The 72,089-nt window shown below is 34.8% G+C and overlaps 5 protein-coding genes and 2 long non-coding RNA genes across 8 annotated transcripts; 4 read left to right on the top strand and 3 right to left on the bottom strand.

Annotated features, from left to right (window-relative positions):
• The first annotated feature begins 4,538 nt into the window (after nt 1–4,538).
• On the top strand, nt 4,539–6,275 carry LOC144554792 (large ribosomal subunit protein uL23-like). Of its 2 annotated transcripts, none has more exons than XM_078303139.1 (4): nt 4,539–4,635; nt 4,950–4,989; nt 5,347–5,701; nt 5,996–6,275. In XM_078303139.1, the coding sequence occupies exons 2-4, from the start codon at nt 4,971–4,973 to the stop codon at nt 6,078–6,080; spliced, it is 459 nt and encodes a 152-aa protein (XP_078159265.1). In that variant the 5' UTR covers nt 4,539–4,635; nt 4,950–4,970; the 3' UTR covers nt 6,081–6,275. The 2 variants fall into 2 exon arrangements, with proteins under 2 accessions (XP_078159265.1, XP_078159266.1); XM_078303140.1 differs by having other exon boundaries at nt 4,586–4,603; nt 4,948–4,989.
• Nucleotides 6,276–11,787: 5,512 nt separating this feature from the next.
• Nucleotides 11,788–13,550, top strand: LOC144553950 (uncharacterized). The gene is made up of 2 exons (XR_013511483.1): nt 11,788–11,923; nt 13,286–13,550. It is a non-coding gene; the product is annotated as an uncharacterized LOC144553950 (long non-coding RNA).
• Nucleotides 13,551–21,112: 7,562 nt separating this feature from the next.
• Nucleotides 21,113–26,374, bottom strand: LOC144553827 (uncharacterized). Its single transcript, XM_078302017.1, has 3 exons — nt 23,545–26,374; nt 21,927–22,224; nt 21,113–21,263 (listed from the first exon to the last, which is right to left on the bottom strand). The coding sequence occupies exons 1-3, from the start codon at nt 26,372–26,374 to the stop codon at nt 21,113–21,115; spliced, it is 3,279 nt and encodes a 1,092-aa protein (XP_078158143.1).
• A 7,293-nt stretch (nt 26,375–33,667) lies between these two features.
• Nucleotides 33,668–35,774, top strand: LOC144554561 (ribonuclease 3-like protein 3). Its single transcript, XM_078302876.1, has 3 exons — nt 33,668–34,118; nt 34,808–34,954; nt 35,342–35,774. Exons 1-3 carry the CDS (start codon nt 33,717–33,719, stop codon nt 35,603–35,605), a joined length of 813 nt encoding a protein of 270 aa, XP_078159002.1. The 5' UTR covers nt 33,668–33,716; the 3' UTR covers nt 35,606–35,774.
• Nucleotides 35,775–41,182: 5,408 nt separating this feature from the next.
• Nucleotides 41,183–42,922, bottom strand: LOC144554243 (large ribosomal subunit protein uL23-like). The gene is made up of 4 exons (XM_078302561.1): nt 42,851–42,922; nt 42,683–42,722; nt 41,952–42,306; nt 41,183–41,427 (listed from the first exon to the last, which is right to left on the bottom strand). The coding sequence occupies exons 2-4, from the start codon at nt 42,699–42,701 to the stop codon at nt 41,343–41,345; spliced, it is 459 nt and encodes a 152-aa protein (XP_078158687.1). The 5' UTR covers nt 42,702–42,722; nt 42,851–42,922; the 3' UTR covers nt 41,183–41,342.
• Nucleotides 42,923–45,548: 2,626 nt separating this feature from the next.
• On the bottom strand, nt 45,549–47,278 carry LOC144554777 (uncharacterized). Its single transcript, XR_013511739.1, has 3 exons — nt 47,194–47,278; nt 46,616–46,694; nt 45,549–45,732 (listed from the first exon to the last, which is right to left on the bottom strand). It is a non-coding gene; the product is annotated as an uncharacterized LOC144554777 (long non-coding RNA).
• Nucleotides 47,279–48,969: 1,691 nt separating this feature from the next.
• Nucleotides 48,970–51,933, top strand: LOC144554242 (putative 12-oxophytodienoate reductase 8). The gene is made up of 4 exons (XM_078302560.1): nt 48,970–49,043; nt 50,150–50,280; nt 50,385–50,558; nt 51,227–51,933. Exons 1-4 carry the CDS (start codon nt 48,985–48,987, stop codon nt 51,811–51,813), a joined length of 951 nt encoding a protein of 316 aa, XP_078158686.1. The 5' UTR covers nt 48,970–48,984; the 3' UTR covers nt 51,814–51,933.
• Nucleotides 51,934–72,089: the final 20,156 nt, after the last annotated feature.

Genomic DNA, 72,089 nt, shown 5'->3' with positions numbered 1-72,089 from the left:
AAATGGTCATTGTACACTGCACATTGTACACGGATTTGATAATTTTACCTAAAAACCATGGAGAAATTGTAATTTTTTGGAAGCCCGAAATATCTGTGGGATCTCTACACGGATGTTTATTAAAGAATCAGTGTCGAAAGCCTTGAGAGAGCTACATGGACGTTTATTAGGAATAGTACACGGATTATTATTTAAATAACAGTGTCGAAAGCCTTGAGAGAGCTACACGGATATTTATTAAAGAACCGTGTAGAAAGGTAAGAATTGTACACGGATGTTTGTTTAAATAGCAGTGTAGAAAGCTTGAGAGAGCAACACGGACATTTAATAAAGAGCCGTGTAGAAAGGTGAAAATTGTACACGGTTTTTATTTAAATAACAGTATAGAAAGCCTTGAGAGAGCTACACGGATTTTTTACTTAAAAATCCGTGTAGAAAGGTTATTCTAGAGTTTTGGTTATATAAAAGACCTTCTCCTTCCAGCAGCGCTGTTTTGATCAATTAATACTCTCTCTCTCTCTCTCCTTCCAGTAGTGTCATTGTGATTTTTGTGCACAAGGAGCTAGGATCTGAGATCTTTGAAGTTAATTTGTATTTCTCCTCTCTATCTTGCTAAGCTTAGTCATGTATATATATATATATTAATCTTTTCTGTTACTAGCTTATTATTGCTATTTAGGTCAATTATTAAGTAATGCATGCATGCTTGATTTGTTAAGATAATGTAAATAATTAGTGTAATGTGGACCATTTTTTGAAAGTGAGAAGTAAAGAAAACGCCTAAGGTCTCCATCATCAAATCTGAGGAAAACCGTTGAAGATCAATACTAACGCTTCCGCCTAAAGATGTCTGCACTTCAGAACTGTAAGATTTAAATTACTTTGCTATTTTATTTTGAATTTACGGATTTTGGATTGCTTGTGTTTTTTTAATTGCAAAACACGTCATGAATTATTAAGACTATCATTTGGTATCAGAGTCATCGTAAATTCATATAAGATGCAATAATTTTTTTTTACGAAATTGATTTTCAATGGTTCGTATAAAAGCTAGATAGATTCAACTAATTTTATATATAAATATTTTTTCTTTTAATTTTGGATGAAAATTTTAAAGGAGAATTATTATTCCCTATTATGTATGCACATATATATTGATCAATGGATTCTTATTGGAGATGCAATATGTTGGAGACCTTTAACCAAGAGGCATCATGTCATGGATCACATGGGAGCTCCTTTTTTGGTATGTTGGATCTAATACGCCTTAGTTTGTATGAAATTTCGGTCCAAACTAGATCATAACCAAAAGTTTTTGCCAAAGCTTGATCATGTGGTTACTAAGTGGTAAGGATATAACTTTTATACAAACATTGTATTGGATCCTAAGGAGTATATGTTATGTTTTATCACATGAAATTGCATGTACAAAAAGCTTTGTATATATATATGTTGCATGAATTGTAATCTTCTATCTTTTCTTGTTACTAACTAATACCAAATTATAATTGTAGTATGGATCAAAGCAAAAGTGTTACACCAAGGAGCAGATCGACGATGTCAGATGTATGTCGACAAGGCAGTTTCAACTTAAATTTTGTAATGCTCAATATGGATTTGTATAATTTTGTATAATTTAGTGTACATAAATTATTTATACTGTTGTATAATTTTGGAATTATGAGTTTAAAAGACCTCTGTTTAATGTTTCTCTGTTTTGAAATTCTAATTTTAAATGGCTAACAAAATTGGAAGCTAGCCACCAAAAAAAAATAGGAAAAAAAAAAGACAATTCTACACGGACATTTAACTAAAGTCCGTGTAGAAAGGTATTTAAACATAAAAAAAATAAGAGAGCTACACGGACATTTAGCTAAATATCTGTGTAGAAAGAGTAATCGTACACGGACATTTAGCTAAATATCAGTGTAGAAAGAGTAATCATACACGGCTGTTTATGTAATAATCGGTGTAGCTCGGTTGTTTTGAGAGCGACGCTGGCAAGCGTATGTACACGGTTGTTTATGTAATAATCCATGTAGCTCTCGATAATCGCACACGGATAAATATCCGTGTGTAAATATTCAAGGATTTCTACACCCTCACATTCCACACGGCAGGAAATCCGTGTAGCTCTCCTGTTTATGTCCGTGTACAATCGCTTATTCTGTAGTAGTGATAATATATCAATGTATGTGTGTGTATTCTAAATTGGAAACAAAGAAGAAGAAGAATATAAATTGGAACATGTGGGTAAATATATATTTCTCTTATAATATGTGTGTGTGTATATATATATATTTTATACACACACATGATAACACTTTTTATTTATGTTTTTTGATATCATATTATATCTTGATATTAAATTGTTGTACGATATTTGATATTAGATTCGAATCGAGCTATTATTATTTGATATCATTGGTACTTAAAAATAAAGAATCATATAAATTTTCTATTAACCTGTGTCTTCATTTTTAAATAATTATTATTATTTGTATTAATATTTTTTTTCCCTTATAGCATGTCCCGACGCACGGTATGATACTAGTAATTAATTATATTCATAGATGAAGAGAGATACACTTCATTGCAGCAGTGTTCTGGCGTCTAATTTGCATTTCGTCTTCTCCATTATTTGTAATACTGCAGATATCCCTCACTTCTTATAAATGGCATTTACAATGAAAATAATCTCTCCATTTTAATTTGAACTGCCGGGGATCACAAGCCTTTAATTTTATATTTTTATAGAAGTTAGTCAAAACTGGATCCCTTCACGCATTTAATTTCCTCAGCTCTTCTTCTTTTCGGACAGCTCAAATATTTTATATATAGGTACAAAAATGTTAACCTCATGGATCATCATCAAATGCTGATCAAATTAAACGGTCCATGAAAATGGCAAAGGTGACTATTCTCTCAAAACAAAGCATCATGCCTTCCCAGCCTGCATGCAATTCTCTTCCTTCCATTTCTCTCTCTCCTCGACCAGCTCTCACCTCCAATCTACATCCACATCCTCTTCATTTACTCCACCTATTTACCAGACACGTCAGAGAAGCTCAAATCCTCTCTCTCTCAAACTCTGAAGTATTTTTACCCACTTGCTGGCAGGATCACAGAAACTAGTAACGGGAAACTTCATGTCGAATGCAATGATAAGGGTGTCGAATTTAACGAAACTCGGGTTACGGGTGTTATTCTGGAATCGATACTTACGGGCCCAGTAGTTGAATTGTTTAATGGAACTCCTACCAATAAAGAAAAGTTTATTTGATTACCTAGAAAGCGATCCCTTGCTGTGCAGATCAATGTATTAGATGGTGGTGGATTTGTTCTTGGTATCCATTTGTCACCTTATTGCTGATGGTGCATCTCTTTCCATGTTTCTCAATTGGTGGCCTCACACAGCTCATGGGTTTGCTGAGAATTTATCACCAACTGATCCCCTGCTACCTCGGTTTGACTGTGGATCGGTGTTTCCTACCTTGCTATGCAGCTCAAGTGATTTTCTACCTATCTAAAAAAATAGTAAAAAAATTCTAAAAAATATAAAATTTGGCTTGCAAGTACATATTCATATGGAGATCATGTTGAAAGGTTCAGATCGATCATTATAATTTTAAAAACTGAAATATTGAGTTGTTGCACGAAGGCCCTCTATGCTACACATAGCACTGTAGTCAACTCCTATATATATATATATATATTGTGTAAGAGCATTCAATTCAACAAGTTGAATAATTTTGTGCAAATTAATTTTATATCACTTTCATTACTATAAATCAGACTAATTTAACTTGTCGGACATGTAACATTTGTAATAAATTTCTAATTAGAATGGAATGGAGAATGCTCTAATCTCAATTTTGCGGTAAAATTGCCATAAAAGATTAATTAAGCTTGATATATGACTAAAATGGCAATCGGAGCTCCAAGCAAGCATGAGCATTCCATTACTGTATTTTTTTAAAAACTTGACAGTGACTGTCAAGGATATATTAGAAGAAAAATGTTTTTACATCAGAGAATGAAAGATAAACATAATTACAATCGTTATTTGAAAAACAAGAAAATCATCCTAAGCCAACTTATTGTTCCAACCTCCAGTCTGATTTCTTATCTTCTTCGCTGGTTATTCTACCTACAATGTTTCAGCCACAACTGCATTTCTTGTAGACTCCTTAATTGTGGCCACCACACTTGGTCTCGCAATCTGTTATCCAAAGATAATCATGATTGGATGGCCCATCTGTATTCCATTACTGTAACTCAGGCTAATTTAAATTTATATCATTTGTATGTTTGTTCCATAGTTTTGAAAGCCCATGCTCATGCTTTAGCCTCTGAACACATTAGGCCCAAATCAGACTACATAAAATAATTTTATTGGGCCTTTGGGAAAAAGTCCTAAGTAGCCCCAAAAGGCCTAAACCACACTGCGCAATATACACACAATCCAACAAATCCAAACCGTCCAAGTGAGGTCATAAAACCTAAACCCGCTCAGTTTGCGTTGCTTCTCTCTCTCTCTCTCTCGCGTAGCTAGGGTTTGTTTTTTCGGCGCCACCTCGTCTTCCTCCCTCCTCTCCTCTCCTCTCCTCTCCTCTCCTCTCCTCTCCTCTCCAGGTAACATATATAATTCAAATTATATTCAATAATTGATTTATCTTAGTTATTTTTGGCTTAATTAATATAAGGGATCTTTAATTAAGACCAGAGGCTTTTCCGTGATATTGCTGTATTTAATTTAGTTAATTCTTATTACCTGTATGGCATAATGGGATTGATAGATGCATGTGTATAGATCTGAAAATGTAGTTCGTTTAGATTTGTTATCTTCACAAGTGTACAACCAACCGTAGATTTAAAATGTCAATTAGTGTTGTTCTTTTCACAATCTGGGTATAGACATTCATGGTGTTTTTTTTTTATATTTTCAGTTTGTTTCAATATAGCCAGAGATGGCTCCTCCTGTAAAAGGTATCAAAAATTCTTTCGTTGTTTTTTTTAATTAAATAAGTTTTCTTTATTGGTTACATTCATGGTGTTTCAGAAACCAGTGAAGGAATTTCTGACATCTGTATTATATACATTTTCAATTCAATTTTAATGATGCAGCCCATGCAATGATGTTATCTAATTGGATGATAAATCATGTTTCTATTGTCTAATATTTTACAAATTTTGTTAATTTTCAAATTTATTGAGAAAATAATTGTTACTGTTATAATTTTTTCCCTTTTATTTTCTGAGTACATCTTTTCATCTACAATGGAATCTTGTAACATACAATCTATCAGAATTGCTAACCATCTCCTTATAAAAAAACTGTCACAGGTAAGAAACCTGATGCAAAAAGTCAGGCTGAGAAGACTGCAAAGGCAGTTAAATCAGGGCCCATCACTGGAATCAAGAAGAAGAAGATACGCACTTCTGTCACCTTCCACCGGCCCCGCACTTTGAAGAAGCCGAGAACTCCTAGGTATCCCCGACAGAGTGCACCCGGCAGAAACAAGCTTGACCAATACCAGATTCTCAAATATCCTCTCACCACAGAGTCTGCCATGAAGAAAATTGAGGACAATAATACCCTTGTGTTTATTGTTGATATCCGTGCGGATAAGAAGAAAATCAAGGATGCTGTTAAGAAGATGTATGACATTCAGGCCAAGAAGGTCAACACCCTTATCAGGTACATTTCTTGTTTGCTTGTGTTTTATTAATATATTGTGATTGATATGTGTTTTTTGGTTTATTAATTGAAATGTTTTGCAGTATATTACAGGTACAATTAAACAGAATTTGTTCATCTTATTACAAATATATTGTTATTTCTATGTATTTATTAGATGTTATTGGTTCCTCAGAAGGGTGGGTTCTGTATTTGGTTCAATTTCTGATGCTTTTCAAATTGTTCAGTTTAAATTCTTGCAGGGTTTTGTTTTAAGTTGTGTTAATTATTTGGTTCCTGTTTTGTTTAATGCAGGCCTGATGGTACAAAGAAGGCCTACGTAAGGTTGACACCGGACTTTGATGCTCTCGATGTCGCAAACAAGATCGGAATCATATAAGTTTTAGGCATTCTTAGTTTTTCTAAATTTTCACAAGGAGAGTGTTCACCTGTCAGATCATAATATATCCTTATTTTTTGCTAGTGAAATTTTGGTTGTTGAAATTAAATTTTTTTTGAGGATATTTAGTTGTCTCTGTTTACATTATATAGTGTAGTACTTTCTTCGTTAGTTTGTTTGGCTGGCTTATAGTTACACATGGTATGAAAGGCAAAAACTTTTTGTTGTTATTTCATTGCACAAATTTCTCAAATCTATTCACTGAGACTTCTTTTGCTGCTGGTAACAAACCTGTTCTTTGAACTTGGGCTTCAAAACGGGCCACAGGAGTGAAGAACAGGTTTGTTACCGTTGAAGCCCAAGTTCAAAGAATGAACCTCTGTGAATTGGTCCCCATCCAGTCAGAACTGGAGAGCACGTTTGAGGCAAGCAACAGAGGTGGTGAAGAATCAAGCGGTTAGTGTTTTGTTACGCATATCAGATGTGTCGCCCCTATATATAAATCTAGTCTATGGATTCATTTTTATGTTGTTGAATCTCAATTCTTGCAATTTTAACTGTTGCATCAGGAACTGAGTTTTATAAAAATTGAACTTGTTTGTTGATTCTAGTGAGTTCTTCTTCTCTATTCCATTGATCTGAGATTGAGGAAAAAAAAAATCACCATTTGTAGATCTGGTGGTTAAAGTGAGTTCTCTTGCCTTTTCAGATACCGAGGGGATAAAATGGTAGATTGATTTAGTATGTGATTGCAAACCAATAATACTCTGCTTTAAAAACATTCTTTCAAAATAAAAAGGGAAAATATAGAAAGAAAGACAAAAAAAAAAAGAGAGTTAGGTGACTTGTACAGTTGTAAAGTGACCAACCGGTACCAAGCCCTCTGGTACCAGATCCCCCATAAATTTTTTTGAAAAAAAATGCTATTGCCCGTTTTATTAGAAAATCTTACAAATTTACTATACTGACTTGTAAATTTAACCTAGGAGCTATCATCACAGGTCTCAACTAATAACTTTTTTGTGCTTGCTTGACTGAAACAGTACCAGAACGTGTACCTAATTCAGTCTCAGCTTTTTAAGAAAATTAATTGCTTCCCTGATCACTGCCACATAGAACTTACAAGTCATCAAACTAAACTAGATAGCAACTACTAATTGTCATAGTTCAGAAAACTCAAAAATAACCCAACAGCAACATAAATAAACTGTTTTATAAAGAAGCTAAATACTCTATAGTAAAACTGCATGTAGTTGAACAACTAGTTTTTTGGTTTTTTTTCTTTTCCTCTAGCTACTTTTATTTTCAGCACGGTTGAAACTTGAAACTCTATCGTAAAACTGCACGTAGTGGAACAAACTGTAAATTAATTTTTGTGTTACCAAAATTAAAATTAATCCAAGAAATCACATGGATCACACCCCTTAATTTTGTAATTGTTTGGTATGTTTAATGATTTTTATAATTTATATGAAGCATAAACTATTTTATTAATTACTGTTACCTAGAAATCACATGGATCACACTAAAACAGCATTATATTATAATTACATTTCTTGTTATAACACCTAATTATTAGCTATTTATAGCAATGGATCAGTGGCAAACTATATGCAAGCTTTTGAGTAAAAGGGGTCTAACTACCAGTGTTTAAAATCATGGATTTGTAAACTATTTCAGGTTTATACCTATTTGTACCAGTACCAGTTGAAAATGTGTGACATTGAGACACCTGTCCTCAGTTTCAAGCAAAGAAAAATGAATTTCATACATGACCAATCTAACTTTTAAAACTGAAATGAAAGGACACAAACATTTACAAATTCAGGTTTCATTCTGGTATCAATTTCTGTCAAGTCCAAGTGAAGAATCTAAGTTTTATTTCATTTTTTTTATTTATTCCACACCTGCAATAGAAGAAGTTTGTAAAACTGCAAGACCTGCTCTGAGTCTCACTCTGATATTAATTTCTACATAAACAAGAAAATGTTCCTCTTCCACCGAATCAGCTCTGACATATCTGACGTCCAGTCATCTGCACTGCACTTGATTTGTCCAGTACAACCACCTGGCGTATCTCACGGTTGAAATATTTCTTCATCCAGGAACTTCTCTTCTTTTGACTCGAGGATGACTTCACTGTTCTTTCTCTGTGTGGTGGGCAAATAAATCGGCTTCTGATGGTCTTTTTCACCTCCTTAAACATGTCAGATATAGCGCCATTCATGGAGGCCAGGTTATTTTTCTTTATCTTGGAACCTGATTCCACTGGCACCTCACCAGTTGTCTGACTTGTCTTGGAGGTGCTGTCCCGGGTGACAGTCATGGAGATAGATGCCTGGTTAGAGCTTGGGTTAGAGGATCCAAGTTTGAGCTCGATTAAATTAGGGATGATGGGTATTTGTGAAGGGTTCGGCTGGTGATAAACAGTCTTACAGAAACGGGTGCGTCTCAGCCAAGAGTTTGAGTCGTGTTTGTATAGGTCCTCCATTAATCAAGTTCTCTGTTACAGTTTAAATGCTCAAATTAAATGGAAATGGGGAAAACATGTTGAAAAGAAGATTCAAATTCTAATTAAACAGCGCAGATTTAGATTCGACAAGAATCTATGAGTTCCTTGGTTTTCTCTACACATACAAAATTTTCTGTCAAAAACAATCATTTTCCACCACAGATTCGACAAAAAACATTATATATGTTATATTCCAAAATTTTAAAACACGATTAATTGCTAAATTGATCTTTGCACTAAATAAAAACCTCTAATTAAATTAATGATCGATCTGATTAATCTGATTATTTAAAACGAAACTAAAATTTCGAAATATAAATGCATTATGACATTATGTACTTTCAAATTTAGAGGTTTAAAAATAAAATACAACACTATAAAGAAAATTATAATTATTCGGTAAACTCGTAAATCGAAAATTCGTTACGATCGTAAAACTTAAGAAATAAAATAAACCAAATTAAATCGATTCATGTAAATAAATAAATAATATTGAGATTAATTAAAAGTATAAAAATACAAATTTTTCATGCACATAACATTATAAAATTTTATAACCCCATTCATTTATGAATCATAGAAGTATAATTAAATAGATAGTTATATATATAATTATATAAAATTGATATCGAATTATTTGGATCCTAAATTGAAATATAACTACTCGAATAATTCGTAACAAATTTCCCAATCAAATTCATTGAAATCCAATTAACTAATCGAGTTATAACAATTAAGAACGTCCATTCATTTCTATAATTCTTTTACCCATTGGATCCCTGCACGAATCTTGACACAGGAATTTTGAAAACCCCTTTAAATCTCCTCTCTCTCTCTTTCTTTCCTCTGCCCCTGGGCCCGTCCCCTTTTGTTTCTCTCTTTCGCTGGTTCTCTCATGGGAACCCTAAGAGAGGCGATCGCCTCTCTCGTTCTCTCGCGCGCGCGACGCTGTTGCCTCCGGTTCACCTGCTCCTGTCACTTCGCCTGTGTGCGCGACGACTTTGGCCGCACGGCCTGTCAGACGGTTCTGACAGCCACGACCCGCTCCCTTTTGTCCCTGTGTGTGCTTTAACGGGTATATAAGTCTCTCTCTCTCTCTCGTTGGGTTTCTCTGGTTCTTTTCCGCTCCTGAGTTGAGACCTCTCTCTTTTTCCTTCCATTTTTCTGTGATTGTGGTGATCTCCCCAAAACCCTAGGGTTTGGGGTTGTGTTCTTGTGGCTTGTCTGTTGCCTTTGTGCTTGTTGATTTGGGGTGCTTGCTTGGTGCCGATCGATTCCGTTCTGTTCTGTTCTGGTGGTGGCTCGGTGATTTCTGGTGTTTGCTTGTTGAATCTTGGGTGCGTGCTGATTTGTTTCTGGTGCTTGATTTTGACGGCCGAAGGGCGAGATTTGAAACTTGGTACCGGCCGTTTTTGCTAAGCCTTCTCTGTGATTTTTGCCTCTCTCGGTTAGTATGCGCACCCTTGATTATTCCTTGATTAATGTTGTATTGAACTGCGGCTTGTGCGGGTTGTTGATTTTCCCGGCAAGCCGATGCACTTGGCTGTGTTGCCGTGCTTTCTGACCTGTGCTTGCTCTGTTTCGGGTTCTGGTTACCTTGACCTGTTGCCTTGCTTGTGTTGTTTGGCTGGGTGTTTGCCTCTGACCTGTGCTTGCTTGTTGTGTATATTGTGCTGGTTCTGTGTTGATGCTGTGTATATGGATGGTGTGTTGCTGACTTGTGTAGGTGACTGGTACCAGTGTACCAGTCCCATGGATTTCTGGTACGGTGTTGATTTGTGTTTACCAGTACTTGAACTGACAGGGACCAAATGGTGAAATTGGGGAAAACTTGGGGTTGGATGCGAAAAATGTAGGCCCTTGTGAGATTAACTAAGTTCTAAGGGCTAAGGTGCAAAATTATATATATTATTGGGCTCGGCCTTTTTACTTATTGGGTTCGGCTGAATTTTATTTGGGCTTGGGCCCTTGCATAAAAAAAAAGAGATTTAATAAGATGACATTTGGGCTCTCGTTCTGCTGGGCCTATTTTCTAATTTATTAATAAATTGGAACAAGGCTTGGGCCTTGATATTAATGGGCTTGACAGAATTTTAAAAGGATATCAAAATTATGGTATTTGGAATTATTTCCAAAAGGCGTAATTGTCGGATATAAAACGTGGCTTTTAAAGTTTAAGTTTTAGGAGGAATCGAATTAAAATCGAATGCTTACGTAAACTTGAACTAGCTCGGAAAATGATTATACCGTCCAGGGTCTGATGCCTCGATGATGACTCATAACATAATTTGAGCAGATACTATAATAACCCGATTGGACACCTGTATGATCCCGAAACAAACCTAATTAAAACACCCCACATATTAAATTAAAATAAAAGTTTCATAAAAAGTTTTTAAAGTTAAAATAATTTTTTTAAACATTTTTCGAACTTGTACAAAAATTCGTTGCTAATTAATAAAGGACAATTAATTAGCAACGAAAAATATTTGTTATGGACTTAGATTCGAAACGGCTAATTAAACGTAGGAATTTAATTAGTTGTAAGAAAATAACGAACTGCGCGACTTAGAAATAAAATTAGTTAGGAAACACGTAAAATAATTAAAGGTCCTATTTTAAAATTTTATAAACGAATAACACTTCTAGAATATAAAATAGCTTAGCTATATTTAAACGAATTATAAAATTCGCAACAATCACATAATTAATAGATTTTATTTAAATAATTACCTTAAGAATTTTTAATTGTAAAGTAACATTCGAAACCGAATTTCGAACCCTTTTTAAAATTTATTTATAGTCCGATTTAAATAAATCAAGTAGATAGGAAACTAAAATATATTAGAAATGAAAGCACGTATAATTTACCGTAACTCCCGAACAATTATTTTATTACGAATAATTCGACATTTGAATTTATACAAGCAATATATCTTCAAATTAAATCGTTAGAATATAAATTTAATTAGGAGTAAATTAGATTAAACTAGACCAAAGTGAATGATCAATAGTTGACAAACTTGTAAATTAAGATTAATGCTAAGCTTGATGACATGAAATTAATTAAATGATATATGCCTAATCGGATCAATCCGACTGACTGAACCGGTAATTTTATAAAACCAAAGTAATCGAGAAATCGACTTGTACATTAATTGGGACGAGGGTTAGAATAAAATTAGCGTAGATTTTAATTAGTTTAAATTACGTGATCACAGATCAGTCAACTCCGTACGAGTCCGACCCGTGGGCCGATCCGACGGACCCGCAGTTCGGGGCATACGCGGAGCGCGCTGATTATTAGCGACAGAGACTCCAGCCCCCTCAGGTGTGGGATATCTGAATTATTTTTTTTCGTGGGCGTACTCTTACCAGTCGATCCATCTGACCTGACATTCGCACTTTATTTTAAGTAGTTGCATTAAAACTGTAGAGCATGTTTATCCTCTCTGCACTGTAGGTAGAATTGCATAAACCCTGAAAAACCTGAATTTACTATATTTTAGGAGTAGAATAATTAAATAATATTATAAGTATATTATTAGAATATTAGGTTATTAGTTGTCTCCCTCTCGTGGAAGACAATATATTATTATTATATTACGTGCATACGCATGCATTGGTGAGAGCTGAGCAGAGCCGAGTGACTTCGTTCCGTCTTGGTGTCACTTGGCATGGGACGGCCCGACAGCCACTGAGCTGAGGGTCACTTGATCCTTGGATGGCTTTAGGATTATATTATATGTATAAACTTTGAATATATATCTTTCTGATTCATTTTACCATTACGTGCGGGCCGGATGCGAGCCCTGAGGCACGAACGATTCGGGATTTATTCCTTCCCTACATTAGGAGCTACTTTGCCTAGAACGGAAGTTCCCAAGGCTAGTGCAGGCCTTGAGGAATGATGTGCAAGTGCATAAGGTCGACGAGCCTTGATGCACGGGGTCGACGAGCCCCTGATCCTATTGGTCTGGCCGGACGGTAGAGTTCTCTCCTGCTCATGAGGGAAGAGATTAACTTTTTACGACTTGCATTGTATGATTTCTCCTATTGGATATGTTTGGGTGATGAATCGTTAGGCGAGATGACACACCGGATTTTGATATAACCATCGGCTAGTGTGCAGTTCTTGTGGGCAATGCGCGATGTCATTAGGCAACGTGTATCATTGTTCCCTGATCACAGTCCTTGGATTATATTATTCAGATTATTTTGGTAAAGGTATAACCATCGGCTAGTGTGCAGTTCTTGTGGAGCAATGCTCGATGTCACTAGGCATCGTGTATCATTGCACTCTGATCACAGTCCTTGGATTATACTATTCGATTCTTATGATACTATTGGCACGGCACGGGGTGATTTACTTAATTTCATACTATTATTATTATATTTGTTCACACAGTGCTTTGGTACTGGACTCCGACTGGATTTATATCCGATATTTCACCTTGATTTTATTTTGGGTTTATTCCGCATGTTGGCATAATAGAATAATCGCATCATGGCATCATTCAAAGTATGATAAATTATATTAGATATTAATATAGGTTCACACATGTGCATATTTTCAATTGCATTCATTTTATAAATAAAAGTGCTTTGACCGTAGAGGATCCCTGAGGGGATAATTCTGGGTCACATACTGGGCGATTCGTCGCTCACCCACAAGTTGTTTCGTGGGTTTTAGGTACAGATTCTGGCGGTCCGCAGCAGGAGATGTCAGGAGCTGTCCCCGAGGGCCACACCACTTGACCTAGTTAGGATTATGCTTTTGATTAGGTTTACGAGTCCCGTATTTTCTGTGTTATATATATACGGGCTCGATAGATCATGTATCCCCTTCTATAGATGGTGTGATTTGGATCCGAGATGGATCGAATTATATGTTATGTATGTGTATGTTTATTTATTTGCTATGTGACTGATGCTTGATAATTATATTATTTTGCTTCCGCTGCTGTTTGATTTATTATTGATGATTAGCCTTGCGTGCTTAATGACTAATTAAGCACGAGGCGAGGTTGATCACACCTTAATCCAGAATTCCTGGTTTGGGGTGTGACAATATATCAGATACCTGATATAAATATCTGAAATTTTGAAAAAATTATGCAAACCTGAGAACCAAGAAAAGGAATTAAGCTTGTGGTATTATGGTGAAGAGAAAAGAGAGAAACCTAGTTCTTCTCTCTTGTGTGCTATTTATAATAGCTTAGGCAACGGACTTATTCTCTGTATCCATATTTTACCTCTTTGTTTAATCTCCCAATCCTGAAATAGAGATATCTTCGATCAAGTTTTTATCAAGTTATAAATAAATAGAATTTCCTAATCCTGAAATAGAGATTTCTTAGCAATCAAGTTCGTTTTGTCAATTAATAATTGAATTAGTAACCCCATATATGTTATAAAACTAATAATTGCCATGTGATTCTTAAAACAGTACAGGAGATTTAAAGGCAATATTGAAATTAGAAACAATCGGATGAAGCAAAACAGATGTGAACTTAGTATTTTAAATAGAAAATAGAAAAAAAATAGTGAGCTTTCTTTATATAATACCAGACATTATTTGAACTTAGTAGTTATATAATATTCTATCTATTTTCAAAGAAATTAAAAAAATATTACTAATATTTCAATACAAAAAAAAATCATAACATTTACTAAAAAAAAAATATCAATTCCGACAAATCATTTCTTGGAAAGACATTTTCTTCAAAAAAAAAAAAAAAAAAAGCAAATCCGAAAAATAATATTTCGGATCCGTAAATCTGAAAAAAAAAATTGGATCTGTAAATCTGAAAAATTATTCTTCGAATCTACATTTCCGAGGCAACCTTATATTTGAAAAAATATTTTTCGGACCGACGGGTTGGAACTTGGATCCGAATAATTATTTTTCGGATTGGATAGCTCTAGAAATAAACTGACAATGGTTGAAGATTTTGAAATTAAAATTTTCTTTTTATATATTAATAAACATTTCGGATCTAGGAATCTAGGATGCTTAAGGTGAGTTGCTCCCTGATCTTATCTTGCAGTTCTCGTACCGTTTTCTCTTGGCAACAGCTGAGGATCTTTATTTTCAATTTTTCTGTAATTTGACATGATTTTACTATATAATTTAGAGTAAATGATATGAATATTTTTAAATTGTTCCACATATTTTGTGTGAAAATTTTATATGATTGATCTATCATACGGATCTTCTAAATTTTGACTGCCATAACTTGAAAGTCCGTCTCCGCCCTTGTTGCCAAAGGCTTTAACTTCGTTTTGCCTTTGTTTAGTATTGTTTGGATGAGTTAAAAGCCTCATCACTAGAACAATATGTTCTTTAGAAATATCATCCTGCAAAAAAATAAAACAAATAAAGTTATAAAACTGTGAACTATATCATGTAAAACACTATATATCATGTAAAACTGTAAATTATATCTTGTAAAATTGTGAACTATATACCATAAACCTTTAAACATCAATAATAATATATATTCACTACTACAGAATAAGTGATTATACACGGACATAAACAAGCGAGCTACACGGATTTCCCGCCGCGTAGGCTGTCACGGTTTAGAAATCCTTGTATATATACACACGGATATTTACCGCGTACAATTACCGAATAGCTACACGGATTATTACATACACAGCCGTTTACAAATACTTGACACTGGCGCTCTCCATAACCGAGCTTCACGGATTATTACATAAAAAACCGTGTACAATTAGATTTCTACACGGTTATTTATCTAAATATCCGTGTAGCTCTCTTATTTTTTAATTTTGTTTAATATTGAAATATCTTTCTACACGGATATATAAATAAATATCCGTGTAGCTCTCTTATTTTTTAATATTTTTTTAATATATAATTTTATGTATTAATTTTCTTCTTTATTTTTTTAATGTGGAAACACCTTTCTACACGGATGTATAATTAAATATCCGTGTACCTATCTTATTTTTTAATATTTTTTAATATTGAATGACCTTTCTACACGGATGTATAATTAAATATCCGTGTAGCTCTCTTATTTTTTAATATTTTTTAATATATAATTTTATGTATTAATTTTCTTCTTTATTTTTTTAATGTGGAAACACCTTTCTACACGGATGTATAATTCAATATCCGTGTACCTCTCTTATTTTTTAATATTTTTTAATATTGAATGACCTTTCTACACAGATGTATAATTAAATATCCGTGTAGCTCTCTTATTTTTTAATATTTTTTTAATATATAATTTTATGTATTAATTTTCTTCTTTATTTTTTTAATGTGGAAACACCTTTCTACACGGATGTATAATTAAATATCAGTGTACCTCTCTTATTTTTTAATATTTTTTAATGTGGAAACACCTTTCTACACGGATGTATAATTAAATATCCGTGTAGCTCTCTTATTTTTTAATATTTTTTAAATATATTATTTTATGTATTAATTTTCTTCTTTTTTTTTAATGTGGAAACACCTTTCTACACGGATGTATAATTAAATATCCGTGTAGCTCTCTTATTTTTTAATATTTTTTAAATATATTATTTTATGTATTAATTTTCTTCTTTATTTTTTTAATGTGGAAACACCTTTCTACACGGATGTATAATTAAAATCCGTGTACCCCTCTTATTTTTTAATATTTTTTTTATATTGAATGATCTTTGTACACGGATGTATAATTAAATATCCGTGTAGCTCTCTTATTTTTTAATATTTTTTTAATATATAATTTTATGTATTAATTTTCTTCTTTATTTTTTTAATTTGGAAAAACCTTTGTACACGGATAAATTTTAAAATGTCCGTGTATAATTGAACTACTTTTTTTTAAAAAATTTTTGCTTTTTTTTGGCTAGCCTCCAGTTTTGCCAGCCATTTAAAATCAGATCAATTCCAGAACAGAGAATTTCCAAAATAAGAATACCAAAACCGGTAAATTTTCGAAATTTCCAAATTATATAAAAAATTAATACAAAATTCATGTACACTGAATTATACAAAGATCATACAAATCCATATTCTGGTTTACAAAATTCTTTTATAAAAAAATCTGCCCACATACATCTAAAGTGATCTAACTGCTCCTTGGAGTAACTCTTTGAATCTGGTGAATACTACAAAAAATTCGAAACATGCAAGTTACAAAAATACGGCAACTACATCTCTGTTTTGCTTTATAGAAATAAATTATTGCAATTATAACAATGCAACTAATAAAACAAGTTTAGAGGAAATCAATATTAATTGTATGGACAAGTCAAGGCAAAACATATGAATTACATACCGGATATGCTGGCCATTTGAATTGTATGCTCTCAACAAAGTGAAACATAAAAATCATCGTGTAATAACCGCACTCCCAACCGCCAATCTGTTGCGGGCACTGATATTTACATTCAGCAGCCTATGTCAGAATGACAATAAATTTTTGAACCCAAAAATATGAAATTATAAAATTATAGTGTGCTCACCTCCTTCCAGAGCCCATTCATTTTATTTCTGCTCTTACCCGTGCTCTGCACTCCACCCTCTTTAAGATATTGCCGAAAAGCCCTTACAAAATTGAGTGACTGTAATTAGCAATTCCACAATTATAAAAAAAAAAAATCAAACCAAGTGATATTTAGATAACTTACTTAATTATAACAGTCATGACTCTTTTAGACTGCTGAGTGGTGATGGATTTGTCGGGCCGCCTTGAATCCATGACATAAATCGTATTTTCAAGTGGCACAATCACCAACAAACACCAGTGGGAGCTGTGGGGGGAGAAGAATTGTAGTACTTTAGCATAAAATTAGTGACATATATATTTCAGCATGTAATGGTGACACAACTGTTTGCTATGGTTCATTGTGTAATTGTTTAACTGAAAATATAAACAATTAAGGGTTACAAGTAACCTACTTTTGGTGGTATGGCAGGAGAAGAAATTTCTTTTGATCCCCACGAGCATGATGCATCGCTTTACGCAAGTAGTCGACACAATCATCCTCATACCATTCCAACATGTTTCCATTAATTCTGCCGGGGTCCAAAAGTGCACACAAGTTCACCTTACCTTTCGATGCGGTCTCACGGCATTTATGGACTAGGAACCTGAAAAATCATCATTTTACATTAGAGTATATATATTTGAGTGCTATACACATGATATAAATAATTGATTGGTCACTAACATGAGGAAAACGGTGATGACTCCCACATCGAGCCATTTATCGCTTGACGAGGCGCCCTGTAGAAAGTCGTTGAATTCTGTGAAAGGCAGCACGACCTCCCTGCCATCGTGTAGAAACATACCGGGGGGGACACTGAAGGTAACAGCCGTCATGTCCTTGGGTGCCTTGATCAAGTGGACGTGGAGAGTCTGCAACTGACCAGGCAAACGGCTAACCTCTTCTGCTGTGAGCCCCGTACGGTCTAGTGGCGCATCCACTGGCGCATCTACTGGCGCATCCACTGGCGCATCCACTGGCGCATCTACTGGCGCATCCACTGGCGCATCAGGCACTTCTGGCGCAACAGACACCAAGTATAATTCCATGTCCCGTACCGGTGACAACGCTTCATCCTCATTGATTGTCTCACCTCTTCGTATCTGTATCAAATGTTGTATATGTCTTTTTCAAGTATTTGAAAAGAATGATTTGAATAAGATATCCCATTAATTTGGAGTTTACGTACATTGTCCAAAATAATTTGATTTTTCGGCCATTGGACTGTCGAATAGCGGGCATCATCAAGCACCACCATTTCATCGACAGGGACAGGAAGAGGTATTCTCACAGCCCAATCCTGCGTGATCTTCTCAATCGCTACGCGGAGATAGTTGGGCCTCAACTGATCACCGGCTGCAGGAGGATATACAGTGCCCTTAGCAATGGTCAGAGGAGTAGTACCGAAATACATGACGAGGTCGCATGCTGTGGCCTCCTGCAATAATTATCAGCAATTAGTTGTCTTTAGAATGAAATAATATTGTCTAGCGAATTAACCGCGATAATCAACAATACCTTTCGATTATGAACAAGTAGTGGTTACCTTTAGATTGTCCAAGCCGCCTATCACTTCGGTCCCGGATGCCTGACTGCTTCGCCGAATTCCCGGAGAAACGGGAGGTCGGTCCTCGGATGGCTGCCTAATTTGGTGCATTTGGTTCACCATCCTTGATTCCAGCTCAGCCAGCTTCTGGTTGTACTCCATTGAAAGCTCCTCGCGTACCTCCTGGCGCACCTGCGCCAACCTTGATTCCATCTCATCTTTGTTGACCTTGGCACGAGGTCTTCTCCGGGGTTTTGCTCCATTGAATTCCTCCTTCCAGCCCGTGTAGACCCCTCTGCCCCTAACTCGACCGGTGTGTTCTGGATTCGGGAGCGCCAAGGACAAGGAATCTTCTTGACTTGCGACAGTCCGGGCACCAGAATTGACCTCCTCCACCTCCAACTGTTAATTAAAAAATTGGTTATAACAAAACACTAAGTAATGTACACAAAGTTATGATTTTGTTTGAATGACACAGTTATAACAAAAGGCTCTTACCATTTTATGAGCAACGGGCTCCACGTCTTTTGGGAGTACTATCCGCCCCTCAAGGGTTACCTCAGATCTTCCCATGAGCCAATCTTGGCCCCTAGGATTTTTTATCTTAACCACGGGTGAGTCAGACTGTTGGTTTTTCAAAATAACTTTTGCCCATTCTTTCGACTTACCCTCGTAACCACCTGACCCTAATTTGTGCGGGTACTTGTTCATTTTGGCGATCTTCCTGCCCTTCTCACTTTTTTCCTTCGAACATCAAAGTAAATCCATTACTTAAGGAAGATGGGTACAGATTGAGAAAGAACAAAAACTAAGAGCATCTCCAATCCAGCAATTGAAATTAATTGCTAATTTGTGCGGTTATGAAATTAATTCCAACAATTGCTAAATAAGCAATAGCCGTACAACCCAGCAATTACAGAAACAATTGACGCATCAGCATAAGCAATCCATAAGCAATCACTGTTGGAGATGCTCTAATGAGTTACCTAAATTTACATACCTTGAATTCTTCTGTTTTCTTCAAAGCTTGGAACTCCTCCCACACCTCTTGTGTCAGCCAAGGATACACTGGCAACGGATCTTTCCCTTGATCCATGTAAAGTGTTTTCAACCTGCTCTTGAATTGCTTCCAAGCTTCATTCATTATCTTCAAAGACACTCCCTTTATCTTGTCTTTTGGGTCGTCCACGATGTTCCACTGGTCCTGATTGACAACGAAACTACTGCATGTAAGTTCATCTACTCCAAAAAAAAAATTAGAATTGTTAGGTACTTTACCTTCACAATGTTCCACCATTGGTCCTTGTCCTTCTTTTGATCAAACTGATCCCAGCGCTCGACCAGGATAGATGCATGTTTCTTCACCGTGGAGGCGCAAAAATTTGAGTACTTTGCCCGATTATCACCCGTCGCACAGCCGTTCTTGTGGAATTCGATTGGCAATATTTCCTTCTGCTCAGTGATCTTCTTGCACATTGTCGGACCTCTTTTCCTTTTTTCAGGCCGAGCCTGCGAGACCTCTTCTTCCATGACAGCTACATTCTCTCCTTCTACATTATCCATCACAGCTACATTCTCTACATTATCCTCACCTGAATGTGTCATCGTTCTTTCTACAATCTACCGAGCGAGCGAGAGGAGCTTAGAGGTTCACCAACTACAGGAGGACAGAGCGAAACACCAACAGTGGCAGCACCAAGAGAGAGGAACCACGGAAAGAGAGAGGAGGAGACGCGTGGGTTTAGGGTTAAGAGGAGACGAAGGGATTTTGAAAAGAAAGTGACCAGGCCGACCCAGCGCGCATTTTATTTCGCGCAAACCATTTATACACGGATATTTAATTAAACATCCGTGAAGGAAGACATTTCTAGACGGTTATTTCATTAATAATCCGTGTATAAATTCTATGCGTTCGCGGAAACAAATTCGCGCCTTGGGAAGTTCGAAATGTAAAGACATATTTTTATTTTTTTTAAAAAATTTTAAACTTAATTTGCATCTAAACTCAAATATTTATAAATAATAAAATTTCAGAGTTTGAAGCGACGTCGTTCCGACTTCCATTTGATAATTATTTAAAAAGCACATTTTCAGTTTAAATAGCAAATCTTTTAACTTTCTACACGGATGTTTAAGTAAAAAACCGTTTAGAAATGATAGAGAATGTCTCCACGGATATTTCATTAAACATCCGTGTGCAAATATTTATTAATTTAAAATTCTTAGAAGACGAAACGGCTCTTCAAAATTCTATATGAAACTAGTTCGATCAAGATATTTATATAAATTTTATTTGCAAGTAGAAATGGCCGAAGTCCCTCCGGCCGGCAGTGCTCACCCCTCAAATGTGCCGTGGCCATTGCCCTCCGGCTACGTCCCGCCCGAAGAGGTTGATGTTAATTTCGAACTCCCCCCCGGTTTCGAAGTCCCTCCTGGCTATCTCAGGCCTCCTCCCAACTACAGGAGGACATGGCCGTGGCCGCCTTCAAATGTGCCACGCCGAAGTCCAAGGGGGCATCCACCACCAAAGCCGTACATAAGGAGGGGCGATCGCTGGATCAGGCCAAAGAGCCCCTGGATTAGGAGGAGGCCGGGGTCGCGCCAGGGCCTTTATGAAGGCATGTTTCATTAATTTAGCTATCTTTTTTTGTTTTCTTCTTCTGTATTTTGTTTAATCAGTTTTTTTTGTGTTATATGATGTATTAGCCAGGATCCTTTTTGATGTAATATATTTTGTTTAATTTAATCAACATTTTGTTTTCTATAAATTTTTCTTTTTTGTTAAATAAATGATGCTATCTAAATAATTAATAATGTTAATATGTTATAGATATAAATTAACGTGTTAAATTAAAGTGTTAAAATACCTTTCTACATGGATATTCAATTGAAGTGTTAAAATACCTTTATATTAATAATCTCAAATTTATATTAATATTTAAGTAAAGATTCATAAAATATAAACAGACAAAATATAAACAATTAAAATATAGACAAATGAAATATAAATTATTTAATATTAAAAATAAAAATAATCTATTTCTTGGTTTTATTTGAAGATTCATCTTTTTTGTCTTTATTGCTTTCTTGATCTTCTTCATTTTTTTTCTGCTTCTTCCTCGCCCTTCTCTTCTCCTCGTCTTCCTCTTCTCCTTCCTCCTCATCATCTTCTCCAGCAGCCTCTTCCTCTTCCTCCTCTTCCTCTCCCTCCTCTTCTTCTTCATCGTCGTCTTCGTCATCATCTTCTTCTTCTTGGTCATCGTTCTCGCACCTAGGACAGATCCATGAATTGTATCTCGGATCTCTGCTGCCTTGGTAAGTATTTGAGCAGACGCATAACGGGTGGTATGAGTCTTGACAGTGGTTGCAATGGAACAACCACTCATATTTTCCGACCTCTTGGCACACTGTGCACTGTATGCCTCCAGTGGGTAAGTCGTTTTGTGAGTCGTCTGAGTCTGAACCTTCAGTTTGCTGGAAGAACTCACTCTCAGAACTATTTGAATCGTTAGAGTTTGAGTAGTCACTGTTATTTTGTGAGTCATCGGATGAGTAGGGATCCATTTTTCCTGGGAACAAATTAAAGAAGTAAGTTCAAAAGAAATGTACAATTCATATTGTTTTGTAATGGAGTTTCTCGGATTATATAGAATTATGAAGTTGTTTTGATCATCTTCTCAGATAATTACATAGAAAGGCAACTATTCGAATTCCGCGCTTCAAAATAAATGCAACATTTTACAAGATTCATGCATAACGGACGTCTTAATTAAAATAACTATTTCTACACGGACGTTTGATTAAACGTCCGTGTACGATTCTTTCTAATAGTTTTGGTCAATAAATATGGCTCTAATTACTAAAGGGTTAGGGAATGAATATGGTGCCCTTTCAATTGTCTTTTATTTAATAGTCATAAGTTCCAACGATGCAAAAGCCTGCTCATAATTAATACATGTAAAAGAGTAAAAACTAATTAATAAAGAGTAGGGCTAAAAGTCCGTGTGGAATACCTTTCTACACGGATTTGTAGTTAAAAGTCCGTGTGAAAAACCTTTCTACACGGAGTTTTAATTAAAAATCCGTTTAGAAAGGTTTTCCAAACGGATTAAAGGTCCATGTGGAAAACCTTTCTAAACGGATTTTTGTTGGTACTTACATAATAAGTTGCCTTTATTTTTTTATTCTTAAATGATGCACTTAATATGTCAACTAGAAAAAAAACACTACATATAAACAATGATACGAAATCATAATATTGAACAACAGATCATACAAAACCATATTAAATAGTAAGAATAAATGCAAAATTTCATAATATGGAGCGTAGTTTCCTTTTCCAGTTTAAATAATAAATGTAAAAACTTAAGGATAAATGCAAAATGGCTGCGAACATTTAGAAAGGTTTTTAAACATTTTAAAATATTCAAAAAAAGAAATACATAGCTAAAAGAGAGCTACACGGACATTTAACTACATGTCCGTGTAGAAAAGCAATTTGTCATTAAAACTCTTCTTAAGAGAAAAGGGGGCTGTTCGATGGGTTCTCTCACCATCGGTTCTGCTTATCAGATATCTATATTCATAAAATTTATATTTAAAAGGAATAAATAAACAAATAAAATGTAAAATACAAAAACACAGTAAAATATTATCGATCGGTTTACAGTCATCCAAAGATCTCATCAGTAATGCAAATAAACTATGCTTATCTATTCGGCTATTCATCTCTGAAATATTATAAAAGAAATAAATATTATAAATTGTTTTTTTCTGGAATATAAATATGAAATTGTTCACGGTTAAACGAAATAAATATTATACATTGGTTTTTTTTTCCTTTTTTTTCTTTTTTTCCACTGTTTGAACATTTTCCCATAGTCCTTCACTGTGGTCAGATCTCATGTAATTTGCTTCGTCTTGTTCTTCAGTAGTTGTTGCTATCTCAGCTTGCACATCGGCACAAAATGGAGGTATCTCATCGAACTGGTCGTACTCTTCTTCGTCGATTACGTTTTCTATCCCAACAATCCTTCTTTTTCCGGGTAAGACGATGCTCCACCTAGCATCACTCGGGTCAGTGACATAAAAGACTTGGGTTGCTTGCTTGGCGAGTATGAACGGATCATCAACATACCCGACTCTGTTAAAATCTACCATTGTGAACCCGTCGTTATCAACTTTAACGCCACGGTCTTCGACCCATTGACACCGAAACAAGGGAATGCTGAGGTGAGCATTGTAAACGAGCTCCCAAATTTCTTCAATAACACCGTAATATGAGTTTGATGCCATTACAGGCCGGGCATCCCCTGATCTACTGAATTCTTGAGACGTCGCCACCAACGTCACCCCACTATTTTGCATGGTGCTCTTATCACTTTGTAATTTAGTGTAAAATGTATATCCATTAATCTCGTATCCTTGGAATGTTCTAACAACCATTTGGGGTCCTTGGCCCAGCCATCTAACCGTTTCACTTACGGGCGACATTTCGGAGTGTGACTTCACTCTTTCTTTCAGCCATCCTATGAAACAACGGTTATGCTCGTCAGTAATCCACTTCTGACTTCTCGTGTAGTTCTGTTGTCGAAGGATTGCCATGTGCTCATCTATATAGGGAGTGACATCTGCCATGTGCTGTAGTACAATAAAATGTGCCTTTAACAGTTCATCTCTATCAGCAAGTATGGCTTTCAACCCAATAGTCCCTACTCCTTGGAGCCTTCCCTCGTATCGAGATGTTGGAACGCCAATAGGACCAACACCGGTCATGTAGTTGGTGCAAAACTCAATCACCTCTTCTGTGGAATATCCTTCTACGATGCTACCTTCGGGCCGATGTCGGTTCCTTACGTAACTTTTCAAAATACCCATGAATCTCTCGAATGGATACATATACCGCAGGAACACGGGACCACAAATCTTAATTTCCCTCACAAGGTGAACAACAAGGTGAACCATAACATCGAAAAAAGATGGCGAAAAATACATCTCAAGATGGCAAAGAGTAACGACGACCTCCTTTTGCAGAGAGTCCAATTTTAGCGGGTCTATCACTTTGGAATTAATTGCATTGAAGAAAAAACAAAGCTTCGTGATGGCTTGCCGAACGGGCTTTGGTAAAATTCCTCGGATTGCAACAGGAATCATATGTGTCATTAAAACATGACAGTCGTGGGATTTCGGACCAATCAATTTCATGTCCTTCATGGACACAAGCTTCTTAATATTCGAAGAATACCCTGATGGGACTTTAATACTATGAAGGCATTTACAGAAGCTTGTTTTCTCGGTCTTCGACATTGTGCACATTGCGGGAGGTAGGTATGCCTTTTGCTTCCCTTTATCCTGCGGTGCAAGCTTGGGTCTTATTTTCATTTCCACCATGTCTTTTCGAGCATTGATACCGTCTTTAGTCTTTCCCGGAATATTCAACAATGTGCCGATCAGACTGTCGCAGACATTTTTCTCAATATGCATGACATCTAGGCAGTGTCTCACTTCTAAATATTCCCAGTACGGTAGCTCCCAAAATATGGACTTCTTTTTCCAAATATTTTTCGGTGGTGCTTTGGCACATTTTCCGAAAACAACTTTAAGATTTTTAACCAGCAGGAAGACACCCTTCCCGTCTAACGGACGACGTGCCACTCCAAGCTCAGTGTTCCCGTTGAATTCTTTCTTCTTCTTACGGTATGAGTGATTAATAGGAAGAAACCTACAGTGCCCCATGAAAACATTCTTTTTACAATTTTTCAACCTCAGCACCTGCGTGTCATCTTCACAGATAGGGCACGCTTTTGCTCCTTTAGTACTATAGCCCGATAAATTTCCGTACGCGGGAAAATCGTTTATGGTGCAAAATACCATGGCCCGCAGCTCAAATTGCTCTTTACCGTACGCATCCCACACCCGGACGCCATCCCTCCACAATTTTTGGAGGTCCTCAATTAATGGTGCGAGATATACATCTATGTCATTTACGGGTTGTCTGGGTCCTTGGATTAGTAATGACATCATTATATACCTGCGTTTCATGCACAACCAAGGAGGAAGATTGTAAATGCATATAAGAACTGGCCAAGTACTGTGCCGACTGCTCATGCTTCCAAACGGACTCATTCCGTCTGTGCTCAACCCTAGCCTAAGGTTTCTTGATTCGCCACCAAATTCTGTGAAATCTCTATCAATGTTTCTCCACTGAGGAGAATCAGCTGGGTGTCTTAGTTTACCGTCCCTTTTGCGCTCGTCTTCATGCCAACGCAATAATTTCGCATCTTTGGGATTTGCAAATAACCGTTTGAATCTCGGTATTATCGGAAAATACCACACCGACTTAGCCGGAGCCCGACCCTTGTTTCCTTCATCGTTACCATCGTCAGTGTCCTGGTTCTTACGTCTGTACCGTGAAACACCGCATTTAGGACAAACATGCATGGCCTCGTACTCTCCACGGTACAATACACAGTCATTCGGACAGGCATGTATTTTTTCGACCTTCAAGCCCATTGGACAGATCAACTTCTTCGCCTGATATATTGTACAGGGTAACTCGTTGTTATCTGGGAGCATTTCTCGTAAGAGCTCTAATAAGGACGTGAAACTCTTGTCGCTCCAACCATTGTCTACTTTTAAGTTCAACAATTTCAACACAGCTGACAGTTTTGAAAATTTGGTACACCCGGGATATAACGGCCTTTTGGATTCATTAGACATATACTGAAATTTTTTATAATTTTTATCACTAATTTCATCTTCCACATCACGTAACATGTCTTCTAGATTTTCAATAAAATCGTATTCTGCATTTTCATCAATATTCACACAATCATCCTCGTTGTAATTAAGTTCAAGTAGATTATCAAAATTTTCGACATTCTCAAAATCATCGTTGGAATGAAGCTCAAAATTATCATCAACTTCTACATTAATATCAACATTGTCTTCCAAAACAAAATTTCTATTGGTAGCACTACATTCCCCAATTTTCTCACCATGCATAAACCAACACGTATATCTCTTCTGAAATCCCCGACAAATCAAATGAGCTCTAATTTCTTCCAAGTCCCCAAATCTTTTAAAATTGCTACAATCTCTACAAGGACACAAGATGTCGTTATCCTTTGTCTTCGCTCTATAACTCTCGGCACATTTTATGAACTCATCAACGCGAGCCAAATATTCTGCAGTATCACGTCGCAATTCGTACATCCAACTTCGATCCATCTGTAAATTAAATTAAAATAATGATTCCAATTAGTCATGGTGGTCGAGCAACATACATTGTTACAAATTCTTGGCTTACAAACGGGCCGGTTTACAATCGTAACCCACTCCTTGAATATTATGCCTCATATGTGAACACATTAATTAGCGGGATTTAATTAGTGTTTAAGAAAAATTCGACAGCATTTCCCCTTAACTCCCCAAGTATGCGTAAACCACATACTCGTAGGAGCAATAAGGAGAAATGCTGACGAATTTTTCTCAAACACTAATTAAATCCCGCTAATTAATGTGTTCACATCCTAAATGAGACACAATATTCAAAGAGCAGTCCCAAACGGGGGACTATCCAAAATTAATCCCTATTAGATTAATTTTGAACGGGCATGGACCTAAAAGCATCAATAGGTCGGTTATTGGACCACAATACACTAATTATTTACATTACCTTAACAGATCAAGCATGCATGCATTAATAAATAATTGACCTAAATAATTAAGCAATAATAAGTACCAGAAAATTAGCGAGAGAAAAGAGGAAGACTAACCCTAGCAAGATAGAGAGGAGAAATGCAAATTAACTTCAAAGATCTCAGCTTCGGTCTCGATCCTTCTGCGCAGAAATCAGACCAACAGAGAGAGAGAGAGAGTAATTGATCAAAACGGCGCTGGAAGAAGGCCTTTTTGTAACCCTAAACCTTTCTACACGGACATTTATCTATAAAGCCGTGTAGAAAGTCGAGAGAGCTACACGGACTTTTATATAAACAGCCGTGTATAATTATTTTTTAACTCTTTTTAATTAAAAGAAACAACCTTTTTTAATTCTACCTTTCTACACGGCTCTTTATTAAATGTCCGTTTAGCATTGTATTTTTTTTTGGTTTTTTTTTTATGTTTTTCAGATAGCAAAACAAACAATTTCCAAAAAAGAGGAAGACATTTAAAATCCTGAATTCCAAAACATATATAGCAATTTGAACAAAAAATTCATGTACATTAATTTATACAAAAATTACAAATTCTTATTGAGCATTAATTACAAAAGTTAAATCCATATAAACTAAAAAATTCTATCAAGGACTGGAAGAGGTGGATATATGAAGGACCCTCAGAATCGGATGGAGAGTCAGATGAAGACGATCTCGTCCGACTCCCCACCCGGCTCTGGTCCTTCATCCGACTATCCGACTCTGAAATTATCCTCCAAAAAAACTTTAGCGCACAAATCAGACCAATTAATGGGGGAAATGAAGCAATTCGCATGGGAATTCGAGATGTAGGTTATCAATTATATCGGACTGGTCATCTTATGAGCTCCAAAAACAGTAGCTCATCTTTATAGATTTGCGATCCGAAATAATTGATAAACCTAAATTTCCGCCCAATTGTTAACTGCGAGAGGGAGAGTACAGATTGATCAATATGTTCTAATAAAGAAAGAGTTCAATAAAGATTCATATGTAAACTAAAATTTCCATTAAGGACTGGAAGAGGGGATCCCCTCTTCCAGTCGTTAATGGATATTTTTAGTTTACAAGTGGGTGATTCTTTCCTTTTGGTGCCAGTAGGGTTTACAGAGGGTAATATGAAGATACATATTTTAATAAAGAAAGAGCTAGCTGAAAATAAAAAGTTGGATGAAGGACCTTCAAAAAAAAGAGAAGAGGTGGATGAACAACCTTCAGAGTCGGATGAAGAGTCGAATGAAGAATCGTCCGACTCTTCATTGGACTCTTCATCTGACACTTCGTCTGGCTCTGAAGGTCATTCATCCCTCCTCTTCCATTTTTTTTGAAGGTCTTCATCCCAACTCTTTATTCGATCAGCTCTTTCTTTATTAAAACATGATCTTCATATTACCCCCTCTGTAAATAATCAGATTACAGAGAGAGAGAGAATTGATCAAAACGGCGCTGGAAGGAGAAGGCCTTTTTTATAACCAACTTGGTGCTCGAAAAGGCGCGCCCTTACCAAAACCCTAAAATAACCTTTCTACACGGCTTTTTATTAAACGTCCGTGCAGCTCTCTCAAGCTTTCTACACTGTTATTTAAACAAACATCCGTGTACAAGTTGGACATTTCTTCACGGTTCTTTAATTAAATATCCGTGTAGCTCTCTCAAGCTTTGTACACTGTTATTTAAACAGACATCCGTGTACAAGTTGGTCATTTCTTCACGGTTCTTTAATTAAATATCCGTGTAGCTCTATCAAGGCTTTCTACACTGTTATTTAGACAATAAGCCGTGTACATTCCCTAATAAATGTCCGTGTAGCTCTCTCAAGGCTTTCTACACCGATTCTTTAATAAAAAACCGTGTAGAGATTTCACAGATATTCCGGGCACCCAAAAAATTACAATTTCTCCACGGTTTTTACGTAAAATTGTCAAATCCGTGTACAATGTGCAGTGTACAATGACCATTTTTGTAGTAGTGATTGTAAAATAATGCATATATCATGTAAAACTGTGAACTATATCCGGTAAAAATACTCTACATAACATTTAAACATGATTCATATATCCTGTAAAATATTATATATATCCTGTAAATCTATTACAAAATACTGAAAATTTAAATCAGTATAAGAAACAATTGTAAATTTTTTGTAAAACTATTTCAAGAATCATGTACAATTAGTGCAAGAATCTTATAAAGCAATCACAAGAATCCTGTAAAACAACTGCATCAGCTAGAATACTAACTCAACAAGATGCATGAATTGATCTAGTTATGTAAAATAAAGATCTGAAAACTATTGCATAATGAGGATTAATTAAGATAAAAATAGATACAATCCTCGATTTAAGTCATATAACATGTAAAAGAACGATCTAAATATATGTAAATAGAAAGAAACAAATAGATATAAATAGAAGGAAACAAATAGATGTAAAAGAACGATCTAAATAGATTTATATAGAAAGAAACAACTAGAAGAAACAATAGACCTAATCTGATCGGACACCGTAATAGAGTTCAAGAGGTTGTGCGAAGGAGAGGGAAGTGGTAAGCTCCGACGAATACTGTAAAATAACAAGATTTAATACGTCATATCGCCTCTATGTCATCTCTCTCCTCTAGATCCTCTCCTCTTATCTTCTCAAGATCACCTCTACATTATATCTTTCCTCTAGATTTTCACAAGGAGAATACTGTAAAATAACAAGATCAATACTCCATATCGCCTTGCTTTCATCTCTCCTCCATATCGCCTCTCTCAGATTGTCTCCTCATATTTTCTCCATATCGCCTCTCTCTCATTCAGATTGTCATAAGATGAATATTGTAAAATCACAAGATACAACATTGAAAAATCACAAGGTAAATACTATAAAACAACCCAATTATGCTCCAGATCACCTTCGCCCTCATCTCTCTCCTATAGATCGCTCCTTTAGACCGCCTCTCTTAGATTGTCTCTTCCTATCTCCGTGGTTAGAGCAGTGGCTGGGCCGATAGTTGTAGCGGATTCCAATAGCTCGCATGGCTTGAAAGGACGCACATGACGCGAGGAATAGGTGGAGAAGAGGTGGAGGGACGAAGATGGGAGGTGAAGGGACGGAGGTGGGAGGCGGAGGCGGACGGAGAGAAAGCTACGTGAGAGGAGCTCGTACTCTATTTGAAAAGGGTTTAATTTTTGTGTGGGTGAGAGAGAAAGAAATATGAGAAAATGAGAGATAATATGGAAAATAAAGAAAGTTACTTAGAAGACTATTATGAAACTTTATCCAAATATTTGTGAAAAAAGTGTGGTCAAAAGGTTGTGGATATAAATCTTCTTTCTCCACTTTTTAACTATATCTAGCTATTTATAAAATGTTATACGAATTTAGAGTAAAACTAGAATGTTCTGAAGCTCACCAAGGCGTTTGGTGAGCTTAACTCCAAAATATATTATATCAGTTTCGAACAACAAATCTAAGCCGTTGAAATCCATCTACTTCATGTTGGTCCCAAAGGTACCTAGAGGGGGGGGGGGGGGGGGGGGTGAATAGGTCATTTTAAAGTTTTTAATCTAAGTTATAAAATTCAAGGGTATCCTAAAGTTATTATTGGTGGAAACTTAGAATAACTTTGTTCTAAACTAAAAGTATAAAATAAGTAAAGTAAAAAGTAGAGTTTAGAGACACTTGATATGAGAGTTGTTTACGAAGTTCGGCACTAATGCTTACGTCTCCAGGGCCCGCGACCTTTGAGATGGCACGCCTTTATTTACCCAATGAGAAAGGATTACAAAGTGGAACCGGTGAGCTCTTACAATCTTCTCGAAAGTCACACGGCCCGAACAAGGAGCACTAAAGGCTCAAGTTGGTCAATCTGATTCGCAATGACTCAAGGATTGCCGAGGTGAGCACTACAGCTCAAAGCAGTAAATGGGTTGATCACGCAGGATCACTCTAGGAGTTGTGTAATTGATTGAATAAACTTGATATTGATTGTGAGTATTGAAATTTAAGCACACAAGCAACAATGACTTTATCTAGATCTAAAAATATGAAATATTGAAGTTGGGGGCGGCTAGAGTGTCAAGCCAAATCTTGGAATAGCTTCTATTTATAGAGAGCTGCCAAAAAAGAAAGTAAGTGACCTCGACCGTTGCAACAGTTCATGGTTCGTTACAACGGTAGGGTAGTTCGAACAGGTTTGGCTGTGCAACGGTAGAGGACCGTTGCAACAGTTACCACAACGGTAACCCTCTGACTTATTTTCCAGTTTAGACCTCGTGATTTGATTTAACGAGTTGCAGTCATTTCTGCGACCTGATTTATTTCATTGCAACGGTTCATGGACTATTACAACGCTAGGCCTCACTTGTTCAGTCTCAATCTTATTTTATTAATTTTACATATTAATTGTCCTTAATCTTGAGTTATGCTTTTATCATCTATAATCTTGTGCTTCATGACCACATTCTTGATGTTATATTGCAGTTCATCAATTCATCCTCGATATGTATTTATTATATCTCCAATTGTAATGAACCTGCACATGTCTCAAGAATAAAAACTGTAAAATGCAATTATGTATGTATTGCAAATCTAGTCAAATGAGTAAGACTAGGGCTCCAAAAGCCAACACTTCATAAGTGACGAATTTACATGTAAAAATTTTAAGTTTTCAAATTATTTTAGTATAAAGTCAAGTGGTCAAAATTAGAGGGTTAGAAATTAATTTAAGTGCATTCATTTTTTGAATATTTTTACCCCTTGACTTTATACAAAATTAATTCAAAATTATATTAACTTTACATGTAAATTTATCACTCGTGAATTAAATCATTTTCAACGGTTTGAATTTATTGTTTCAAGCCAATCTAATAGATTTTAGAGTTAAACTCACCAAACACCTTAGTGAGCTTAAGAACACTCTAGTTCTACTCTACTAATTTATACTAAATTATACTAAATTATACTAACTAATACTAATTTATACTTAATTATACTAAATCTAACTATTTATGAAGTTATACTAATTTTTATCTAAATCTAGCCATTTATAAAAAGTTATACTATCTTTTAACTAAATCTAGATATTTATAAAAAGTTGTACTAGAACTAAGTTATGCTAGCATGTTACGTAAATTATGAGCCAGAGATTGTGTGCTAAATAAATTGATGGAGAAAAATTTAGTATAATTTAGTATAATTTAGTTCAACTTAGTTCTAGTATAACTTTTTTTATAACTATGTAAATTTAATTAAAAAATTAGTATAACGTTTTATAAATAGGTAGATTTAGATAAATAAAAATAGTATGACTTCTTATAAATAGTATAACCTTCTATAAAAATTAGTATAATTTTGCCCCTGTTCTCTGCTTGCATACATAGTTTCCCTTTCTTTTTCTCTCTCTATCTCCCTCAATTTCTCTGTCCTAGCCTTCTTGTGTGTCCATTGGAAACATCAATACATCTCTCTTCATCCCTCCTTCCCTCACTCGCCCCATTGCACCTTCCTATTCCAACATGAGTTTAGTTAAAATTAGTTTAAGTAGTATTAATTAGTATAACTTTTATAAATAGCTAGATTTAGTCAAAAATTAGTATAACTTTTTGTAGATTAGTATTTTTATAGAATAGAAAAGTAATAAACCTCTTTGTTCCAATTTTAATACCCTTTTTAGATGTTCATCAGAAAAAGCATAGATTCTACGGTCTATTTATAGATCAGCTGATGAAAACTATATATATAACTAGAGTAAGGCTTGGGTGCTATGGATAGCATAGAGGGCTACGGTGCTACGGCTCAATATTCGAGTTTTCAAAATTCTAACAGTCGATCCGAACCATTCATCTTGTTCTCCATATTAATATGTGTTTGGAGACCAAATTTTACATTTTTTGGAAATTTTATATTATTTTTTTAGCTAGGTAGAAAATCAAATATCTGAATGGTGCAGAATTTTTTAGATCAAGTGATTTTCTATCTAGCTAAAAAAATAGTAAAAAATTTTCAAAAAATGTAAAATTTGGTCTCCAAATACATATTAATATGGAGAACAAGATGAACGGTTTGGATCAACCGTTAGAATTTTGAAAACTTGAATATTGGGCCGTAGCACCGTAGCACCGTAGCCCTCTATGCTATCCATAGCACCCAAGCCTTACTCTATATAACTATATACCAAAAATGCATATCCCAAAAATGGAAACCGTATGAAAGAAAGGAAAGAAAGAAATAAAAAAAATACATATCCCAAAAATATAAATAGATTCTCCGGTCTATTTAAACATAGCTTCCCTTTTCTTGCTCTCTCTATCTCCCTCAATATCTCTCTTCATCCATCCTTCCCTCACTCGCCCAATTGCACCTTCCTATTCCAGCATGAGTTCGTCACAAGAAGCTCAAGAAACAGAACAGACCGAACAAGAGGAGAGCAGCTTGGTCTGGCTGCCACCCATGGAGGAATCACATATCGATGCAATTGAAGAAATTATTGATTACAAGTTCTATGACAGGAGTTTAGTAGAGGAGGCCATGACACACAAGTCTTTCTACTTCACGTCCAAACCGGTCAAGTCGTATGAGAGGCTGGAGTTCCTGGGTGATGCCGTGTTGAATTTTGGTGTCGCTTCAGAGGTCTTCTACAATTATCCTGATCTTGCACCGGGACCAATGACACGTCTTCGTTCCTCCAATGTGGATAAGGAGAAACTGGCCCGCATTGCTATCGCACACGGGCTCGACCGGTATCTAAGGCATAAGGCACATCATCTTGAAAGCCAGGTCAGACATCAGTCACTCTTTATTTGTGTTTAAATTTGGTGCTTTTTTTTCTGTTCTATTGGGTTTCTTTCTTCCCTCTCTTTCATAGGATTTCCATTTGTGGGATATGTATTTTTGGTATAATATATAATTTTCATCAGCTGATCTACAAATGGACCGGAATCTATGCTTTTTCTGATGAACATCTAAAAAGGATGTTAAAATTGGAACAAAAGGTTTATTACTTTTCTATTCCATAAAAGTACCAATCTACAAAGAAGTTATACTAGTTTATAACTAAACCTAGCTATTTATAAAAAGTTGTACTAACTTATACTAAATTATACTAACTAACAGTAATTTATACTTAATTATCCTATAAATATTAATTTATACTAAATCTAACTATTTATAAAAAGTTATACTAATTTTTCATTAAATCTAGATATTTATAAAAAGTTATACTAGAACTAGGTTGAACTAAATTATACTAATTTATACTAAATTACACTAAATTATACTGCTCTATGGTCATCACCGTCAAACTATTCCAACTTGACACTTGATATCTCGAAAATTCAATTTCCAGATAGAACTACATTCTAAATTTCCAATTGGCCACTTTTTTATTTCGTTGCATTTGTTATACATATGACACACCGAACTGAGTATAACTGACCACTGTAATATTGCATGGTTTATTTGTGCAGATAAAGGAATTTGTTAACGATTTGAAGAACTACCCGATACACTCAAACGGGCTTTTGGACCCACCAAAAATTCTTTCTGACATCATCGAGTCTCTTCTTGGTGCTGTCTATGTTGACACCAACAAGTGTTATGAGACCGTTTGGAAGGTCTGTCTATATATGTGCATGCATGTTGAGTTTTGTAAGATGATGCATATCAAACTAGCTAGCTAGGTTTATTATTGTGTCCTTGATATTTCTAGGTGGAGCCATCAGACCAATATATGTAGCCTACCATCTTTAGACCATAGGCCAATAAATTTTTAATTGTCAGGTTTTTAACTCCTGCTTTATGGTTATATATATATTGCATGAATAATGACGAGAGCATAATTTTCAGACAGTAGATTACACCTTAGTAGCAAGTACTATATAAAGCCTTGCTGCATATTTTCACTGTTGTTAATTAACCAGCTAAAATTGATACCCAAGTACCTTATTACTAGTGTTTTCTTTAGTTATTTTTTTTCTCTAATTACAACTCTTTCATAACAGATATTTATAAGACTTTCACAGCCTTTTATTACCATTGAGACTCTTGGACAGCACCCAGCAACCGAGCTCCATGAGCTATGCCAGAAGTATCACTTTAATGTGAAATATAACAATAACTGGGCTCAGAACCAGACCATAGATGTTCTCTTAGATGAAGAGGTGATTGGTAGTGCTACTTATGGTGCCAAGAAGGAAACCTGTCAGAATCGCGCGGCGAAGGTTGCATTGGATCGACTCAAAGAGTTATTGAGAAATAACAAGTGAGGGCTTACTATAAGTTAGGAGTGGGAATATTTCATTTTATTTCAATTTATTTGCTCTATATAGGATTGTTGTGATACCTCAGACATGAGTCTCATGCTACATGCAACTCATGTCTGATATATCAGACGTATTGCTATAGTGTGAACAATTTAAGTTATGTTATTTTAAATTGAATATTTCTATATATCTGTGTACAAAACATTATATTATTTAGTTTTAAATGGGCCATTTCTATCTTCGATCAGTCTATACTTAATATGATTATTCATTGAATAACAGATTTAAAAGTTTATTTCATGCTTGAACGAGATAAAATTAACTATTATTTCTATTTTCTAATACATAAAATTGTGTTTCTGAAAATTATTAATTCAGACAATATTGACAAAGAAATTTTTTAGGGTATTATCCATACCATCGAGTCCTTGGGTTACTTTATTCTCTTCAATTATTTTTTTTCATTATATTTAGTTTCGGAAAAAATCATTTGATTCATATTATCTCGTTCCAAAAATATAATTTTATTTATTTTATGGTTCGTACGCTCACAAACACAATAATTCTCTGCATCTTTTTTTTCGGTCTAATGTTTGTGCTGCAAGTAAATAGGGGTCTTACTCTTGAGGAACATTTCAATATTTTGTTCTAATGAAATCATTTATGATGATATGTTATGATTTAACTTTTATTTTAGTTAATTTTTCCATTAATTATGGTGATCATAGAAGGAATAATCGGAATCAGAATCAATTACTTAACCGTAAAATCAGAATCGGATCGATGAATCTGTCGAAATCGCTAGGCACAGAGCCGAATTACATTATACATTATACTATTTTGGAAGTTTGGAGGGGCACACTAGAAATTTTCCCTTATACATATTATGCTCTGTGGTTGTATAGACTTGATTAAACTTCTCTTGTGGTATTAAAATGTCACTTTGTATGTTTATTTATTAGCAAAAGTTTTATTTTGAACTTTCTCATTATTATTTAGGATTTTTTTTGACAAATATGGTATACTAGACATAATTGTACTTGTGAATTCGGATATAAGAAACAAGTCTATTAAGTACCGTAATTTTTAAATGGGAAAATTTCTGGTGTACCCATCAAAATTTTCAAAATAGCTAATTTTCTCATCAAAACATCTTAATATCCAATTTACCCATAGAAATTTAACATCATTTTTTCTATCCGCTTTTACTCATTAAATCTAGTATTTAGTTATTTTAAATATTAAATCTCCAAATATACCCCCTTCCTCTTAATTAGAGTCCCTTAAAAGTTGAGAGCACCATTAATCTTAATAAAATCAGATCACCGTTGTTCTTATTGAATAACCACCGACCTGATTTATGATCCTGGTCCTTAAACGATAAGGATTAGAAGAAGAATTGAATTAGTTTCCGCCTCTACACGCACGTCTGTTCCTCCTTCCTGTATTGTACCCTCCCTATACTTCATGAATCAGGTCAACAGAGACAATGTCTCAAAGGAAATGGACTTTGAGAACTTACCGAGTCTTTAAAGGTTACATAAAGCAACCTGAGATTTTTCCATTCATTGCCAATTTCAAAAAGAATAAAAACAAAATATATAAAAATGAAGCATATTCTATCATGAAAAATTATATAACACTTTGGGAATCAAATTGCATGTGCTTCTCAGTGTTTTAAATAACTTTGTTACTGGAACAACTAGCATTAATTATAGAAGATTGACTAATATCGTATACCAGTCAAGATGTCTTTGATACAGATAGAGAGACGGAAATAAAAGAACAACAACAACACCGGGTTAAGGGATCAGGATTGTACTAGTCAAGAGCTTCTTTTGTTGGAAAAGAAGCTATTGTCTCTCATCCTGCAGAGGTGGAGACAAATTTAAATTTTCTTCTAATCTCTTTCGTTTAAGGTATGATTTTTAGCGGTCAATCAATAAGAATAATGGTGATCTCAACTTTTAGGGACATCTCCTCCATTTAAGAAGAAGGGGGTATATTTGTCACTTAAATATTTAAAATAACTAAATACTAGATTTAATGAGTAAAAGGGGATAGAAGAAAGGATGTTAAATTTTTATGGGTAAATTGGATATTTAGATGTTTTGATGGGGAAATTGACTATTTTGAAAGTTTCGATAGATACACTAGAAATTTTCCCTTTTTAGATATATCATACCCAAAAAAAAATAAAACCAAATAACAACGTTATCTGAAAAATTCGAATTTTGACACAGCAGCATCCCCTAGATGCGGCCGCCTCCTTTTTTTTCCATTCAGATTGAACTGCCGCACGAGAAGGAAAAAAAATGGCCACATCCCCTAGATGCAGCCCACAGAAAGGTGGCTGCATCTAGGTGATGCGGCCGTGTCAAAATTCGAATTTTCAAGAAAACGTGGTTGTTTGATTTTTTTTTTATTTTTTTTTGGGTATGATATATTTAAAAATTTCGGTATTAAGTATAAACACTTCTGAATTACGGTTAAGAGTTGCAAAATAATATTTCAATAAAAAAATAAGTTGGAAAAGAAATAACATATATATCATTATTAATTTATTTTTTTCTTCACTATTGCAATTACATAATATAAATAATATTATACAGTTTAAAATAATTAATTCATAAAAATAACTTTCTCTATTTTGTTATTTTCAAAATCTTTGCTTTTATACATAATCTAAATATTAGTTTATCAAAATAATTAATTAATTAAAATTGTCCATTTGACCTCACATCGCCAGGCATCCAACTGAACCGAAAGTGAAGTTCATTTCTTTTTATGTAAATTGATCAATTTTTTTAATTCCCTCCAACATCTCAATTAGTTAATAGTTATAAATAAAAATGGATACCATTAATTTAAATAGCAAGTTATTTTCTGTATGCATATAAAAGCATCGTCAATTCATTTGCATATATATACTTGCACTTTTGAGATAAATAAGGTGAAAATTTTAGTGACAATATCAGTTTATTTTAGTATTATCTAATACTTTTTGGGAGCAAAAAATCTTATATATCATCCAAAAACCTTTTATCATGCTTTTGTCTCCTTACCTGAATGATATTTCATTTAATTACTATGCAACGAATAGCAGCTCAGGCTTGAAAAGTGATCTTTCATCTGGCCCAAACAACTTCAACATTTATCATCACAAATTATTCACTCCTATCCAAGTGGAATTTGTATCGTCTGCATTAACTCAAATTTTAAATTAAGATCTGGACCGTTTAATTGAGATCCACACTAATATTAAAGGCCCCATGCGATATAAGCATTAGCCGAATTGGCCCGATGTTATGGACACAGTATGTCCCATGTAAACAATACAGATTCATCCATGCCAGCATCACTTTTATACGAATTAGGATCCACTAAAGTAACTCAAAATTTGAGTTTGGACTCGGACAGTCTAATATACTTCGACAAAAATATTAAAAGAATCCGTGCCTAATTTCTTCAATGCCCTTCAATACAATGTCAATTTTTTATTTCTCTCAAAACTCGTGTATATATAAAATTTTCCACACTCTTCAATTTCTTTCTTATTTACCCATATAATTTAAAAAGAATGATTAATCAATATTATCAAATGCTCCATCTATGATTTGTGTTTACTTTAAAAGCCAAAAATTTTAAAAATACCCCTGTAAATAAAAGACTTGACAAAACTACATTAAAGGGCTTACTTGTGTGTATGCAAGTACAGGAGGGAGCTATTTCTTTGCTTGAATTAGACTTTCTGAGAAGCACAATAGTTTGTAACTGAAATATGATAATATGATACTTGACAGTCACCATCAAGGTATTAAAAAATTAAAAAAAAATATGGTAATATGATGTTTGGTTACTGCATTTGCATATAACACCCAGTAGTCAGCTTGTAAGCACTTTTTTTTTTACTTTATTTTCTGCAAATTATTTACCAGTTACCACTGTTAATAATTCAATTAATGCTCAGCAAGTTTGTCAGTGAAAACATAACTTTTCAGGTGAATGTTATCCATCCTCGAGGCTCGATTCCCTTCGTAGGGACCACTCGGTGCCATTCGACATAAGCACCGGTGCTCTTCTTTTCAATTTCTTCGTCGGAGGCACTCTTCAGAAAGTAGGCCTAATAGCAAACCCGATCTGACATTCAAGTTATGTACACCTTGTCGGGACTGCTCTGTAGAAACAAATGTTGCTGTCTGCAACAGCACTAACTCGGACACCTTTAACAAGTACTCTCACGAGTTCTTGTTGAAGGTGTCAACATGAATGTCTGAATGACAGTTGTCTGCTATTAGAGCAACATTTAAAGCAACATTCTGGCAAGCATCTCTGACAGAAAAACTCACCAAGGAGAGCACCAGTGCATATATCCAATGGCACGATTAGTCCTCACTCGGGAATCATGTGGCACTGCTTTGATTTTCTGTCAATGAAAAGATGTTAATTGCCTTGCAGAATCTTAGATAATAAATCTGATTTTATGATGCTCTATATATATATAGAGAGAGAGAGAGAGAATTTGAATAAAAACACCAAGCATACTATATTGTGTTATTTGTTGGGTGGATTCTTTGGAGCTAGTATACTTTTTTGTGTTGTTTTACTAGCTAGAGTTCTGCTAAAATTTCATTTCAAAATAAATTAGCTCAAGGGGATTGACAGTTTGTACTGATTTATGCAACCCAGAACATGCCCAGTACGAAACAAACAGCAAATTTATCGAAATAAAGCATCTTAATTGTCTAATAAAGAAAAATTAACACAATGATAAGCATCTTATGGAACAGCAAAAGAAACTACAGTAACATAAAAAAAGTTTCTTAATTTGTAAAATAAAGCAAAATTAGGAAACTAACCAGATAAGAATTAGGGTTAGGTTGCAAGGGGGAGAAGAGGGAAAACATGAAAATTGGGTCTCTTGTTGAGCTCCATCTGGAGAACACTTTGTTGGGGAAGGTTGAGAAATTGGGATGATTGAAATACAATCAAACTTAATTGGTAGGAACAAAGACTGATAGGTATGGTTATCTTTGATTTCAGCTACCAGTAACAAGACTGGTAGTTCATTCTGGTACCAAAAATAATTGGTCCTATACAGTATAATAAATATTACAGAAGCTATGCTTTCTTCTTTCTTGACTTTCATTCATGTCGAAATTTCTTATAACAAGGTATAGATGAGGAGCTTGTCACTCTATTTGTATCTCTTGCTCTTGTATATAAGAACAGGTCCTGCTTTTTTCAAATTTTCTAATAACAAGAACAAGTCCTGCTGCTATTTTCAAATAAACCCAAAATTTGTGATTGGATCCGAATAATTCAAACAAAAATTTTCTAAATAATTTTTTTTTTCAATCTGAATGACCCATAATTCCTTCTATATGGAAAATGCCACAGCAGAAGAATATTGTGACAGTAACAGAATATTTTTTTTAGATCTGAACTGTCTAATCAGATTGCCCGGAATCTGATCGGTCGGTCCAGTTCTAAAAAGGTTAGATCAGCCAGATTGGGTTTGGCAAAATATCACAACCCTTGCCCTCCACAAACAGTAGCTTCATTAATAAAAAAATAAAATAAAATAAAGACTCCTTGATTACCAGCAGCAAAAATAAGTCACAGTGATTAGATTTGTTTGAGAATGTTGTGCGATGAAACAAGTCAATAACTATGCAGCACAAAAAAATACCCCTGTCATACCAACTGAAACTACAAGCCAAACAAGCTAACAAAGAATTTAGATGATGCCGATCTTGTTAGCAACATCTAAAGCATCAAAATCTGGTGTCAGCCTTACATAGGCCTTCTTGGTACCATCAGGCCTGTATTAAATAAATAAATCAGGAAGCAAATAATTAGCACAACTTAATATAAAACACTGCACAAATTTAACTGAACAATGTCAAAAAAGCATATGATAGATTAAAATTGTTCTACACAAAGTAATTCAAATGTCCATTTGTTATATACTAGCAGGGATCTTAAAGAGGCCCTATCTTAAAGAGGCCCTGTACATTATAGGCTTGGGCTGGATTGGCCTAAATTATGATCGGACGGTCCGATTCAACTCAAATAGTGAGGTAATGTAGACAAAATGACAGTAAGAATTAGTACAATGTGTGCACTCTGGACAAGACAAAATAAACCCTTTTGAGTATCCAATAAAACCAATACTGGACAAGACATAATTAGTACAAATGATAATTCCGTTTAATTGTACAGATAATATACTTAAAACATTTCAATTAATAAACCAACATACCAAATGACCGACAAGTTAATAAAATACCAAGAAATACATAGAAATCACAATATAATATAAAACATAAGCAAACAACAAATGTACCTGATGAGAGTATTGACCTTCTTCGCCTGAATGTCATACATCTTCTTAACTGCATCCTTGATTTTCTTCTTATCAGCAAGGATATCGACAATAAACACAAGGGTATTATTGTCCTCAATTTTCTTCATAGCAGACTCTGTTGTGAGAGGATATTTGAGGATCTGGTACTGGTCAAGCCTGTTCCTTCCGGGTGCACTCTGTCGGGGATACCTAGGGGTTCTCGGCTTCTTCAAAGTGCGGGGCCGGTGAAAGGTAACCGATGTGCGTATTTTCGTCTTCTTTATACCAGTTGTGGGGCCTGACTTCACTGCCTTTGCAGTCTTCTCAGCCTGAGCTTTTGCATCAGGCTTCTTACCTGAGGCAGTTTTTTCATGGAGATGGTGAGCAATTCTTATAAAAAAAATGTTGATGAAAAGATTGTATGATACAAGATTCCAATGTTGATGAAAAGATGTACTCAGAAAAAAAAAAAAAAAACCTATAACAGTAACAATTATTTTCTTAGATTAAGAAATCTAAAAAAATTGACAAAATTTGTAAAATATTAGATGCCAATCTAACAAACATAACATCATTGCATCAACTACATCATTAAAATTGAATTGAAAATGTATTTAATACAGACATCGGAAATTCCTCTACTGGTTTCTTTACATGATTATATTTCACATACATAACCAATAAAAAAAACTAAATTAACAAAATGGTAACAACAGCAACAAATTTCATACCTTTTTTGGGAGGTGCCATATGTGGTTATCTTCAAACAAACTGAAAATACAAAAAAAAACAAAATTTAAATTAAACGCTGAGATTTTCAAATCTACTCGAAACAATCTAGTTATATTCAACAGGTGGATATAAATAGGAGAATAAGAAGTCTAAAATTGCAAAGTCACCTGAGGCTGCGGCGAAGTGAGAAAAATAAAACCCTAGGAAAGGAAGAGAAAGAGGTGCGTTCTAAGTAAGAGTAGATGGGCATCACTGAATGAATCTATTTTGGGCTTTTGGGCCGACAAATAATGGGCCGATTAAAGTTAATGATCAATTAAAAAAAATCTAGGCTCGCCTCGCGTTTCTCTTCTACTTCTCAGATTCTGTATCCAATCATGTTGCTCCTTCCTGACAAGCACTGATTTTTCTCTTTGAACATATTTACAATTGAGGCATGCAGATCTAAGCTGTTTGTTGTTTGCGCACCAGTGACAACCAGTAACTCCCGATAATGTTTTTTTTTTTTTTTTTCATCTATTGTCCAACTTTCAATTTTGTGGCAGGCTATATTTGTAGCCTATGAAGGGTATATAAAATTAGCTGAAATCAATTCGAATTTTGCAAAGTTGAACTTATTTTTAAAAAGGAAATAATTTGGATCGGAACGTCCATTGAATTCAAATAATTTGAGTCCGTCCGATTCTCTTTAAGATCTGCTATTGCCGCTTTAATATATGTACGTATGTAATTGCTTCAATATTCGTGTGCAATGATATTAAAGACAGTCTTACATGTTTGCTCTTCCACTGTATTGCCGGGTTGGGTCGACTAATTTAAGTTTAAGCACAGTTTGAAGCAGTGTTGTAATAGTTGATTAGTGTTGGTAGAGACCTAGCTATTATGATTTTTTTTTACTAATCAGTTAATTATTATTTTTATTATAATTACATGGCATTACTTTGTTCATCCGATGAGCGCATACTACTAATTACAACACTGTTTTGAAGTAAAACTACAAAAAAGTACTATAAATGAAAGTTATGTGCATTCACCCTCTCAATTTGAACAAATTCAATATTGTTCTTTGATTCTCCAGTTTGTGTGGTTTCATAAATTTTGGCCCCTCCATTTTTTTTTTAAATTCTCTCTTCGCAATTAATGAATGATGCAGTAAAGTTCTCTCTTTAATTGTGCATCTTTTGTTTGTTTTGTATTCTTCGTTATTTCCAAAAAAAATTGATTGAAATTTTTTCAAAACAAGTGATTTTCTATCTATCTAAAAAAATAGTTAAAAAATTCAAAAAAATATAAAATTTAGTTTGCATGAACATATTCATATGGAGATCATGTGTGAACGGATTGGATCTACCGTTAGAATTTTGAAAACTCAAATATTGAGCCGTTGCACGGAGGCCATCTATGCTACGCGTAGCACCGTAGCCAACTCCTATATATAGAGAGAGAGAGTGTGTGACTAATGTGCATTTGTATGCATATGGCTCGATATGTATACGGTCCAAATTTAAAATTTTAAAATCTAAAACGTCGATCTGAACTGTTCATCTTGTTCTCCATATTAATATGTGCTTGGAGACCAAATTTTATATTTTTCTGAATTTTTTTTACTATTTATTAAGCCACTTTGAAATTGTTGATCCAACGGTGGCTGGTGATTTTACTGTTTTGTTAAGCCACCATTGGATCAACAATTTTCAAAGTGGCTTAATAAATAGTAAAAAAATTCAGAAAAATGTAAAATTTGGTCTCCAAGCATATATTAATATGGAGAACAAGATGAACGGTTTGGATCGACCGTTTGAATTTTAAAAAGTCGAATTTGGACTGTATGTATTTCGGCCCATATACATTCGAATGCACATTAGTCACTCTGTGTGTGTGTGTGTGTGTGTGTGTGTGAAAAGGTAATATTAGAGATAAGTGCAACATAGAACCATCATTAAGAGTCTTACACCAAAAAGATTACCAAAAAGATGCTAAAGAGATTATCTTAGAACCAACCACCTGCAAAGTTGGCAAAGAATGATTTTGAAAACAAAATTTTATTATGTTCAAGCCAAATACACCAAAGTACAGCACCTCTAACCAGTTCTACTACTGGCTTGTTTTTGAGAGGGATAGCAGTATTAAGAAACCAGACATCGTTCATTGAGTAATCATCAAAAATAAAATTATTGTGAGCTGCAATCCATTTCCAAATTTGAATAGTGAATGGATAATTAACAAAAAGATGGTCAGTGGATTCAAAAACACCACAAAAAGAGCAAGAAGTATCACCAGTCCACCCTCTAGATATGAGATTTTCCTTAGTCAAAATTTTGTTTTTTTTAAGAAGGTAAAGGAAAATTTTAATCTTGAGGGGGATTTTGGAGGACCAGATTGAAGTAAATTCATTATTGATCATACCACCATATTCGAGCTAGAGATAATAAGAGTGCACAAAGAATGTCCCTTTAGAGGACCATCTCCATAGTAATGAATATCTGGTAGGCTAGAATCAGGTTTGCAGTCAATCAATAAGGATGATAAAGCATTCCAGTCATTTAATAACACACCAGTTAGTTGTCTATTAAAAGAAAGATGTAAAGAACCATTTGTGTCACACCCCGTAGCCACCAACTACGGAATGCGACCGGTACCCTGCCGTAAACATACGGTTTCCCGTATGCCTACTAGGCAATTATGATTAATTTAATTTTTTTTTTTTTTTACATCCAAAATAATCCCAAAATACCCCACATGCACACATCATACATAACCCCAAAAATATCCAACATCACAACATGTCCCCAAAATATTCCCAAATAATAACCCCAACATCGAACACACATCACATGTTCTAATAAAATACCATATCATACAAGTCAGACACAACACAGATAAGTATGTCATACCGAACAGTATTCCATACGGGTACAAAAGTGGTTCATGACATAGAGAATATATAACATCAAAAACATGTGTACATCTCTAGTCAAATACCATACCAAACTAAGTAGCAAGATGACCTACAGCTGTCGTGCCTCTCCCGGATCAGCCGCACCAGATCCTAAAAAAAAAAAACCCAACGGGCGTGAGAATAAATTCTCAGTGCGATAATTTCCACAAATGAATCCCTGGACTTGCAATCAAACTTTATTTTCAAAATGAAATCATTAACAACACATTGCACATATATAACACTATATAAACATAAATGCATACCTGACAGCAGATAATCGAATGAATTACAACACAAGAGTTATTAAATCGAATTTCAAATCAACGAACAATCAGGCTTAATTATTTTAATCAGTCTGGTAGCAACTACCGATGTACCACCCAGCTGTACCACAAACCCGTTGACAACGGTAGGGTTCCAGACACCTACAGAAGGCCACCCTACTGAACTGTATATGACACCCATCGGTAGTGCTTGGCTTAACCATTTCCTAAATTTCTAGTTATAAGTCATATTCAGAAAATTCATTAAGAATCATAATCTCAACCGACCATTCAAACGCATCATGCATACGACATTTCACACTAGTCACCCATATTCCTACAATTCACAATTCATTTCATACTGCCCTTGCCCCAACCGGTTTGGGGACTTACGCGAGCCTCGGTAGACTAAAGCTTTAGAATTCTCTCAAAATCCGTGCACCAGGTTTTGCAAATTGGTCACACATTGGTGATCCATAACATACCATTTTTCTCATTTCCAATTCCGGTGACTTTTCATCTAAGATCAGATCATAATAGATCGACACAAACGTAATCAATACCAATATGCAAGTCAATCAGATTACCGCAATTCGAGTTCGACAATATTAGGGTATGCAATGCAATGCACAACTCATATAATGCAACAACAAGAATATTCAACATGTCAATCGAATTACAATTTAATTCTGAAAATAAAACATCAGACAAGTCCAGAAATCCCGCACCTTAGCGTATAGCGTACACCTGCCTAAGGTTCAGACGTCTCGAAGGATCCCGAAAGACCTCGCCTTACCGATTCGACACCTACTATTAATATTAATTAGGTTTAGATCAAGAATTTCAAAAATTAGGGTTTAAAACACTCAATTAGTGCTAAACAGGGTGTTCCTTGCGGCCCGGAACAGATCCATTGCGGCCCGCAGAAACCCCAGACCGAGAGCAGCGTTTTTCAGAATTTCCATTGCGGCCCGCAACCAATACACAGATTTTTGACTACTTAGGTTTTAACTCGATTCGATCGGTGTCGATTGCGATAATTTCCAAAGGGTTCAGTATAACAGTTCTAAATGGATTAATTGAGCTACACAATACTCAATTCAATTTAATTTCCCATTATCCAAAATCCCAAAACCCTAGTTCCAAGTTTCAAAGTCCAAACGATAAAATTCAATCAACATAATCGCAATCGATACGATAATCGAATTAAACTCAATCAATTCAACACAAATTCTGAAATTTCAAACCAAAATTCAAAGAAAGGAAATTCAAGGGTTTACAAGAAATCAAAGGATAGAATTTATACCAATTTAGAGATTAGAATCGAGTAGAGAACGTCGTTCTGATTTCGAAACTACGATCGGCTCGATCTATCGCTCAAACTTCACTCTCTTTCTCTCTTTCTCTATGGTTTCGGCCACACACACCTCTCCACCGAATACACACACAGAAAATCGGTATGCCCAAGGAAAGAAGAAAGGTTTGGGTGATATGTACTTGGAATTTTTCTAATAGGCCCCTCTATTTTGTTGAAATTACAAGGGATGGCTATTTTGCACATGAAACCTCTTATTAAATTTTTAATACATCTCAATCCTTTCTAAAATTAATTCTAATATATATATACCATTTTAATTATATATATAAAATTTTTAGTAATATATATATATTTATGTTTTATTACATAAATTCCTTTATATCCATTTTAATGCATATTAGCTTCTAAATATAACTTGTATTATATAACTAAATAATCAAACAACATAGTATATATATTTATTTTTATAAGAAATTTAGGAGAATGTTACAATTTGGGAATGCTTCAATAACCAACAAATCAGGATCAGCTAAAATGTTATATAAGTTAGGAAATAAACTAGCAAGTAGATGTTTTAAAATCCATCGATTAGGCCAAAACTGAATAGTGGAACCATTTCTAAATTTTCTAGAGAAATTCACTTCAACTACAGGTGCTCCTTTTGAAGTTTGCTGCATAAAGCAGATTAGTTGACTAAGAAACTTGAAATTGACAGATACGAGCATCTGTACTTTTCACATTTATTCTTATAAAATTTCTGACCACTTGAATGAAACGGATATGAGCATCTGTACCGTTCACATCTGTATGACCAGTTGCAAATTTCTTATAAAATTGACAGATATGAGCATCTGTACCGTCCACATCCAGTTTATCATAGTAATTAAATTTGTTACTATTGTTTGGAAAGTAGGACCTTATTATAAATCTAAACCAATTCACAATCTGTTGTGTGTGTGTGTGTATATATAGAGTTAGGCTGGGGTGCTATGGATAGCATAGTGGCCTCTATGCTACGGCTCAATATTTGAGTTTTCAAAATCCAAACGGTCGATCCGAACCGTTCATCTTATTCTCCATATTAATATCTGCTTGGAGACCAAATTTTACATTTTTCTGAATTTTTTTACTATTTATTAAGTATTTTACAAAATTGTTGATCCAACGGTGGCTGCACAAAACAGTAAAACCGTTGGATTAGCGATTTTCAAAGTGGCTTAATAAATAGTAAAAAAATTCAGAAAATTATAAAATTTGGTCTCCAAGCAGATATTAATATGGAGAATAAGATGAACGGTTCGGATCGACCGTTTGGATTTTGAAAACTCGAATATTGAGCCGTAGCATAGAGGCCACTATGCTATCCATAGCACCCCAGCCTAACTCTGTATATATATATATATATATATATATATATATATATATATATATATATCTTCTCCTTAGTTTGTGCTTTTCTTTTTCTTTTTCTTTTTCTTGTTCTTTGAAAAGGTTAGATGCTTTTTTTTGATTGAATTCACATTTGTGAATCACTATCAGGTTTCCTAATTCCATTTCCACTTTTGACTGATGTGAAATATTTCTACCTAGATAATCTATGTTTACTCCATGTGTAGCAAATAATTTTGAAAAAGTTGTGACTTGTAATAAGATTCTTATTGAAAATTCAATGAAGCATCCTCTATAAATTCAGACCCAAGTTAGAAAAATTTACTGAGACAAAAGAGAATCAAAATAGCATTTAATTAATTAAGAGAGAATTCTGTGAAGGTAGAAAGAATGGAAGCACAACCATTGCTGACACCATACCAGATGGGAAGATTCCAGCTTTCCCACAGGTTTCTCTCTGTTTTTTCTTTCCATTCCATTTATTTGAGCAATATTTTGTTACTTTTCTGGCATGCTTAATCTATGGCCTGTCAATGGAATCCTTTTCTTGGTTTACCTGATTTGTATGGTATTTGATAAAACGGGTATGATAAGGTTTATTTTTTTTGTTAGCTTAATGTGTAAGGATACGGTAAAAGATTATTTGCTATCCGTTACTCTATAGATGTAATTATAAAAAATAAAATTAGATATATAGGTATATATTATTATGGGGATGATTTATGATATATATAGTTTTATTCATGATCGAAGTATATATATGATATAACTCTAAAAAAAAAAATTCATTTCTTTTATTCAATTTTTTTTACTTCATCTTGTTTTGAAAATATATTTTATTGTAAGCATAAATAGGAATGTCAATGTCACTCTTTTTTTTCCATTTATCAAATCTGTAACGCCCTCGATACGGGTATAGATAAAGTTATTTTTTTTTTTTTTTAGTTTATTGGAGTATGGATATGGATGAAAATTCTATTTTGTTAGCTAATGGATATGGATCTAAAAATACTTCCACTTGATCCATACCGTATTAGTTGACACCTCTAGCTTAATCCATTTATTGATACTTCAATATGTGAATTCCTCCAGAGCATTGCATATATATTTGCATTATAATTAATGATCATAAGCAATACATTCATGAATACATAACACATCAATATAAACAAATTTCTGATTTTTTTTTTTTAAAAAAAAACATAGGGTTGTATTGGCACCGTTGACACGGTGTAGATCGTATAATAATGTGCCGTAGCCACATGCAGCTCTCTACTATTCTCAAAGAACCACAAAAGGCGGCCTCCTCATTGCGAAGGCTACCGGTGTTTCAGAAACAGCCCAAGGGTAAAATTGAAATTTTACTACAATGCAACTATAATTATTATTTGATTATTCATAACCAGTCTTTGATTTAGTGGCTAAAACAATACGCTTCTACATCACACATTTGCAACTCGAAAGAGGGATATCTCGTGAATATCAATGTATAACTAAGGACTTTGACCCTTAGTCTCTCTTTTTTTTTTGTTTTTTTTTTTTTTTGTTTAAAAAGGTACCCAAGGACACCAGGAATTTGGTTGAAGGAGCATGTAGAGGCATGGAAGCCGATTGTCGATGCAGTTCATGCAAAGGGAGGCATCTTCTTTTGCCAGATCTGGCACAGTGGACACGCATCTGACTACAGTATGTTTCAGCTTTTTTTTTTTTTTTTTTTGAGAGAGAAATTTGATAACAGTTCAAACCATTACTGAAGTTTCTGTAAAAAATTTAATTCTGAAAATGTATAGGTTATCAACCAAATGGGCAAGCACCAATATCAAGCACCGATAAGCGCATTACTCTAGAAGTTGGGGAAGAAGGGGAGCCGCTCAACTACCCGACTCCGAGGAAACTAGCTTCAGAGGAGATACCTCAGATTGTTAATGATTTTAGACTCGCTGCTCGAAATGCCATTGATGCTGGTAATTTTGGAGTCCTAATTAATGTATTGTGAATTAATATCTTTTGCAAATTGCTATTCTATTGGTTTTTGTTGTTTCTACTGGTACTGGTATATCTTTATCAGTTGAGTGAGGCTATGGTCCTATGCATAACACATATTGGTTCGTACTGCATATCAATATTTTTGTTTTTAAAAGTTTAAATAGTTGATATAAACCGTTCAACATGATCTTCATATGAAAATATAGTTCCAGATTAAATTTTACATTTTTTTATAGATAGGTAGGAAATTAGTACTTTTGAATGGTCTAGAATTTTTAGAACAAGTGATTTTCAACCTATCTAAAAAACAGTACAAAAATTCTAAAAACCATAATTTGATCTACAAGTATATATATTTTAATGAAGATATCATGTTGAACGGTTCAGATCGATTGCTTAGACTTTGAAAATGCAGTTATCGATCCATAGTACGGATTATTATGCGCTATGCATAGTACCATAACCTCACTCTTTTCAGATTGTTATTGTAGTTAATCTGTGATAAGACCAGAACTTCCATCCTAAAAAGACAGCATATTAGACAGCAATAATCATCTCCATTACCTACGGGTTCATCTAAAAAAAATATATCTCCATCATTTTTTTTTTCTAATTTTGTAATTTTTTACTTCTTTTAATATTATAGGTTTCGACGGCATAGAAGTTCACGCAGCAAATGGATACTTGATCGAGCAGTTTCTCAAGGATGGCGTGAACGACCGCACTGACATATATGGTGGTAGCCTCAAAAACCGCACTCGATTTTGCCTAGAAATCATTCAAGCCATAATAGATGAAATCGGGTCTGATCAAGTCGGGGTGCGCCTATCCCCTTACTTGGACATCTATCAATGCTCTGATTCAAACCCTGATGCACTCGCTGTGCACATGGCTGAATCACTGTCGAAATTAAATGTTGCATATCTTCACCCGATCGAACCAAGAATGGTGCATGTCGATGGCAAGCTAAAGCTACCACACATGCTTTTGTTGATGAGAAAAGCGTTTAATGGCACGTTCATTGTGGCGGGGGGTTATGACAGAGAGGAAGGCAATAAGGTGATAGCAGAAGGATACACCGATTTGGTGGCGTTTGGTAGACATTTCATGGCAAATCCTGATCTGCCAAAGCATTTCGAGCTGAATGCACCGTTGAATAAGTATGATCGGAGTACTTTCTACTTGCCAGATCCCGTTGTTGGGTACACTGATTATCCATTTCTTGATGCTTGAAAATTGAAATGGTTTTAATACATGTTAAATTAAGATGCAAAAGAAGATTTTAGTATTTGTTGAAGAATTTTATTCTTTCTTTTAAATAGCAAAATAAAGCTTTTGATGTTGATGGTTGTTTTATTATTTTTGCAATGTTGTTATTTTTGTATATTGATAGAAGAACTTTTATTATGCATGCTACATAATAAATCCAAAATATTTGCCCTATTTCTCTTTGGATAACATCCATTTGAGCTTAATTTGTATTAATCACTTGGGGAGAACTTGATAATATATATACAGTGCTTGCATTGCATTATCAAAATTTTACTCTTGCAAACACTAATTATGGCATCTCATGAATTAAAGTAATTTAGGTGACATGCATACAAAATAATACAAAATAGGAGTTATTTTATTTACAATACAGGAAAATACATTGAATACCTATTAACTTAAAATTCAAAATGATAAAGCATCTCATGAAAAATGCTTTATGTTTCCAATTCCAGATGCATGTGTTGCTTCCTTTTAAGTTGAAGACAATTTTTTTAAGATCCGGCTTTAAATGTCTACTAACGATTTCATTGATAAAAAAACGTATTTACAACGAGTCAAATGACCACTATATGTAATAGTGTTGTAAAAAACGTTCGTTTAGACCAATTAATCGACTGATTAGTCGTTGGTAGTGATCAAATTGTTACTAATTTTCCTAACTAATTAGCCAATTATTTCTGATTATAGACCAATTTTCGATTATTTCCAATTAATCCTTGATGGTATCATGTTCGTTCGATGACTGCATAACATTATTTACAACCTTTGAAATTATGCAAAGTACAAACAAATAATTTTTCTCATTTCTCCTCTCTGGCCTACACGTGTCCTTAGAACTTGACAGTGAAAATTAAAGCGCACCAATTTACCGACAACTGTTTGAATACCTATCGACAGTCAAAAATAAACCTCACAAATTTTCCGACACCAATTAAGAGTCTGATTTCTGAAATTTGTTAATTAATCGTTAATATTTTTGTATATAGAAATTATATTATTTAAAAAGTAGATTTTTATATCTTTATTTTGATATAAATAATATAAAAATTCATGTAGTAATTTTTTCTAAATTAAATTTTGAATCTGATTATTCTAATTTTTTAAAAAAAATTTAACAATTTAACTTTTTTTTTTTAAAAAAAGACCTGTACGGACCGGACCGGAACCCAACTGGACCGTGTGAATTTGAACCATGATACTAGCAGGAGTTTGAACTAACGATTTTAAATCGGACTCGCTGGATTCAGACCGTGTAGACCTGTAGAAACTGTTGATTATGGGGAACTGTGGACTAGCCGGGTTCGGACCGGACCGGCCTGACCCGGCCCATTTGCAATACACTAGGTGAGATAAAAGTTTTATCAATTCGGCACATGGGTCTTCCTACCAAAAAAGTTATATCAATTCCCATGTGGCGTATCTCTTGCTACAAAATGTAGTACTTTATGGAAGATAGATTAAGAAGCGACCCGCTTGAATTATTAACCCAGTGCGTGCCGCAGAATAATCAAATTCATAATAAACCGCTGCTCCATCAATGCCGAAATGAAATCTGCTGAGGATTTCAGGATCCCTAAAATTTCAAATCCAACTATTTTAAGTTTGAATGCACTAGATAATAGCTAGAATAGCTACTGTTGAAAATAGTAGGTTAATAATAGTTAGAATAGCTACTATTTAAGAATAGCGCTAACTCAAAGCTATTCGGAATGTTATTTGGATTGAACATTTAGAATAACGAGAACAGCGATTGAACATTTGAGAGAGTAGTTTGCTATTTCATGTTTTTGTAGGAATAGCGAGAACAGCGAGAACATCGCTATTCTCGCTGTTCCTGAGTATGTTTGAATGGATCGGAATAGCACTGTTCTCGCTGTTCCCGCTATTCTCGCTATTCTCGCTACATCCAAAAGTTTTTTCATATACAAATTTCAAAGCAAATATGTACAAATTACGAAATATATTGATGGTTGGATTGAGAATTTCAGAGTCCCTGAAATCTCCATGGATTTCAGCTGAATTTCAGCAGATCTGAACTCATCAATGTCACGTCTTTGAAAATTCACCCTTTCTACTTGCGGATTTTTATTCATAGAAATTAATAAATAATGATTGGGAAAAATAGAAATAATACAAAATTTCTTGCATCAATAGATCGGAGTCAATGTTTCTCATCCGAAGTTTTGAATCGGATTCAATGCTACCGATTCAATCTTCGTTTTATTTTCTTTTATATTTCACCTTAGCAACACTTAATGTTATATAGAAAGCGCCATATAAAATCGTCTTTAGTTTCTTTGTTGCATACATAAGAAGCATGTGTAAGAAACAGAAGAGAGAACTTCAGCATTTATTTAAAGTATAAACTTTGGGGCGGCCATTTTTATTAATATCTCTAAAAAAAATCAAAATTTTAAAAATGCCCCTGCTTAAATTTTTTTTTTTAAACATGCCCTGACCGCCAGAATTACGGGCAACCCAATTAACATATGAAGCGCCAGCCCGCCAGGCGGCCCACAAACCGAATGAGGCGCCACACGCTGGGGCGCTCCATGAGCCAAGTGAGGCGCCACACCCCCGGGCGACCCATGCCCCATATACCAACCCGAACCCTCACGCCTCTCCCCCACTCTGCCCCGCCTCTAGACCAGAAAAAAGGAAAAAAAAAAAAGCGCCCCTGCTCTGCCCTGCCAGTCGATGCCTCACCACCTGCTCCCCACCGCGACATTGTCATTTCCCTCGCTCCCTCTCTCCCTCACTCGCTACACCACCAAGCCGCTGCCCCGTCGAGCCACCGAGCCGCTTCCCCACCGAGCCGAAGCCTCCTCGATTGAAGGTATGTTTTTTGATTGCGATTCGATTAGTTTAATTTGTTAGTTTGTAATAATCTAGAAGTCAATAATACGATAAATTAATCATAAAGCTTTGTTCATGAATTGAATGTTTATATATCATTTTGTTGCCTTGAGTATTATTGCATTTGTGGATCATTTCGAGTTCATGACTGAAATTGTGAAACTCCATAATATAGATAATATATACTCTTAAAAGGTCACTGATCAAGGTAATTAGCAGGAACACTAATTACCGCTATAAGGTTAGTATGTGGATTAAAAGATGGTTAAGTTTTACAAACCACCTGACACGAGATGTCATTTTAATCACATAGATACATGTTCTAGGAACATGGTATTTGACAGACCCCGAATGAAACATTAAATAGAATTGTGTTCGTGTCATTTATGTTTTCATTCAGTGTCAAAGTTCTACAGTATGAGGTATTTATCGTTCCCACTAAGAAATATATATGAGTGAGTGTTATCTAACGCTGTCCGTAAAAAGCAGCCATAACGATAGCATTCCCATATGTATAACTTAGCTGAGGAAGTGATAGTCTACCAAGAATACTACTTGTCCCTCGTATCTCTATACGAGCTATAGCATCACTGGGCCCCTTGATAGAGTTAGATTATCTGCATGCGGTATAATTACAAGAGTAATTATATTTGATAATCTACTCAAGATCAAGAAAAGATACAGTTAACAAGGATGACACATATCTACCTTAAAACTGATCTGATAGCTATGAGACAGAAGAACTGACACAAGTAAATTGTTTACTGGATCGTGATATTGTACAGTACAGCATCATCTGTGTAATTGGATGGTCATGATGTGTTGCCAGATGCCACCCATGACTAACAGAAGTTAAAACAGTTTTAACTCTGTTTACCAACATAACACAGATCCTATTGGGTCACACCATATAGGAGCTACTCGGAGAATCTTACTGATTAATTATAAATTGATTATAATTAATATTAAGATGGTTATAATTAATTATACGTGATATAATTAAATTATAAATGTCATTTAGAATGACAAGCAGAAACAACGGTTAATTTATAAACGTACACGTTACGTTGTATAAAAGTTACCGAACAATAACCGAAAAGAAATATAATTGTACATGACAATTATATATATATGATTTGGAATTTTAATTGTTAATTATGGATTTGAATTATGGGTTTAAAAGCCCAAAATAATAAAAGCCTTAATTAAAATTAAAGGCCCAAAGTCAAAGCCCAAAATCAAAGCCTTTTACTATTCATGCCTTAATGGGCCAAGGGCAAAATGGTCATTTCACACCTATGCCACCTTGCATGACACCTTAGGGGTGTAGAAACATGGAGAAGAGTGTGGAAGGGTGTGGAAGGGGTATTTTGGTCTTTTCACATATTAAAGGATGAGGTGTCAAGGGCTTTTGGTAAATAGATTTGTTTTGAGGGGTATTTTGGTCTTTTGCGAACCTCCTCAAAACACTATAAATAGAGGGGTGAGGGTAGAGAGAAAATTTGCTAATTCACATGTTAATCTGATTACTTTGTTAATCGGTTTTTCTCTCTTCCCTGATTTCGGTTATTACGAGATTCGGAAAAATATATTTTTGCAAACTCTGCGGTATTTCGTGTTTTGCTTTTTAAGTGAAACTGAATAACTTGGAGTCTTAAATATATTTAATCTGTCCCTATTTCGGTGAATAGTGTTTCTGCAGAATTCCGCGGTTTACGGTATTTCTGGCAGAAGAAGTAAATCGCTCTCCGGTTAGTCCTGGTGGATAACCAATAGAGGTATCACACGTGTGATACTGCGAGTCGATTCCATCCCTGGTGAGGCTCTACTCGCTCGGTCTGCATTCCAACTGAGATTTGGAATCAAGGTATAAATTGTTATATTAATCTATTTAATTTGTAAATAGATTTAATGCTTTAGGAAATCAATTATGGAGTAGATCTGTAAATAGGATTAAACGAATCTTCTTGATTCATTTAATCCGTAGCTTAAGTTAGATGTAAAAATTTTTGTTTTACTCTTTCCGCAGCTTAAGCTAATTAAATGGGTTTGAACCGTTCACGAAAACCCAACAGTGGTATCAGAGCTCAAGGCTCTCCCGCTGATTGATTTTCTAAAGTTATAACTTATGCAAATAAGGTGCATATACCGCGTATTGGTTTAAATTCTTACATTTGCAGCACAAGTCCAAAACCGATTAGAAATGAGATTTTCTTGGTTCGGTTTTACCGACTAAGAAAGTTAAATTAGATTTAAGCTTTCTTTATGCTTTCTTTATGCTTTCTTATGAAATGTAAATGTTTACATTTCTTGGATCGGTTTTCCGACCGAGAAAGATAAAATAGGATTTTATGCTTTCTTTATGTTTTCGTTTTTCAAAACTTTTGATTGCGTTAAAGTTCATCGAAGAATGTGATGAAGCAATAAAGTACCTTAGTAAGAGCTGTCATTTCCACACCGTAAAAGAGATGGTTCTGTCTAGGAAAGATTGAGTCTAAGCGGTCCTCGTGACCCCGATCTTTCCTGGGAGCCCCTTTTACACGTCCTAATGGCTGGCCGAAAAGGAACTTTGTCACGTTACCAAATTGCTTTAACGCTTTTGAAATGGCAAAATTTAGTGTAAATCTTTCGCCTTTTCGAAAACCTTCGGAAAAATAAAGTTCATCGAAGAATGTGATGAAGCAATAAAGTACCTTAGTAAGAACTGTCATTTCCACACCGTAAAAGAGATGGTTCTGTCTAGGAAAGATTGAGTCTAAGCGGTCCTCGTGACCCCAATCTTTCCTGGGGGCCCCTTTTACATGTCCTAATGACTGGCCCAAAAGGAACTTTGTCACGTTACCAAATTGCTTTATGGACCGAAAAGAATATATGTTTTAAAACATGTAAACTGTTTATATGCTTTAAACGGTATAGAATAAAGAACTGAGCATAGCTGCAAAATAAAGAATTAGGAACTGATAAATAATATACCTGACTTGCTCCCGTATATTGATAAATAATATACCTGACTTGCTCCCGTATATAAGTAAATTAGATTTACTACTTTAATATGAATTGAATAAATTAGATTTATTGCTTTCAAAGGAACCGTGAAAGAACGTGATGTCAAAGAAAGATTTGTGAAGGAACTCACCGTTGTCTTTCTGGCAGACGACTTTCACGTGTCCGTAAGTCAGTTACAAGAACTGACTGCTTAACAAAGCTAAGCATATCAAAGAGATATTAATAAAGAACAAAAACTAATGGAGATCACATTTCATATTTAGACTTCCTTTCCACGACTGCTTAATGAAGCATATGAAAGAGGTCGCTATAAAAATACGAATAGAATCACATTAGTTGTTCTTTCTGACATAAGCTAAGAAAAGAAATGGAGATCACATTCCGTATTCAAGACTTCCTTTCTATAATTGCTTAATGAAGCATATGAAAGAAGTCGCTATAAAGATACGAATAGAATCACATTAGTTGTTCTTTCTGACATACCCCTTTGAAGATTGCTGGCACTGTTAAGCATAAACACCAACCCATTAATATTAAGTAGTATGCCCTTCCTACTCTATCCTCCTCACATCGTTGTTCATTGGTTGATGATTGAAACCTACTCAGTAGGCATCGCCTTTTACCTTTGGTGGTCGAGGGTTATGTGAGACATAACAAAACAAAGTAGAGTGAGGTTACTTATCGATGATTTCTAAAAGAGTTTTAGGCTCTGGGCAAAGTCTTCGTTAAATACACGTGATGTCTTAACGAAACCAAGAATCACAAAGAGATGTGATTAGCAAAGTTTGCTTACCTAAGATAACTGATAGCCATGATATGCATACACTGCCTTGGTTATTGGTGAAAACATGGATCTTGGTCCTACTGCAAAACGGGAATAAAACAAATTTGCAGTGGGAGTTTTATCATTAGAATAAAACATTACATGAACAAAGCTAAAATCTTTACTTTTAACGTTGTAGTAATATGGCTAAAGAAACGTCCTTCTCTCTACGCTCCCTGCTCGAAAAACAAACACGTGAGAAAAGGGAATATATCCGAAATACACCGGTCCCTGCTGAAATAGTAGAGAGCAGCTCTGTCAGTACTCACACGCTTCGTATGACAAGCGATGATGAGAAACTGAAGAAGCTTAACTATCCGTGGAGCCACGAGTTGGCCACGAAAGTTATCCTGAACTCTTTTCCTCCCAGCTATTCGGAGTTCATTGTGAACTCCCATAAGCAAGAGTTGGATAAGAGCTTGCAGGAGCCCCAAGGGATGCTGAGGATCACTGATAAAGACATTGAGAATAGCTCTCATGTCCTCATGATCCAAGAAGGTGGGAGGAAGATAAAGAAAGCCCCAAAGAAGGTGGCTCCGAAGTACAAAGGCAAAGGGAAGTTGGTTCTAGGAACGAACTCTCCCAAGATAAAAGTTTCTACTAACTTTGACTGCTATTTCAGCAATAACAAAAGTCATTGGAAGAGAGACTGCCTGAAGGATCTGGAAGTTCTGAAATCTGGGCGAGTCTCAGAAATTTCAGTTTCTGGTATCAATGTTATTGAAGTTAACGTTGCAACCTCTATTAATGATTGGGTACTGGATACCGGATCATGTGCTCATATTTGTTCAAATGTACAAGCACTGAAAAATAGGAGGAAGCTACATAACAAGGAGATACAACTCCAAGTTGGAAACGGAGCACGAGTTGCAGCCGTAACAGCTGGTAATATAGAGTTGTGTCTACCCAGCGGGCTTGTAATGGAACTAGAAAATGTATATTTTGTTCCTAGCATTTCCAGAAACATCATTTCAATCTCATGTTTAGAGATGAATGGTTTCTCTTTTGTGATAAAGGACAATAGATGTTCTATATACAAAGATGAATTATATTATGGATCTTCTTATATGATAAATGGTCTTTATATACTGGAAATGAATAAACCCGTGTTTAACATAAATAACAAACGACTCAAAGCATCACATGAAAGCATGACTTACATGTGGCATTGTCGCCTTGGTCATATAAATGAGAAACGCATCAAGAAGTTACATAAAAATGGACTTCTTGGTAAATTTGATCTGGAATCAATTGACACATGCGAATCTTGTTTACGAGGTAAAATGACCAAAGCGCCTTTCTCCAAAAAGGGCGAAAGGGCAAGTGACTTGTTAAGTCTTATACACACGGATGTATGTGGACCTATGAGTACTTGTACAAGAAATGGTTTTTCTTACTTTATCACGTTTACTGATGATTACAGTAGATACGGTTATGTCTACTTGATGAGACATAAGTCTGAATCCTTTGACAAGTTCAAAGAATTCAAGACTGAAGTAGAAAATCAATTAAACAAAAGTATTAAGGCTTTACGATCTGATCGTGGAGGCGAATACTTGAGTTTTGAGTTTAAAGAGTACTTAAAGGAATGTGGGATAGTCTCACAGCTCACACCTCCAGGGACACCACAATGGAATGGTGTTTCTGAGAGACGGAATCGAACTCTACTGGATATGGTTCGATCCATGATGAGTAAAGCCACACTGCCGAAATCCTTCTGGGGACACGCACTAGAAACTGCTGCACGAACAATAAACATGGTTCCATCCAAGTCAGTAGAAAAGACTCCATACGAGTTATGGTTTGGGAAACTCCCAAATATGTCTTATCTTAAAATATGGGGTTGCGAAGTATTTGTCAAACGCCCGATGTCTGGCAAACTTGATCCCAAGGCTGACAAGTGCTTCTTCGTAGGGTATCCTAAGGAAACGAAAGGATATTACTTTTATCACCAATCCGAGAACAAAATAGTTGTTGCTCGAGATGGTAGATTTTTGGAGAACGAGTTTCTCGCAAAAGGAAGTAGTGGGAGTAATGTAATTCTTGAAGAAATTCAAGATACATCACACAATACAATATCTGAACCAGATCAGATTAACCCACCTCTTGATTTTTCGGCTGATGAGCATCTGGAACTACCAAACCCACAAGTAGTTGTGGATGAGGTTCTAGTCCCAAGCTCAAGTACTTCAACGCAAGTTGAAGAAGAACTAGATCCGCAGACCGTTGTAGATCAAGTTCAACAGCCTGAAGAACAAGTGCTACGTAGGTCAACAAGAGTAGTCCATGCACCTGAGAGGTACTTGGGACTGCACGAGATCTCAGCCTATGAGACTGAAGATCCTTTGACCTATGCGGAAGCAATGGATAGGCCCGACTCTGATAAATGGCTGGAGGCCATGAGATCCGAAATACAATCCATGTATGACAACACGGTCTGGAACCTAGTTGTACCACCTGATGGGGTAAAACCCATAGCTAACAAGTGGGTTTTTAAAATAAAAACAGATATGGATGGTAAGATGACTATATACAAAGCACGGCTAGTAGCGAAAGGTTTCAAACAGATTCTCGGTGTAGATTATGATGAAACTTTTTCGCCCGTGGCTATGTTTAAGTCAATTCGGATACTCCTAGCAATTGCCGCATTTCATGATTATGAAATATGGCAAATGGATGTCAAAACCGCCTTCTTAAATGGAAATTTAGAAGAGGATGTGTACATGACACAGCCTGAGGGTTTTGAGGATTCAAAGAATGCTGGGAAGGTGTGCAAGCTTCTTAAATCCATTTATGGACTGAAGCAAGCATCACGGAGTTGGAATCTTCGATTTGACGAAGAAATCAAAAAGTTTGACTTCGTCAGATGCGAAGAAGAACCATGTGTGTACAGAAAGACTAGTGGGAGTGCCATCGCTTTTCTTGTCCTATATGTAGATGACATACTACTAATAGGAAATGATATTCCTTTTTTGCAACAAGCCAAGTCTTCGTTAAAGAAAGTCTTTTCAATGAAGGACTTGGGCGAGGCTGTCTATATACTAGGCATAAAGATCTACCGAGATAGATCAAATAGACTTATAGGTTTAAGTCAAAGCACGTACATTGACAAAGTGCTGAATCGGTTCAGCATGCAGGATTCTAAGAGAGGATTCCTGCCAATGTCGCATAGTGTTCAGCTAAGCAAGACTCAGTGTCCTTCGACAACTGATGAGCGAAGCATTATGAGTAGAGTACCATACGCTTCGGCTATTGGCTCTATCATGTACGCCATGTTGTGCACTCGCCCTGATGTCTCGTACGCTTTGAGTGTGACGAGTAGATATCAGGCTAATCCAGGCAAAGAGCACTGGATTGCTGCAAAGAATATCCTTAAGTACTTGAGAAGAACTAAGGATATGTTTCTCGTCTACGGTGGTGATTCCGAGCTTGTAATAAATGGTTACACTGATGCCAGTTTCCAAACTGACCATGATGACTCGAGATCACAGTCTGGGTATGTGTTTATACTCAATGGTGGTGCTGTGAGCTGGAAGAGTTCAAAGCAAGAGACTACAGCAGACTCAACCACCGAAGCAGAGTACATAGCTGCATCCGAGGCAGCTAAAGAAGGTTTCTGGATCAAGAAGTTCCTTAGCGAACTTGGAGTGGTTCCCAGTGTTCAAGGCCCTGTGGACCTCTATTGTGACAACAATGGAGCTATAGCTCAGGCCAAAGAACCGAGATCGCACTCGAAATCCAAGCATGTTCTACGACGTTTTCACCTGATACGAGAGATCGTAAATAGAGGTGATGTAAAGATATGTAAAGTTGACACAGTCAGCAACACAGCTGATCCACTTACAAAACCTCTCCCTCAAGCCAAGCACCAGATGCATATTGCCTCTATGGGTCTGAGACACATAGGAGACTGGCTATGAGTTTTTTCTTTAGATCTACGAGATTTTTAGAATACTAGAGATTTGTGTAACTAGGGCCTACGATGATTGGCTCCTAGCTTAAGTGGGAGATTGTTAGTTTGTAATAATCTAGAAGTCAATAATACGATAAATTAATCATAAAGCTTTGTTCATGAATTGAATGTTTATATATCATTTTGTTGCCTTGAGTATTATTGCATTTGTGGATCATTTCGAGTTCATGACTGAAATTGTGAAACTCCATAATATAGATAATATATACTCTTAAAAGGTCACTGATCAAGGTAATTAGCAGGAACACTAATTACCGCTATAAGGTTAGTATGTGGATTAAAAGATGGTTAAGTTTTACAAACCACCTGACACGAGATGTCATTTTAATCACATAGATACATGTTCTAGGAACATGGTATTTGACAGACCCCGAATGAAACATTAAATAGAATTGTGTTCGTGTCATTTATGTTTTCATTCAGTGTCAAAGTTCTACAGTATGAGGTATTTATCGTTCCCACTAAGAAATATATATGAGTGAGTGTTATCTAACGCTGTCCGTAAAAAGCAGCCATAACGATAGCATTCCCATATGTATAACTTAGCTGAGGAAGTGATAGTCTACCAAGAATACTACTTGTCCCTCGTATCTCTATACGAGCTATAGCATCACTGGGCCCCTTGATAGAGTTAGATTATCTGCATGCGGTATAATTACAAGAGTAATTATATTTGATAATCTACTCAAGATCAAGAAAAGATACAGTTAACAAGGATGACACATATCTACCTTAAAACTGATCTGATAGCTATGAGACAGAAGAACTGACACAAGTAAATTGTTTACTGGATCGTGATATTGTACAGTACAGCATCATCTGTGTAATTGGATGGTCATGATGTGTTGCCAGATGCCACCCATGACTAACAGAAGTTAAAACAGTTTTAACTCTGTTTACCAACATAACACAGATCCTATTGGGTCACACCATATAGGAGCTACTCGGAGAATCTTACTGATTAATTATAAATTGATTATAATTAATATTAAGATGGTTATAATTAATTATACGTGATATAATTAAATTATAAATGTCATTTAGAATGACAAGCAGAAACAACGGTTAATTTATAAACGTACACGTTACGTTGTATAAAAGTTACCGAACAATAACCGAAAAGAAATATAATTGTACATGACAATTATATATATATGATTTGGAATTTTAATTGTTAATTATGGATTTGAATTATGGGTTTAAAAGCCCAAAATAATAAAAGCCTTAATTAAAATTAAAGGCCCAAAGTCAAAGCCCAAAATCAAAGCCTTTTACTATTCATGCCTTAATGGGCCAAGGGCAAAATGGTCATTTCACACCTATGCCACCTTGCATGACACCTTAGGGGTGTAGAAACATGGAGAAGAGTGTGGAAGGGTGTGGAAGGGGTATTTTGGTCTTTTCACATATTAAAGGATGAGGTGTCAAGGGCTTTTGGTAAATAGATTTGTTTTGAGGGGTATTTTGGTCTTTTGCGAACCTCCTCAAAACACTATAAATAGAGGGGTGAGGGTAGAGAGAAAATTTGCTAATTCACATGTTAATCTGATTACTTTGTTAATCGGTTTTTCTCTCTTCCCTGATTTCGGTTATTACGAGATTCGGAAAAATATATTTTTGCAAACTCTGCGGTATTTCGTGTTTTGCTTTTTAAGTGAAACTGAATAACTTGGAGTCTTAAATATATTTAATCTGTCCCTATTTCGGTGAATAGTGTTTCTGCAGAATTCCGCGGTTTACGGTATTTCTGGCAGAAGAAGTAAATCGCTCTCCGGTTAGTCCTGGTGGATAACCAATAGAGGTATCACACGTGTGATACTGCGAGTCGATTCCATCCCTGGTGAGGCTCTACTCGCTCGGTCTGCATTCCAACTGAGATTTGGAATCAAGGTATAAATTGTTATATTAATCTATTTAATTTGTAAATAGATTTAATGCTTTAGGAAATCAATTATGGAGTAGATCTGTAAATAGGATTAAACGAATCTTCTTGATTCATTTAATCCGTAGCTTAAGTTAGATGTAAAAATTTTTGTTTTACTCTTTCCGCAGCTTAAGCTAATTAAATGGGTTTGAACCGTTCACGAAAACCCAACATAATTTAGGGTTAGGGTTAGGGTTTAATTGTGAATGCGATTCAATTCGATTCGATTCGATTCGATTAGTTTAAATTGATTGTTAAATGTGATTAAATTGATTGTTGATTGTGATTCGATTCGATTCGATTAGATTTTAGGGGTGAATTGCTTGAATTGTTGAATGTGAATCGATTTGATTCGTTTATAGTTGAATTGCTCGAATTGGATACTTGAATTGGTTGAATGCTTGAATTGGTTGAATTCTCGAATTGCTCGAATTGGTTCAATTGCTTGAATTTAGGATTATGATTTATAGAAAAATTGCTTGAATGTGATATGGTTCAATTTAGGGTTTATGGATGTGAATTGTGAATTGCTTTTAATATTTAGGGTTTGTAGTTAAATTTAGGATTTATGGTTGTGAATTGTGAATTACTTAAAAATTTTGGGTTTATGGTTCAATTCAGGGCTAAAATTTATGGTTCAATTTAGGGTTAGAATTTATGGTTCAATTGGTTGAAATGTTTAAGAATGTAGGGTTTGAGTTTATGATTTCAAAATATGCATATTAATTTTTTTTAAATTATTGTTGTGATAGTTGGCGAAAAACATATATATTTCAATAGAAATTAATTTGAGGTAAAACTAATTATTTTGAAGTATATCAATATTTATTTAAAAATGATATATATATTTTTTTGTTACAAGTAAATTGCATGTATATCAGATATTTTTTTTAATTTTAAAATTTAGGGTTAGAGTTTATGGTTTAAAAATATGCATTTTTTTTTGTTAAAAGATTAATTTTGTTTTTTTGTAAATTTTATTTGTTTGTTGATTTTCAAAATAATTTTTATTTTTAAAAGTAAAAATTTAACAATGATTTTTATATTAATTATATAATTAATAGAGTGAGTCTATGGTACTATGCATATCACGGGTTGGTCCGTGCTACGACTGAATATTCGAGTTTTCAAAATTCTAATGGTCGATCCGAACAATTCATCTAGTTCTCGATATTAATATGTGTTTGGAGACCAAATGATATATTTCTGTAATTTTTTTACGATTTTTTTAGATATTTAGAAAATCACCTGAATTGAAAATTGTGGACCATCCGAAAACAGTGATTTTCAATAAATCTAAAAAAATAGTAAAAAAATTTGAAAAAATGTAAAAATTGGTCTCCAAACACATATTAATATGGAGAACAATACGAACAGTTCAGATCGACCATTAGGATTTTGAAAACTCGAATATTGAGCCGTAGCACGAGTCAAATCGTAATATGCATAGTATCATAGACTTACTCTAATTAAATAATTACATATTATGAAAATATTAAATTCTTATTAAAAAAAGATTATATAAATTGTATGTTTTGATTAATAATTATTGGTAAATTATAATTATTCGATTAGTATTTTATTATTAGTAGAGGTGCTACTTTTACCCGATTACCCGGATCCGATTGGGAACCGAACCGGATCCGATTAATTTGGATAGGGTATGGTTTAAAAAATATAACCGATAAAATTATGGGTATGGGTACAAAATTAATAATTTAATATCCAATCCGGATCCGAACCGGAACCGATACTGTAATGGGTAGGATATGGGTATCATTTAATTATCCGACCCAGAACCGGACCCGACCCGATACCCGTATAAATACCCGATAAAATATATATTAATAACTCTGCATCAAGTTTTTGTGTTAGATAATATATTTCAGCTAAGCTATAATTTGATAAAACTTAACCAAATTTATACTACTGTTTTACACTACCCTTTAATTACATCCTTAACTAGCCCTTTAATTACGCCCTTTAATTTTTGTTCTATATTATACACATGTGACACATGACACATGATTGTCAAATTTATTCTTCCATAACCAGCTTATTTTATACCTTTTTTCTTCTATTACATTCAATTCATAGATTTTTTTGAATTATAGAAAAGGAAATCATCATCTCTAATATTTTACTTTCTAAAAAATATATCTCCTCCATCCTCCTGAATTCAAAAGCTATTAACAAAAAACTGAATTCAATATTTTTTGTTACACCATGAGTACTCCAAACAACCAACAACCAACTAATAATTTAGAGTTATTATTTTTATTTTGCTATGTAGCATGATATATTTTATTATTTATAAACATGATTAATAGTATAATTTTTATTTTGCAGTAGTTTTTAATTTATATTGTAATGATTTATTATATGAGATGTTTAAGAAATTATAATTATATTTAAATGTAAATAATTTCTCGAATACTTTGGAGTTGTGACCTATACCCGCTCTGGATCCGGAACCGCCCCGTATCCGAACCGGACCCGATAATCCACAAACAAGTTACGAGTATCTATCTACCCGGAACCGAAAGACTGGACCCGAAATATCTATGGGTAGATAGGTATCCGGATCCGTACCCGACCCGATTTGAAACAAATAAGTATATGAATCGAAATTTGGACCCGAACACTTTTAGGGTCCGGGTCCAAATATAATAGTACCCGGACCCGACCCGACCCGATAGCACTTCTAATTATTAGTAATAGTTATTAATATATAATTATTTAATAAATATGTTATATTCTTAATATATTAAATAATTATTATAGTAATAATATAATATACTATAGTTATTGTATAATTATTGAATATATTAATATCATATAATTAGGAGTTTATTATAAATAATTAATTATTTTTCAATTGCATGAATTTGATTTTCTTAAGTTGTAATTGATTAATATATATTTTTTGGTAAATGTAGTATGCCTAGAGTTAGACGTGTTGGGTTTTTGACTGTTCAAACCCATTGATTAGTTATGTTGGGGTTTTGACTGTTCAAACCCATTTATATGCTTAAGGTGCGGAAAGAGTAAAACAAAACTTTTACATCTACCTTAAGCTACGGATTAAATGAATCAAGAAGATTCGTTTAATCCTATTTACAGATCTACTCCATAATTGATTTCTAAAACATTAAATCTATTTATCAATTAAATAGATTAATATAACATGTTTATACCTTGTTTCCAAATCACAGTTGGAATGCAGACCGAGCGAGTAGAGCCTCACCAGGGAAGGAATCGACTCGGAGTATCACACGTGTGATACCTCTATTGGTTATCCACCAGGACTAACCAGAGAGCTGTTTATTTCTTTTGCCAGAAATACTATAAACCGCGGAATTATGCAAAAACACTATTCACCGAAATTTTTCGCTTAATCAAATTCACTAATAAACCAAATCTGAAATACCGCGAAAATTCGGTAAACACTATTCAACGATCGAAAAACCGTAAACAGAGAAAGAGAGAAATTCCAATTAATGAAGTAATCGGATTAACACGTGAATTAGTGAGTTTTATCTTTCACCTATGCCCCTCTATTTATAGGCATTTGAGGAGGTTCGCAAAAGACCGAAATACCCCTCAAGTTGCCAAAATTACCAAAATGCCCTTTTGGCATTCAAATTTGATTTTGCAACTTCATATTGGTTAGATTAGTTTAATGGATTCTAAACCCATTAACCCAAACCCATTATGAATAGTAAATATCCAAATCAAATATGTATAATTGTCATGTACAATTATATTCGTTTACGGTTTTCGTTTGGTAATTTTTATACGACATGTCAAACATGTTTATAAACTAACATGTGTTTCTGTTTGTCATTCTAAATGACGCACAATTAATTATAATTAATTATACCAAATATAACTAATTATAACCATTAGTTTTTGCTTTGTCATTTTTTAATGACAAGTATAATTTAATTATAACACGTATAATTAATTATAACCATCTTAATATTGATCATAACCAATTTATAATCAATCACAATAAGATTCTCCGATTAACTCCTATATGGTGTGACCCAATAGGATCTGTGTTATGTTGGTAAACAGAGTTAAAACTGTTTTAACTTCTATAATCATAGGAGGCATCTGGCAGTATACACTATGACCATCCAATTACACAGATGATGATGTACTGTACATTATCACGATCCAGTAAACAATTTACTTGTGTCAGTTCTTCTGTCTCATAGCTATCAGATCAGTTTCAAGGTAGATGTGTGTCATCCTTGCTAACTGTATTTTTTCTTGATCTTGAGTAGATTATCAAATATAATTACTCTTGTAATTATACCGCATGCAGATAATCTAACCCTATCAAGGGGCCCAGTGATGCTATAGCTCGTATAGAGATACGAGGGACAAATAGTATTCTTGGCAGACTATCACTTCCTCAGCTAAGCTATACATATGGAAATGCAACCGTTATGACTTCTTTTTACGGACAGCGTTAGATAACACTCACACATACATATTTCTTAGTGGGAACGATAAATACCTCATACTGTAGGACTTGACACTGAATGAAAACATAAATGACACGAACACAATTCTATTTAATGTTTCATTCGGGGTCTGTCAAATACCATGTTCCTAGAATATGTATCTATGTGATTAAAATGACATCTCGTGTCAGGTGGTTTGTAAAACTTAACCATCTTTTAATCAACATACTAACCTTATTGCGGTAATTAGTGTTCCTGCTAATTACCTTGGTCAGTGACTTTTAAGAGTATATATCATCTATATTATGGAGTTTCACAATTTCAGTCATGAACTCGAAATGATCCATAAATTCAATAATACTCAAGGCAACAAAATGATAAACATTCAATTAATGAACAAAGCTTTATGATAATTTATCGTATTATTGACTTCTAGATTATTACACTAACAAGACGGTGGGGAGTACGAGCTGAGCCTGCAGCGGGTGCAGATGCTGTGGATCCGAGTGGAGCGGGCACGTCCTCGGTGGATCCGACTGGAGAGGGCCCGTCGTCGTATGATGATACGACTGGCAGGGGTTTTGAGGATCTGACTGGAGCGAATCCGTCGTCTCAGGCCGATTTTCCAGATGGTGTGCATGATCCTAACACATTTAGTCCTCTTCTATGGACCTATCATGTTAAGCACCGCGTCTCATTGGCATCTGTTGAGGTACGTGATTTTTATACTTAAAAATGACATCTGTTGAGTTACTAAAAAATGGCACGATTTTGAGTCTGACAAATTGATAATAAATACAGGATAATGTCATGCTTACGGTGAGGCACCGCAGGTCTGAGATTTCGTTCGTTCCCCATAAAGAAATGCAGCGATACATCTTGAACCTCGGGTTGTATCAGCTTGCCACCATGCCGCAGAGTAAGATCGATGTGTCTCTGATGCATGGTCTAGCGGAGAGATGGCGACCTGAGACTCATACATTTCATATCCCGATCGGGGAGATGACAGTCACCCTTGGTGATGTGAGCGCCTTATGGGGTTTACGTATCGATGGCGACCCCATAGGTGGCATCTCAGACCATCCAGAGCTGCAGAGGATGATACCGGAGTTGTTCGGGTGTGATCCGAAGACTCTGCAGAAGAAATATAAGAAGAAGAAGGGGGAGGAGGAGGAGTTGTACAGTACATGCAACAGTCACAGTAAATTAGCTATAGTAAATTTGCAACAGTAATGACTAATTATTATAATTAAAAAATAATGACTAATTATTATAATTAAAAAATAATGACTAATTATTATAATTAAAAAATAATGACTAATTATTATAATTAAAAAATAATGACTAATTATTATAATTAAAAAATAATGACTAATTATTATAATTAAAAAATAATGACTAATTATTATAATTAAAAAATAATGACTAATTATTATAATTAAAAAAAATACCTATTCACTGAGCTCCTCGCCTCGAGAGAAGTTCTCAAATCGCGTTGGCAGAGGTAGAAAACGAAGTGTATAAATGAGTTTACATATGGGGCGCCTGGGGGGGTGGCACCTCACAGGCCCAGGGGCTGGCGCCTCACAAGTGGCATGGGCCGCCTGTGGGTCTGGCGCCTCATAGGGTTTTTGGGCGCCCCATTAGGCCTGTGAGGCGCATCTGTACCGTCCAGTTGCAAATGCTCATATCGGTCAGGGCATGTATAAAAAAAAAATTTAAACAGGGACATTTTTAAATTTTTTATTTTTTATGGGATATTAATAAAAATGGCCGACTTAGGGGCCTACGGGCATATCTAAAAAAAAAGTATAAACTTTGGACATATTTAAGATCTTCTATGGCTATTTTCATGCGACTCTGTGAAAACTGAAACAAAAAAGAAATAATTGATTCGATTGGTATCATTGAATCCAATCCAAATTTTTGAATCGGAAACATTGAATCCAATCTTTCTATCTATAATCCATCTAACAACTATAGTACTCTTTCTATATCCATCTCTAATTTTTTTATTAATTTATGTGAATAAAATATCCCTTTCTACTTCCCAACACTCTGGGGAGTTACAAAAAAAAAAATTAACGGATCGAGACTATTGAGTCTGATCCATTAGCATATTGATTTTCTATGGCATCAAATTCTTTGTATCTGTAGTTTTTTTCAAAAAAAAAAAAAGAATTAGAATCGTTCAAATTACTTTTTTCTATTTCCGTACATCCTATTTTAATAATTTCTATATTTCTAACTATGCTAGAATCAAAATAATTTTTCTATTTCGGTACATTTTATTTTAATAATTTGTATAGATATCCAAGGCAGCAAAATTTGGGCCTTTGACCAAAATTTGATGGGTGCGCTGTAGTTGGTGATTTTACCGCTTGAAAGGGAAACTTACCATTAATATATGCTATCTCAGTTCGCTACGGTTTGTGAAGTAGGACTAGGAGTTTAATGACACTCTTTTATTCATTTATCTGATTTATATGGTATCTAAATATACGAATAAGAGTAAGATATTTTTTTGTTAATTTATTAAGTATGAATAAGAATAACAATTTTTTTTGTTATCTTACCTGTTTTTGTATAAGATAATTTTTAAAAATAAAATTATCTATATCTATATCTATATATATATATAAGGAGGGTTCAAATGCACCCAAATTTTTGTACATCCAAATGCACTCTATCTTTCAAATCATTTTTTTTTTCCGTTTTCAAAGTCCGAATATTCAATCCAAACCGTTAGATGCGATCTATATATTAAGATGTACTTGGAGACCAAATTTTACATTTTTTTGAATTTTTTTACTATTTATTAAGTCACTTTGAAAATCGCTGATTTTACATTTTCTGGACCATTGGATCAGCAATTTTCAAAGTGGCTTAATAAATAGTAAAAAAATTCCAAAAAATGTAAAATTTGGTCTCCAAGCACATCTTAATATATAGATCGCATCTAATGGTTCAGATTGACTATTCGGACTTTAAAAACAGAGAAAAATGATAGAGTGCATTTGGGTGCACAAAAATTTGGGTGCATTTGAACCCTCCTCTATATATATATATATAGGTATATATTTGTACGTAGATGATATATGATACAATAAAGTTTTGTATTTTACTAAAATTTTTTAATACAAATTAGTTGTATTCATTATTATATTTTTTTTTCTT

The sequence above is a fragment of the Carex rostrata genome, chromosome 5 (genome assembly GCF_964058835.1).
Source record: "Carex rostrata chromosome 5, lpCarRost1.2, whole genome shotgun sequence".
In the NCBI taxonomy this organism is placed as follows: Eukaryota; Viridiplantae; Streptophyta; class Magnoliopsida; order Poales; family Cyperaceae; genus Carex; species Carex rostrata.
Note: the sequence above shows the minus strand (reverse complement) of the source record. Positions and strands in the feature narration are given on the sequence as shown.

What these genes read in the sequence shown, in the direction of transcription:
- LOC144554792 (XM_078303139.1), top strand. An exon ending in AAGGTCAACACCCTTATCAG is followed by an intron (nt 5,702 to 5,995) that starts GTACATTTCTTG and finishes TGTTTAATGCAG; the next exon opens with GCCTGATGGTACAAAGAAGG.
- LOC144553827 (XM_078302017.1), bottom strand. Translation starts at nt 26,374, where the DNA reads ATGTCTAATGAATCCAAAAGGCCGTTATATCCCGGGTGTACCAAATTT. An exon ending in TTACATGAGATCTGACCACA is followed by an intron (nt 22,225 to 23,544) that starts GTGAAGGACTAT and finishes ATTTGTTCCCAG; the next exon opens with GAAAAATGGATCCCTACTCA. An exon ending in AATTCATGGATCTGTCCTAG is followed by an intron (nt 21,264 to 21,926) that starts GTGCGAGAACGA and finishes GCCTTCATAAAG; the next exon opens with GCCCTGGCGCGACCCCGGCC.
- LOC144554561 (XM_078302876.1), top strand. Translation starts at nt 33,717, where the DNA reads ATGAGTTCGTCACAAGAAGCTCAAGAAACAGAACAGACCGAACAAGAG. An exon ending in CACATCATCTTGAAAGCCAG is followed by an intron (nt 34,119 to 34,807) that starts GTCAGACATCAG and finishes TTATTTGTGCAG; the next exon opens with ATAAAGGAATTTGTTAACGA. An exon ending in GTTATGAGACCGTTTGGAAG is followed by an intron (nt 34,955 to 35,341) that starts GTCTGTCTATAT and finishes CTTTCATAACAG; the next exon opens with ATATTTATAAGACTTTCACA.
- LOC144554243 (XM_078302561.1), bottom strand. An exon ending in AAGGTCAATACTCTCATCAG is followed by an intron (nt 41,428 to 41,951) that starts GTACATTTGTTG and finishes TATTTAATACAG; the next exon opens with GCCTGATGGTACCAAGAAGG.
- LOC144554242 (XM_078302560.1), top strand. Translation starts at nt 48,985, where the DNA reads ATGGAAGCACAACCATTGCTGACACCATACCAGATGGGAAGATTCCAG. An exon ending in AGATTCCAGCTTTCCCACAG is followed by an intron (nt 49,044 to 50,149) that starts GTTTCTCTCTGT and finishes TTGTTTAAAAAG; the next exon opens with GTACCCAAGGACACCAGGAA. An exon ending in TCGAAATGCCATTGATGCTG is followed by an intron (nt 50,559 to 51,226) that starts GTAATTTTGGAG and finishes TTAATATTATAG; the next exon opens with GTTTCGACGGCATAGAAGTT.